This window comes from Ylistrum balloti, unplaced genomic scaffold (assembly GCF_031769215.1).
Source record: "Ylistrum balloti isolate Yb309-2 unplaced genomic scaffold, AGI_CSIRO_Ybal_v1 Utg370058, whole genome shotgun sequence".
In the NCBI taxonomy this organism is placed as follows: Eukaryota; Metazoa; Mollusca; class Bivalvia; order Pectinida; family Pectinidae; genus Ylistrum; species Ylistrum balloti.
The window spans coordinates 613,666-685,754 of record NW_026782107.1 but is presented as its reverse complement, the minus strand read 5'-3'; the positions used below and the strand labels follow the sequence as shown (position 1 = coordinate 685,754).

Genomic DNA, 72,089 nt, shown 5'->3' with positions numbered 1-72,089 from the left:
GGTAAAACAACATTTAAGTAGATATTTATTTTTAATAAACAAGAAATGGTATGAGTTAATTTTGAACAATCTGTAAATGTAACAAGAATATGAATGAAACAACGATATATAATTGATAATTTCAAGTAATATATCTTGCAAATGAGTTTATATATAACAGATATAACTACATATCACAGCAAATGGAGAGATGGCATGGGTTTGGTTGCTGCGAAATTGAATTAACGCCTATGAGATTATAAGTAAAATCTCTCAAATTACTTTCTATTCAAGACAAGATATATGATATACTAAATTGGCTTATAAACCCTTTGTTATAACACTGTGTCAAAGACGTAGTCCAAGTTTTGTCTTTGTTTTGTTTTGTTTTGTCATTTCGGAAAATATATTGAAAAAAAAAAGTGTTGTGGTTTTGATGCTTAATAACCCCCACAGCTCAGTCTACTAATAATGTGCACGCAGGAACTGTATATACCGTATCAAATCTGATGATTATTGAAGGAAGGAATGCATATATTTAAATAGAAATCCGTTCATTTATTGGTGAATTTTATACTATTCTGTTTTTTCAAGAGCAATACAACCGAATTTATATTTCATGATACTTTCAATGTAATTATTGCTCCCTTTACCCCAATCATTGTAATTATTACAACATTATCTTGACAGAGTTTTATTGATTAATAGCAACATGTTAAAATAGTTAACGAATTGTATTGTTTGAACACGGTAACAACCAAAAATATCATTTATTTGCATGTCACTATGTCTATAATCTTTTTTCAATAAAAATATTTATATAAGCATGTTATCGCTTTGTGATTTGGAATAAAATAAATGTATTGCACTGCAAAAGAAATTGTTGTCTTGTATTATTAATCATTAAATAATACAAAGAAAATAATACGGACAAGATACAAAAAGTAATATTGCCTATCTGAAATAACAACAGACAATACAGATCCTTTAAAGAACAACTGTGTGTCACGCGCAGGCAAATGCTCTATTCAATATTAATTAAGAAACAAAAGATAATGATTGCAAGAATTTTAAACACACATTATTGAATTAGCCCTAATCATGTTGGCATTTATAAACTCATGAATGACAACTTACGAAGTTCAATGCTTTATCATATAACAAGTAAATACTATGGAAAAGGTAAAAAAATAAGGTTATAGCGAATATCTGAATTCGTTACATAATTGCAATTCTAACCCTGACATCACGTGATTAAACGGGGACAACTTCCCTAAAAACGGCAATTCGTTACATTTTTGCATTAAAAAAAAACCTTTGAGGTTAAGTGACCTTTCCGTTTTATTGATAAAACGAAGCGAGATTCTTGTTTATGTGTTTGGTTTATTTTATCGCGTGTTTTCATGGTCCTCGTAGGATTATTTCCGGGGAAGGGTTAGGTTTTGCAATTATGTAACGAAAGTAAAATGATAGAATTTTACTACTTTCATTCGTATAATTTTAACACTTAAAGATTAGAACGTTTGATTAGCTTTTGGGTCAAATATGATTACATAGCCAACTTTCATTTGACGTAAAGTTTTTAACAAATACGGCTTAGGGAGCATAGGAATTTCGTTTTTAAAATCATGCAATGATGTAACAAATTCGTACAGGGTTAGAGTTTCCCGTGTTTATTTTTCAGCGGAGTCTGTTTGAATTGTTTTAATTTTGCTTTCTGATGCAAGATATGTATTTAGATTTTAAAAAAGTCAAGAAACGAAAAAATAAAAAATGCCAAAATTAGCAATTTTTGCTGCTGGTATGGGCGCAATGGTGAATATTAAAGTGCCATTTTTTTATATAATGTGGAAAATGCAAAGCTCAACAAATGTGCAAAATCTTAATTTGCTAATTTTATTACAAAATATATTTTCGTCACGTTGAAAAAACATGAAATTTCAAATCGACTTAGGTTTAATTTGATTTTAAATAGCTCTGATACTATAAACGCCAAAGTATTCTCCTTTCTATCGTTGATAAATCCATCAATTTTGCAAAAAACAAAAAAATTGCACTTTAAAAGCTTTACTGGTCAAAAGTAATTAACTTGAACACAAAGGTGGGGTTATCTTCGTTACAAAATTGCATTTTTTCATGTATCCAGAATGAGGTCAAACACTTGATCTTTTTTTAACCAAACTTGTGTAGATTTTAAGCGAATTCTTCCTCCTCTTTCCATCGATGTAAAGCAATTTAAAATACAACAATCATTACTCTATGAAAATAACGTTTACTAACCCCATTTTTTTGGCAATTTTGTAACGAATTGGGTCAAAAAATTCAAAACTTTCAAACTCGATTTTTTCATGGAATTAGGCCCGGAAAAATTGTCTATAAGTTGCAAATAATTAAAGAACCACCCCAAAAACCCTGCACAAAAGAAATTTTCAAATCAGACTTTTTATGGATTTTTAACAAACGAAATTCGAAAACTTTTACTTCAAGGTGCCACGGTGAGTTGACCGCATATGGCCTACAACTCCAAATTTTCGTCCCGACTTTTAACAAAAGAGAAAAAGCTGAGGGTTAGAGCTGACCTTTAATTATGTCGGGGGATTCACCTAACCCCCTAAAAAACCCAAATAATATGGTCTAACCCCCTTTAAACGAAGGAAATGCAATTATGTAACGAAAGTGACACTTTTTCGACAATTATATCAGATCGAATTCTTTTTTCCGCAAAAAATGACACCAAATTGTGCGACAAGAACTTTTACAATTCTGACCTGAGTATTGCGAGCTTTCAAGTAACTTTAGACCTAACCCTGGGGCCATTGCTATTATGTAACGAAAGGGCTCTAATCACGGTGCTAATTCTCTCTAATTAAAGTATTTCTTCTAATATATTCTCCCTGAGAGTGATGAGTGTGTGTATGAGCAATGTAGTGCTCAATGATATGTTTGAACGGTAACTGAACATTCAGGGTAATATTTGGAATCAACAATGTATATGTATTATAATATCCGTAAATCCTGTACTTCACGAATGTATAAGCGTTATGCATTTCTTCCCTGAAGTATTCTATAAATTGAATATTATTATTATATATTATATATCATTTCTTATCTGTAGTTCTATAAATGACGGATGAGGTGATATTGTTGAGTGTTGCAAACTTATATTTGAATTGTACGTTAGCACACGATACGTGTTGTAAGTGTGACTTTACTTTATTACTATTGGAATGATCATGTTATAAAGTATTGGATCTTATTCTTAGTTGTAATATTCGACAGGATATTGTCGTTCCCCCACACATAAAATACCTAAAAGCCAAATGCCTTAAGGCACTGAATATCCTAAAGGTTGTGTCCCACACTGATTGGGGAGCTGATAGAAAAGTTTTGCTAAGACTCTATAGAGCCCTTATTAGATCAAAAACTACGGTTCCAACGTGTATGGATCTGCTAGACCTTCATATTTAAAATTATTAGATACTGTTCATCACCAAGGTCGCAGGCTCGCTCTCGGAGCTTTTAAGACCACACCTGCAGCGAGCCTCTATGTAGAGGCCAACGAACCATCGCTATATAGCCGTCGAAATAAATTGACTTTGCAATACACATGTAGCCATCGTGCTCAAAAAGGAGAACAAAGACGGGGGTTCCATTCCGCACTTTTTATTTATCCATAGTTCAACCGGAGCCTGCAATACACAGAACATGTATTACAGATACATAGACCATAAATATAATTTAATTATAACTAAATATCACAGATTAACATATTAGACATATACTCACCGATGTGGACTCAGTGCTGGCCAGGTGCGGAATGACGTGACTGGAATTCGGGGTACAGGTGGTTCGTGACGCATGCATGTGCAACTCCCATGCAATCTTTCACAGCTCGTGTTAATTTCGCTGGTGATTATTGTACTCCTGGTTACATATTCCCCTGCTTTGGAAAATGACTCCTGGCATTTCTGAACCCATAAATTCATCCTAGTTAATACAAATTTAAATAGGACAAATGGAAGATACACCATCTGTTCTGCTAGCTACAACAAGGAAATCACTCCACAAAGCAGTCACAAGTTACTGGGAGTGCGGAGACCCCGTACTACGTTACTACATGCTGAAGCCATGGAATTAGTAAAACCTTACCTTCACAAGTAAAGGTAGTATTAACACCAAGTTTGATTATGAAGGTCAACCACTAGAAGACAAAAACACGATATTAGTTAAAGGAAAATGAATGACATGGGTCATGATCCCAATCCAGTGGTTGGGGAAAGCCCTACCTACTGGTATATGTAGGACAAGACTCCATATTAAAACATTAGGGACAAAAACAATAAAATCACGTATTAATTTGGCACTTGGAAAAGACAGGCTGGGAATTTCTTTTTATTGATATTTACACTGACGTTTCATTGTAACCAGGACTCCACTGAGCTTGTTGGGAATGATCGGTCCATTTACAAAACAGGTCTGGAGGTTTAATGTTCCAGGTGGAACGCCTCGTAGCAACCGGTGAGGTGTCCTTCGCAGTAGCTCCTACTTCCGGAGAAGGCGGGCACACTTCCGGTATGGACATATGATGGTTCTCAGCTTCTTCCAAAATTGTTCCACGGGAAGAGCTGTTGCTCACCGTGAGCTGAGTGTCATCCAGAGTTATGACCTCACGGACTGGCTCCGCTGGCCTTAGATTCTGGATCCTGGAACGCGGAGGAGGAATTGGAGCATAGTCGTCACTGCTGTCAGAATCAACAGATAATGAATTCTTACTCTCGGTTGTAGATGGAGCTGGTAACGTCTATAGGCATGGAATTGAATGGCAACAGCATGTATCTGTGCAAGGTGCGTACGCCACCGTTGCCCGATTCCATCTTAACCTGGTAGACAGGAATATCACTATCTGGTATCTTCAAAACCAAATAGGATTCCTGTTCCCATTTGTCAGCTAATTTGTTCTTTCCTTGGAGACCGACATTTCGAACAAGAACACGGTCCCCAGCGCTGAGCCGAGATTCCTGTATGGACCCATCATACCGGTCTTTGTTTCGGGCAGCATTCTTGGTTGCCTCTGCTCGAGCAGCTTTATAGGCATATTCCATCCTATTTTTGAGCTTTCCAACATATGAAGTTGGCTCTGCTGCTCCCTCACTCCTTGGTTTTGTACCAAAGAATGCGTCAACTGACAGGCGGGGGTGCCACCCAAACATTAGGAAATGGGTTGAATACCCGGTGGAGTCATTCTTTGTTGCATTGTATGTTAGTACCAGAGGCGCTACGTCAGATTTCCAGTCTTCTTTCTGGTCATGCTCTAAGGTACCGAGCATTGCCAACAGAGCTCTGTTAAACCTTTCAACCTGGCCGTTTCCCATTGGATGGTATGGTGTGATTCGGGACTTCGAGATTCCTGCAAGCTTGCAGAGCTCTTTGGTCACTATGTAAACGTTCAGGAAAGCTGCAGAAGGCAATGAGAGTAATGACCAAGATTTCCAAATGTCTAGAACTTTGAATAGGAATCAGTCCAGCTTTAGGTTTGACTGGAGTCTTGCGTCTCTGACAACGGTCACAGGTCTCAACTCTTTCGTTGACATCTTTCTCCATGTTTGGCCAGTAAAACCGCTGCCTAGCCAACTAGAGTGTTTTTTCCTTTTCTTGATGACCTACGTCATCATGGACACCTTTTAGGGCTAAGGAACGAATTCCTTTAGGCACGACAAGCTGGTTTATTTCCTGACCGTCCAGAGAAAAGGTTCGATGGAGTATACCATCAAGTAAACGAAATCTCTTCCAAGATCTAAGAAACTTCTGTACAACAGAAGATTCATCTTGTAGTGTCTTCCCCCTGGGATGAAAACAGTTTCTCAGAAGGTCACAAACTCTCCCTATATCACGATCCTCCGATTGTTGTTTCTTCCAATCTACCAAGCTATTTACCGAGTACCCACTGGCCACATTAGTGTCACTGTCAGAGATATCACTTTCTGGAAAGGGGTAATCAGCGATGGCGTACTTACATACAGCCTTGACAACATTGGTACTTGCGTAACATACTCGAGATAAACCATCTGCATCAGCATTATTCTTCCCGGCACGGTACTTAAGGGTTAAATTATATACTAAAAGGATAAAGAAACGCAGGGTGAACTTTAAACCAGAAATTAAGTAGGATATCGGGCTTCATTTAAATCGAATTTTTGTATACTTGCAGATAAATTAAAGCTTAAAAATTTCCAAAGTCTGTATTTTGCATCTGACAATTGGTTTAGAGGTACTAACGATTAAATTGAATGGACCCATAGGATTTTGAAATTGAACTGAGTCATCAATATCTTGTGTGTCCGCCGTTTGCTGTGGTCACGGCCCTTATTCTTCTGGTCATAGAGTTCACGAGAGCGTTAATCCGTCTGATGGGGATGTTGTCCCACTCTTCAATCAGAGCCCTGGTCAACTGCTCTCGAGTAGCAGGGGGTGGCTGGCGCTTTTGAACCTGTCTATCCAACTGGTCCCAAAGATGCTCAATCAGGGCTATATGGCGGCCAATCTAGTGGTTGAATGTTGTTGTTGGCCAGAAAGACTTGGCAAATCCTTGCTACGTGGGGCCTAGCATTATCCTGCTGGAGGGTTAGATTATGCTGCTGTAAGAATGGGATAACATGGGGTCGGAGGATCTCGTCTCTATACTCAACTGCTGTTAAATTGCCATCAATAACAACCAATTGTGATTTTAACCCGTGTGAGATTCCTCCCCACACCATTACTGAACCGCCCCCAAACCTATCCCTCTCTACAACGCAAGCATCCGTAAAACGTTCGTCATCGATAAAGACAGAATCGAGACTCGTCCGTGAAGAAAACTTGTCTCTACTGCATCAGTGGAAACCGTCGTGGAGCATGTGCAGCGACCCAGGCTATACGACGCTGACGTCGAGCAGGGGTAAGGTGTGGCCCTACGTAGGGGCTACGTGCTCTTACACCAACTTTTCGTAATCGATTCCTTACAGTTTTTGAACTTATAGGACGCCCATGATTTCCATGAACATTAAGTGCACTCTCAACGGCAGTAAGGCGCCGATTACGCACAAGAGAGACGACGATATAGCGATCCTGACGTCGTGACGTTACGCGCGGACGCCCTGACCTAGGTCGATCGGCCAATAGCCCAGTTTCCCGAAGACGTCTTACAAGACGTTCTATGGTGGAAACATTAACACCAAAGTACCTAGCAACCTGATTTTGCAGCTGTCCTTGCATCAACATCTGAATGGCCTGACCCCTCTGAACTTCTGTGAGTCGTGCCATTCTTAAAACGAATCAAATTCTCAATTAATTTTAGGGAAGCAGTTGGTCTGTATAAAGACTAACGAAGAGTGACTTGACCAACGCTGCATGAGACCAGAACAACACGGTGCACGAGATTCTTGTTTTTTCCTTCCTCCATTTACCAGAGCTGCGCACTGTACCGTGACTAAATTTTCGATACATGACCAGGTGTAATATGACCTAATTACTCAATCCACAAAGTTTCACTTTATTTGGAGAACGCTATTTCAAAATATTGGAATAGATATTACCCTGCGTTTCTTTATCCTTTCAGTATAATTAGCCAGAGCAGCAACCCATCGGTGTCCGGTGGCATCCAACTTAGCTTTACCAAGCACATAAGTAAGGGGGTTATTATCTGTGACAACCTCAAAAGTATTAACATATAAGTAATCATGAAATTTGTCCGTAACAGCCTACTTAAGTGCTAAAAACTCAAGCTTATGCGCCGGATAGTTCCGCTCACTTGGTTTGAGTTCCATACTAGCATACGCTATGACTTCTTCCTTTCCATCTTGAAGCTGGTAAAGAACAGCACCCAGTCCAATTGCCGAAGCATCAGTATGTGCGATGAAAGAATTGGTATAGTCAGCATAAGCTAACACGGGAGGCTCCAACAGTTTAGCCTTTATAGAGTCAAAGGCCTTTTGCTGTAGGTCTCCCCAGACCCATTCAGCCTTTGGTTTAGGCTTGGCCCTTTTAGGTTTAGAACCATTTTTTGACAGATCATGACCCTGTAAAAGCTTATTTAGGGGCTGTACTATACTGGCAAATTCCTTGATGAACCGCCGATAGTAACCACAGAACCCTAAAAACTGTCGTACTTCTTTGACATTTGTTGGTACCGGCCAATCTTTAACAGCCGACACCTTTTTTAGGATCGGTTGCAATACCCTTCTCTGACACTACATGACCAAGGTAGGTGATGCTAGATTTAAAGAATTCACACTTGGAAGGTTTGAGTTTCAACCCATGATGTACAAGTCTGGTAAACATGGATTCTAGCCTACTGATGTGCTCGTCAAACGTTTTAGAAAAGATGAGGATGCCATCGAGAAATATAAGACATTCCCGTAGATGCATATCACCCATGCATTTCTCCATTAGCTGTTGGAACGTGGATGGAGCACAGGTAAGACCAAACCCCATATGGTTTGTTTCATAAAATCCAAGGTTTCAGACAGAAAAAGCAGTCTTTCTATCAGCCTCAGCAACCTCTACTTGTCAGTAACCTGACGTAAATCGAGTTTGCTAAAATACCTTGACCCAATTAGTGAGTCCACAGTATCATCAAATCGAGGCACCTATTCGCCATTCACCTGCCGTTGTGATATACATATTTATATACACGTATACGATACTGTGCATTGAACAACGGACAGAAACTAAAATGTCTACGGTTGAGTAAAAAACGGTGTCCAAGCTATTAGTGAGCTAAGTGATCCAAATTTAGTACAGGAAGTTGTGTCTCAACTGATGTCGAACTCTGTTCAATGATACTCTCCTTGCTAGTCTTGGTATAAATGCCCTTCATCAACAAATTAAGTCTCTGGAGCATCGGTTAGATGACATGGAGCAGTACTCACGCCGAAACTGTCTAACGTTTTAGGGGTATCCCTGAGTTTCATTATGAGGATACTGATAAATTTAATATAGATGCATGTTATAACACTCCTGGCGTAATGATCATTGAATCTGACATAAGTCGCTCACATCCTGTAGGCCTTTCCAATAAATCCCATCCAAGAGACGTTATTGTATGTTTTCTGTCGTACAGAACCAGAGCGAATGTGTATGAGGCACGATTCTCCCTGTTCTCCAATTCTAGTGATCAATCATCACCCTCATCCCATAAGTCTCCAACAGCATCCAAACTCTTCATAAACTAAGCCCTAACGCATTCAGTATATATTTAACTCAAACAATATGCGACTATTTCTTTGCGCAATAATGTTTGATAATAACAATCTACTTCATAACACTTTATACATGTATCTTGTTTAACTTATATAGCTTGAATACATATATAAATAAGTACTTTTTATCCATGTCAAAGTCTGTATATATCTATATTCTTATATAAAGTAAGTCATGTTTCATATACGTTATTTATTAGACCTATTACCTGTGATAACAAACAACAATGACCTTGAATTTTCAATTTTCTTTATTTATATCTCGACTTTTGTTTATAAACCAACCAACAGCAAATTATGTACACTAGTACGATTCTACATTCACGGTTATTTGTGTTGTGCTAATGTATGATTCAGTACACGTACACATGCCCCCCCCCCCCCCCTTTCTCCCTGTCTCTATAAACTAATTATGATTTGAACCTAATTATAATCACTCCATATTAATTATTACGTGTATATCATTTTGCCGTATCATGTGTACAGTATACGGCTAACTCTAGCATTAACACGTGAACACCCAGCTTCCATCCCCCCATCCTACGCTTTCCCCCACTCCCAGTCGCATTTATCCTGTCGACCAATATGATAATGCCCTAACCCACATGTATCTTAAACAACATATGTGTTTATTATAAACTGTATATATTCCAGGCATATTCATTTGTCCACAAAAAAGTAATACAATATTACATAACGAACTTCCCTCATGCCCGACCCCTCCTACACTGTCCAATGTACGTACATGTATCCTCAGTCTGTGCTTGGCAGTTATCAAATTCGTCATTCCCAATACCAGATATAACCGGCCTAAGTGCGTTAAGAACAAAGAAATAATACACAACTCCTTACATACCTTGCTTTTCTTGTTTTCTGCTGAAGATAACGTATATTATATGCACATACACTCAAATTATTGATATTTTAATCACTCCTCACTGTTAATATCCCACTGAGTTATGTGAATAGTTTGACACATGCCAATGTAAAACACGTGTTCTGTCCCAACCTTATATCGCATCTATCTACATTTCCCAACCAATGGACACTATTTCTCGTGAGTTCAGCCCCTCTTTTATGAACCGTTCGTAGCCTATCTAATGGTAAGCACGCACAACTTCCGGCTTAGATTCTCAGTCACCTGGATGTTTTGATAGAACATATTCCTCCATTTATACGTTATGATTATTTTATACCATGACCAGATTTCCCCACATGGACCTGGGATGCTACCTATCTTGATATTTTTTCATCCTATGTTGTTCTATTTTCATTTGTTCTTGTTTTTACTATGTTTATTATGCCAACTATGGTTTCAGAATATAAACAGATGTTCATGGCCATCACCTGTTAGACATTTACAATCGCATTACAACCTTTACATTTGGTATCTCATGTCACTCTATGCTCTACGTTGATAATACATCATTTTAGTGCATTTCTGATTTTTGACAATGGTTAAATGTATTGAGCCTCCCTGTACCATTGGAGCATTGCCTGACTTGATAAATCATTCCGGTATTATTTATGATTCACTGACATTATGATCATTAAACATTTATTATTTATTTCCGATATATATTTTATTAATATTATGTGGCGATATTCACCCTAACCCCGGTCCTGATAATGATACTAGCTCTTATCTTTCAAAATATTTCTATTTGCCACATAAATGTATGTTCATTAAGAAACAAGAACCATCTTCTTGATGCAGAATTTTTTGACTATGATATTTTATGTGTTATTGAAACTCATCTCAATAATTCTATTCTGGACAATGATGTATCACTTGAAAACTATGGTAATATCTTCAGAAAAGATAGAAAAAACTGTGGTGGTGGTGGTGGTGTTCTTATCTACTCTAAAACAATCTTAATATCAAGCGAAGAACTGATCGCGAGTCTGATGAATTATAATTACTTTGGGTTGAGGTATCCACTCATAATAAGCCTATTTTAATTGGTTGTATCTACAGACCTCCAAAATTAATTCTCTCGCTAATTACTGGCAAAAACTTGAAAATAATTTAAATGTGTTTGATTTACAAGAAGAAATTCTGGTGGGAGATATTAACCAAGATATGCTAAACCTTAGTCCAAACTCTCATTTTTAAAGACTCTTATTAAAATACGGACTACAAAATACTGTTACTGAACCTACCAGGATTACTCCTCAATCTTCAACTTCACTTGGTATTCTTGTTACTAATAATGTTAACTTTGTAACTAATACATCTGTGCTACCCCCATCTTGTAGTGACCACTCCCCAATTACTGCTAACTTAACCTTCAAGTATTTTAAGAAACTTGCATATAAAGAACACTTTATATTACCAAAATACTAATTTTGACGGAGCAAATGAATTCTCTCTAACAAAATTTTAGCTGCTATTGACCAATTTGTACCTAACAAGACTGTAACTATTAGACCTAACGACAAAATATGGATGACTAATGAAATTAGACTGAAAATAAGCCAGAGAAATCGTCAGCATTCTAAAGCTAAACAACAGAATTCCCAAGCCTCCTGGAATGAATTTAAAACTGTTCGAAACCAGGTAATTACCTTAATCCGAGAGGCTAAAAATAAATATCTATCTAAACAACAATCTTCGCTTATTGATAAAACTATTCCTCCTGGAAAATGGTGTTGAATTGCTAAATCAGTTATGAATCTTCAAAATAAAAGCGATACTGACTCTCCCCTGATAATTAATGGTGATATGAAAATACATCCTCTAGATCAAAACTGAGTCTTTCAATGATTACTTCACATCTATTTCAGTGACAGACAAGAATGCTGACGATTTACCATCTGATTATCCCCCACCAGTTAATAACTTCTCTTCTATCGACATAACTGAACAGGACATTATTTACCATTCAAGCTTCTAAATAATAACAAACCTGCAGGCCCTGATACCATCCCTCCCAAATTCATAAAAGGAGTTTCTCATTCCCTTGTTAAACCTCTCTCTGTAATATTCAATAAATCTATCTCTGCAGGTGTATTTCCTACCTCCTGGAAAAATGCGCATGCAACACCTGTATATAAAGGAAAAGGAGGAAAAAGTGCCCCCCTCCAACTATAGGCCAATCTCTGTTACTCCTATCTTCAGTAAAATCCTTGAGAAAATTGTTTTCAAATATTTGTATAACTATCTTTTAAGATACAAAATTATGCATAGAAACCAATCAGGTTTCTTATCAAAAGATTCTTCTGTTACTCAACATTTAATTATATATGATGAAATTATTAAACATTTGGATAAAGGGAAAGAAATCAGAATGATATTTTGTGATATTTAGCAAAGCGTTTGATAGAGTTTGGCATGATGAGTTAATTTACAAATTGAAAAAATACGGTATTAGTAATAACATGTTAAAGTGGTGTTCATCTTATTTATCTGACAGGAGACAGTGAGCGGTCCTAGATGGGTACAAGTCCACCTGGAAAACATTACAGGCTAGGGTCCCGCAAGATTCAGTTCTTAGTCCTTATCTGTTAGTTTAGTTTAAACATATTTTATTGACAATGACATTGACAATAGGATTAGTCAGTAAGTTTTACCAACTTATAAATGACTTCTCCTACAACATACACATAAACATTTACATAAATATGGTGACGTGGTGACATGAAACTATTATAATAGTCTTTTTATGTAAAATGTATAAGTGGACAAAAACTAAAGAAACAGACAGAGATATGAGAACAGGATGTGGCATAGGGAAAGAGAGATAGAAAGAGGGATGTAGAATGGGAGAGAGAGAAAAAGAAAAAAAAGGGAGGGGGGGAGGAGGAGAGAGAATTTAAGTGAATCTTCCTGACCTTCCTAGGAATGTTTGAACCGATTTGGCCATTTCAAGGTTATCATCCACAGAGATATTAGTCACAATTGCAAAGAATATTTACATTAACAATACCGTCATACCATATTAATTCTTGGTATAGTGCTCTACGTTGATCAGCATATAAGGACAATTAAAAAAAAGATAATAAGATTCTTCACAGGGGTGTCCACATTGACACTGATGAATTTACAAGATTAGCCCTAAAAAGATCATAATTGAGTGGACTTGCACGGTTTCGGAGACGACAGTGGATGATATTTAATTTTCTTGAGCCATAGCTAATAAATTGCTTGTGGAGAGTACTATTCACAGACATAGATTTTTTAAGATTTAGCTTGAAAGAATTTAAAGTGGGTGAATTTCTAATATCATTGTTCAGGTTGTTCCAAAGATTAGTTGCAGAAGGAAAAAAAGAATTATGAGATATTTGTGAGCGAAATTGTTGATCTCTCATTAAATGGGCTCGTCTTAAATTATAGGGGACTAAGTTACCAACAATATCAGGTAATAAATCAATAAGGACATCAGGTGCCAAGTTGTTAACTATCGAGTAAAAGAAGGAGAGCTTCCTAGCTTCTCTTCTTTTTGAAAGAGGTAACCATCCTGTTTCTCTATATAGAAAATCTATTTTGTGTAAATAGGTAAACCTGTGACTATTCTGGCAGCTTCTAATTGGATTTTTTCTAATGACAGGGAATTTGTTTCACTACAGTTGCCCCATACCTCACATGCATATTCAAGAAGTGGTCGGATATAAGTTAAGAATAATTTCTCTAAATTATGTCTATTCAATATGAGTTTTAATTTACGTAGGGTTGCAATATGTTTTGAGATTTGACTAACAATATAATCTACATGTAGGTTCCATTTACCGTCGTTAGAAATAATAACACCTAAGTGTTTATGCTGATTGGTGATTTTGATAGGTATGTTGTCGAAAATGAAAGAGGGGACAAAAGGAAGTTGAAGATTTGAAATGATAAGGGCTTCGGTTTTTATGGGATTGAAGGACATCAGCCAATCTTTAGACCAAGTTTCAAGTTTTCTGAGATCAGATCTTGCTGCGGATTCAATTTGATTTGAATTACTAGAGGTTTAAGAGAGGGATGTATCATCAGCGAAAAGTCTAGACAGGGAGATAAGTTCGCAAGAAATATCATTTATGAACATTAAAAAGAAGAGTGGCCCAAGGACTGAACCTTGGAGTACACCGGCATTTATAGGTTTGTACGAAGAAAGTGCATCTTTTATAAAAACTGCCTGTTTTCTTTCATAGAGATAGTTACGTATCCAAAGAAGAAGTTTTCCAGAAATGCCATATTTCTCTAGTTTGTGTAGAAGACCTTTATGCCACACTCGGTCGAAGGCCTTCGAGAAATCACAAAAAAATCAAAACAGTAGGCTCATATTATTCCAAAGATGTAATTATTGAGTGATATAATTCAATGAGTTGATGGGTTGTAGAATGGTTGAGTAAGAAACCTGATTGGTATTTATAGATAAGATCATTTTGTACTAAATGATTGTATATGTGTTTATAAACAACACGCTCAAATAGCTTACCCAAACAACTTAACAATGAAATAGGCCTAGAGTTTGAAACAATACTTGGATCATTAGCTTTAAATACGGGCATAACATGGGCAATTTCTCAGCCATTTGGATATATACCAGATGATAAGGAATAATTGAAAATGATAGATAATAGTACAGAAATTTCAGTAGCTTTAGCATTTTGTGACTAATACCGTCGGGTCCTGATGCTTTGTTTGTATCAAGTATATTGACGATGTCTTCAATTTCTTTAGGTAGTAATATTATTTCATTTAGGACAGAATCAGTTCGCCTCTCGAAAAAGGGTAAAGCTTTATCAAGGTCAGTTTCTAATTATGTACAAACAGAACTGAAATAATTATTCAATAATTCACATTTACTGTTGTTATCATATATAATTTCATTAGTTTTATTGTCTAAAAGTGGGGATATGTCAGTATGTTTACTAACTTTTAAAATATTGCGAAGAAGTTTCCAATATACCTTAGGGTTGTTTTTGCTTTTATCAATAGCTGAATCTATATTTTCATAAAACAATTCTTTTGCTCGTTTAACCATGTTGTTTATTTTATTTCTAATATATTTGTATTTATTTCTATTTGTTTCAGTATTGTTATTAAACATTATCTTTTTTAATCTTTCCCTTTTCCTTATATTGTTTCTGATGATCCCATTCATCCATGGTTTGTCCCCTTCCCGTACTAATATTTCTTTAGATGGTATACACTTTATAACATCAAAAAAATTCTCAATAAAAGATGAACACATTTCATTTACATCAGATATGTTGTTAAGGACATCATTCCAAGGGATGCTAGTGAACATTGTTTTGAGTTCATCAATGTTACATTGGTTAAATAGCCATACTTTTCTCTTAAAACTATGTCTAACTTTGACAGGTATACTGATAATAGCAAAAACAGCATCATGGTCACTAATATCAAGATCAATTTCAATTACATCAGAAAAAGTTACATTTACATTATCACTTACAACAATTGGGTCAAGAAGAGTAGATGAGTTATCAGTTAGTCTAGTAGGTTCTGTTATTACATTTCTTAGGTTATAATCAGAGAGAATATTGTTTAAATGGCCCCTAATATTTTTTAGGAAATCAACATTAAGATCACCTGTAATTATTATATTGGATGTTTCTTCGAAAGCGATATCAACAGAGTGACGGAGATGATGCCATAATGTAGCATCATTATGAGAGGGAGGTCTATAAATATTACAAGCAAATAAAAGGTATTTTTAAATTCAATCTGGGACCATATAATTTCATCATTACCAAATTCCAAGTCATTTCTTCTTTTAGCAAAGAGAGATTCAGAAAAATAAATTGCAACACATATCACACATATGCATGCATATCCATACACTCATGCATAGTTGACTCTCGGTTGTAAACCCTCACATGCATGCATACATTCATATCACACATATACATGCACATCCATACACTCATGCATTATTGACTGTCAATAGTAAACCTTCACATGCATGCATACATTTATAACACACATATCCATATACTCATGCATAATTGACCCTCACATGTGTGCATACATTCATAACACACATATACATAAACAGCTAGGATATATATTCAATCACACATGAAAAATTTTCACACTCTATAACTGTATAATAGCTCATGCATATGTACATATAATACATGCACAAATATTGGTAGTCTTGTAACATATACTGTACATAAAATTTAATTGACACTTTAGACCCAGACGGCATCAGCAATACGGTTCCTCTGTTCAATACTCACAACAGATCAAAAAGTTCATGACATTCCGTCCCTACATATGCGTCCACCAGTTCATTCACTACCATCTTAATAATTACAGTTCAGCTGCACCATCTGGGCCAAGGAATTCACAGTTACACATGAACACATGCATTTATATACCTACTGCACATATATGGCATTCATGAGTTCTCAACATACAAGATATGATATAAGAGATTTCACAGGCTAACCCACACATAAATAAACATGCTACCGTTCGTTCACATATTGGATAAGCATACATGTACTTGTACATGTATTATATATCTCACAAATGATGTTAGCATATCTTTAAATTAAGCAACACTATTGTCTATTTACATTGAACAGGCACCGGCTGATAGGGTCGTGGACACTAAATAAAATTTAATTAACTAGTTACACCAGAATCATGATATAAGTTGGCATGTACTACTTTGTCACTTGTATTTAATCATGATATATAGCACTTCGCCGCTGTCAACTAGTACCTGCTCAACAGCTTCACGGGTGTGTAAACCCAGCGATCAGAACACTCAGCGTTAGATACAATGTCATAACTGAAACAAGGTTAATATAAACACAGAAACAAAAATAAGATCCATATGATGACTTACTTATCTGTTCTTGCTATAAACTAATGATATTGGTGATGATTTACTATCTAATGTGAAATTATTTGCTATGACACATCTTTATATGGCCTAATTGAGGGTGACAGGCAAGATGCAGCTAATATCCAAAATGATGATTTCCAAAAAAATCCTAGATGGGCCAATAGGTGGGGTATTATTTTTAATCCGGACAAGACTGAATCCCTACTTTTTTCTAGGCGAATAGATTCTGAAATGTTGCATCCAAATCTGTATTTTAATAACTCAGTTATTAAAAATGTTACCTGTCATAAGCACCTGGGTCTAATTTTAACAGCCATGCTAATTGGTCCAACCACATCAGCTTTATGTATAAGAAAGATTATAAACGAATAAATATTCTCAGAATGTTAAGTACAAAATTGACAGAAATTCACTTGAATTAATATATATTACATTTATTCGTCCTATTTTAGAATATGCTGATATTGTTTGGTCTAACTGCACAGAAAGGGAATGCAACATCTTAGAATCAGTTCAATTAGAGGCAATACACATTATTTCTGGCCTGAGACGTGGCACCAGTCATGTTATCCTTTATAATGAGTCTAGATTAATACCATTAGCTAAACGAAAACACCTACATCAAAATATTCATTTTTAACTAACAGATGCCCTCCTCGTGTAACTGATTCTATCCAGCCTTTTATCAACAACAATACTGCTCATTATCCTCTTCGACACAATAGGTTGTTTGATGTGCCCGTTGCAAGAACTCGTCAATATAGCACTAGTTTCTTTGCAAGACTCGTGACAGAATGAAATGACCCATCTTGTCTGTTTCCCTCATTGACATCCATTTATGCAATAAAAATAAACAATTTTGTCACAACCTGTTATCAATCCTCTTTTACAATGCGCTGATACTTTTAATTATTACGGAACCAGAAAGGCAAACATAATCTTGTGTCAACTAAGAAATCTGAATTTTGACCCATTTAATTCCCACCTTTATGACAACCCTGCCTGTACTTGTGGCCACCCAGTTGAAGATCCTACCCACTTCTTTTTCCATTCCCCCTTCTTTACTATCCAAAGACAACTCCTTAATTCTATTTCTGCTCTTAGTGATTCTACACCTCTTACCACTAATACATTTCTTAAAGGTTCTCTTACGCTTTTCTGTTTTTAATTTTAATCTGTTATCTTAAGTTTGGTCCGCCTGTCATTTTTTACGGAATCGGCTCAGGATTGTGGTTAAATGGACTATTTGCACCTGCAGTCTGTGCCGTGATAAATGAACAAACTTTGACCCCATCTTGTTATATATAATTACATTACCTTTCTAATCTTCCTACTCTCTAACACTCTAATATAAATGATGGTAATACTTGTCTATATCCTAAATTCGTATTCCTGTAATGCTATCATTATTATTTAATATCTTTAATTTTGATTGATGTGTCTGTGTACTTGTTTAAGTTGTACGGAGAGGAATTTCATAAGCTTTGCCTGTTGCCCAATTCCATTTGTCATCAACATCAAGACAATAAGATATTCTGAAATTAAAAATAAGGTTGCTACGGCCATGGATACACAAGATGAAACCTATGAATTCCGGCTACCGAACAACGCCTCAATATTCTCGGCAGAAGCTATCTACCTCGCCCTTGAATATATTCAAAGAAACAAAGTAATGAGAGCTGTTATCCATTTAGACTCTATCTGTTCTACAAAGTCTTAGCAATAGAAATATCGAAAATATTTTCATTCGTAATACCTTCATACTATATCATGAACTCGCCTTTAACTTTCGTATTGCTTTTTGCTTGGTTCCTGGGCACATGGGAGTACCAGGTAATGAAAAAGCAGATCGTGTCACAAAGGAATCTTTATCGCTACCACCTGTTGTTTTTAAACTTCATTTTAACGATTTTAAACTATTTATTAAACAAGTTTTAAAAGCTCTGTGGCAGGAGGAATGGAATACATATACCAATAACAAATTGCACTCCGTTAAACCCGTTATCGGTGAATGGTCTGCAGGCTATAGAGACAACCACCGAGACAACAAAGAGTTATCCTTGCCCGTCGTCGGATGGGTCATACGTGCCATTCACCATTAAGCATTTTTATTGGGCTGCAGTGACCTGTCTACTCGAGAAGGTTTTTATCGTAACATTACATATCTAAAATCCTTTTTTAAAACTGTTGAGATTTGTAAAATTCTACATTACCTGAAGATGTTGGACTATGACGTAGCATTTTAGTCTTTTATGTAAACATAACCATTTCAGATCTTTAATATTCGTCTTTTACCTTTTGGTTTGTTCAATGTTATTTCTTTTTGGATCGCTAGGTATTTCACCGTTTGATGGCCCTAATGATCTTTTATGTGTTGATAGGCCGTTACGAATGCTGCACTTTTTATGTTATAAAGTATTTTATTGGATCTTATATTTTATTAAAATGTATAAGTATTATATTGATTCACTCGGTGAAATGTAATGTGTTAATGAAAGAAGAGTATGAATTTTTGATTATGCAACGAGATTTGTGAAATTGTGAGAGCGTGTGATTATATCTTATTGTATATTCCAGAATGTCTATTTTACATCGATTAAACGTTGAACGCACCAAGTGGTTTTGTTTTGTTGTTTTTTTTCGTCAACACCACCCGCTAGAAAATGACGCCCATGTATGGACCCGTTACATTCACTTGGCTCTGAAAACCGATCGTGCGCTTTCACTTATCTGTTTGCTATATATCCTTTCCGCTTAGTATTCTTTTGTTTCTGCTTGTATTTTGTATAGATTATATATACCTGCAAATAAATTATGATGGAATAATACAACAATAAATATAATTACATGGAATTGTAACGGGTTTTTATCCAAGTCTAAACAGTCTTTCAGATTTCTTTCATAGAATTTTGGCTTGATCTAACTGACAATAAGCCTGTGTCTTTAGAACATTGGGATACTTGTAAATCTGTTATTAAATATTTCATTATTGCATATTGTAAACGTAAAGCTAAAGTTAAACGTTCTGTTGTCAAATCTTCACAAGAGAAATATACTAAGTTGTATAATTTAGAAAGAAAGTCGCCTGGCCACTTTATTGATCAAGTTCAGTCTATTAAGAGACAATTACTTGATTTTCATACTGATAGTTTTAGGGGGTCTATGATTAGGTCTAGAGCCAATTTTTTTTAGACTTTCCTCAAAAAGCCTTCACGTTATTTCTTTAAAATGGAGTGTGATAAGGGTAAGAGGAAATTCATAGAGAAAATCGACTTACCTGATTCTTCCCGTGTTACTAATTCCAGTGACATTTTAGCGGCCTTTCGAGATTTTTATACCAAACTTTTTTCCGAGGAAGATATCGATTTTGAGTTGACTGACTCTTTTTGTGATTATTATTCTCTTTATTTCCTCCAAGCTGAAGATTTTACAAACAGAATAATAGTCATTTACATATCAACGCATATACAATTGTTAACAATAACATTACTTGAGCATACTAGATATACATCAATTGAAAAACATAATTGGCAATTATAATTAAGGGATACAGTTCATTAATAGTTTCACTATCCTTATGATGTCCATAATTCTTGTATAGAACAAAAAAAAATGGTATGAATTACACATGCTCTCAGTTAGGCGATCATATGCTACTAGAGGCGATACATTTTAAAAATTTTCTCAATAAATATCACTGATCGTAATCTAAAAACATACATATCATGCTCATTTAAATCACAAGTCATCTGTCCTCCTAGGAGGATATATAATAACTCTTGACTTGATAGGGAATGTAGATAAACACTTAGTGAAATACCGTCATTGTTAATATTGGAACTAGAACACCATGATAGATCACGTACATTTTCTGTGTAAGTACATACTAACACAACATGAGTTAAAATATCATTATGTACAATACCACATTTATGACACAACTCTGGGTGGTCATTTATATAACTAGTTGCAATTATTTTCATGACCTAATGTATTGAACTTCTACATTCAGGAAATTTCATTGCGAGCTTCCAAAATATGTGTGGCTCTAATTTACAATGAACATTTCTAAAGATATAAAATTCACTATCACGTGACATACGTTCTCTCCACTCTTGCTCTTCTTTCAACCATACACTCGCTTTCACTAGTTTTTTCCATTGCCGCTTTGAAGGGAATACACTTCCTTGTATAAAAGTTTCTAATATACCATATAGGTTATACTTTTTAATAATTCTGATCATGTCATCTACAATTCCTACATTATCTTTCGGCATTCTAAGAAGTGACGAGTAAAGTCGTCTTAAGAATATAGTAAACGTTAACGTAGTTTTATCTAGACAACACAATCTTCCAAAGAATAACAGTTTTTTAATATCAATATAACCTTCTATAGATGTCCAACCAATAAGACCACAACACATATCAGTACGTGTTCTGTTGTTAAAACCCTGTATGGCTTTTACAATAAATCGTTGGACACGCTCTAATCTAAGTAATTCTGTTCTGGATAAAATTCACAGTTCACAACCATATAGTGCAGACATATACACAGTTTGTTTAATAAGTTTACCAGCAGTTACTGGGTTTAACGCACTAGGATGTACACCACTCCTAATAATAGACATTGTACCACTTTTCAATTTATTGCAAGCTCGCATTGTCCGTTCGTGGCTCTGTAACCTGTTGTTTAAAATTACTCCAACATGCACAATATTTTCAACTTCTGGTAGAATATTACTATACAGGTAAAAATCAATTGAAGGTTTAACTCTCTTGCCTTTGTTAAAACATATAATTTTACTTTTAACAGACGAGAACAAGAACCTCCATTTCTTGCTATAATCCTCGCAGATCTTAAGCATCCATTTCAAGTCATTACATTTGTTGCTTATCAAACATATATCGTCTGCTTGAGTAGGTATATTTACTCTGATACCTATAACCATTGACCCCTTACCACTTTGTTCTATTATTTCTAATAATTGATTGATAAAAATTAAATACATTTTCGCTGATAAAGCGCTCCCTTGTAAAATTCCCCTTTCCATTTGTACAAACATAGACCGCAATCCATTGAATACAACACAACTCTTGACCCCAGTATATATACCTTTTAACAGTTTCCACACTTTGGAATTTAAGCCAATTTCATGAAGTTTAAATAACAGACCAGCATGCCAGACCGTGTCAAATGCCTTATTACTATCTAAAAAACTTACATACACAGTTTCTCCATTATTTACATTGTAATTTAGACATTCCAAGAAATTGAATGATGTACATAAACTGCATAGACCTTTCTGGTAAGCTGACTGCTGTCTACATGGAAATGCATCCGAGTCAAGAACTGAGCTTATCCTTTTCGAAATCAACATTTCAAAAATCTTAAATATAACCGGTAATAGAGTGATCCCTCTATAACTATTCGGATCTTCTTTAGGCTTATTATTACCCTTATATATTGTGATTATTATTCCCTTTTTCCAATCGGACAGTATATATTCGTGCTCTATTACAAGGTTGTATAATCTTGCTAGATATTTACAAAGAATGTCACCACCGTATATCCGATGTTCGTAAACAATTCTGTCGAAACCCCCAGATTTACCATTATTTAATGATTTACATATATTATCTACCTCTTCAGAAGTAACGGGTTCATCTAAGAAAATGTCACGCTCATTATGTATGTTTTCCTCTATATCTTGGACACTTCTCAAAATGTGATCGTAAAACTGTTTATCGAAAAATTCGCACTCAGCATCTTGAAATAGATTTTCAAAATGTGTAGCCCATATCTCAACCATATCGTTCGGATCACGGTACGTTTTACCGTCATGGTTAATTTCTGTTTGTGTACAACGAGATTTCGATTTTTTAATTTTGAATAAACACCATAACAACTTTTGATTAATTTCTCCCGACTTATATATTTCTTCGTATTGTTCAGACATGTATCTATTAAAAGCTGTACGCAGACGTCTCCGAAAATCGGTCTTGACATCTTTATAGTCTTTGTAAGTTTTTGATGTAGCGTCTCTAGGCCTATTGTTACCTATCCATTCTTTTCTTTTACGTCTCATAATTGTATGTAAGTTCTTCAATTCTTGACTAAAATAGGGTTTCAAAAACTTTTTGAATTTTACCTTCGGAAGTGTGAGCTCGGAGGCTCTTATTATACATGCAGATATACTTTGTTGGAAATCATCGATTTCGCCATTATCTGAAACATTATTGGGCGAGACTATATCTAATGAAGAATAATTTAATGTATCTCTATAATTCGGAATGTACCCGTTGGAAATTGATTTCTTCCAATTATATCTCTCACATGTAACACCATCTACGGATGTATCACCACTGTCGGGGATACTGACGTTACAAATAACTGGACTGTGCACAGATACATTTAGCTCACAGTCATCTAAAACATGGCATTTCCGCACGAGATCGTAGTCACGAGACTCAATTAAAATGTGGTCCATCACGTATGTACAGGTCCTTCACAAATATCTTGCACATTTACTGATAATAAGTGTGTTCTTTCTAAAAAATTCTGGAAATAAATGGTTCGCTCATTATCTATAAAATCATACCTCTGACCTCTGATTTTAACATTCATGTCTCCGAGGAAAAAAACTTTACCTTTATCGGAGTAAGTGAAATAGAGCGATTCTAAAATTTCGACTAAATCGTAAAAAACATCGTTAGATCTCGAGGCCGCTGGCATATAAACGGCGAAACAATATATAATTTGACATGATGATACGCTTATTTCCGCACCAACCACCCTCGGGTTATCCACCTCAATTTCACTCACCTTAAGGATCGATTTCTTAAAAAGTAATGCAATTCCACTTCTAATATTACATTTAGGCCTAAATGGGTCTACTTCAAATACAGGTTTAGCTATGACATTGTAGCCAATACATTCAAAATCGTCAAAATATGACATTTCGTGTTCCCTCAACCAATGTTCTGAGAGCCCACAAATGTGTACATCGTAATTTTTTAAACATTGTACAAGATACGGGGTTCCTGATTTCAACCCCCCAGTGTTCCAACACATAAGGTTTAATATACTAACCGCGCCGGTGTTCATCCAAGAATACTTCACGGGGCATCCAGGGTCTCATATGTATACCATCAGGCCAAAAATAGTTGTCAGTTACTATATGTTCATCGTCGGCGATAATGTTCATTTGTGCTGAGGCCGTACTCTTCCACCTTTTTTGGAAATATCGGAGGTGTGTTACCCTTACATTGGACTGGGCCAAAAAGTCCCGCATTGATTCCTCAGAAGCAATACGACTATTCATACCATACACGTAGAATCGACTGATTCTACGTTTATTATGTCTGCTGTAGCCGACAAACTTATCGGCTAAGTTTTTATCACTAACTTTTGGATGACACTCTGATGATGGGAAATGCACCGGTATTTTTGAATGTGAACTATTTGCACTTTCATGACTAGTTATGGACGGTTTGGGTGACACCATGGTAGAATGCTCATTGGACCTTGTGCTGCCTGATGAAATCACATTCGAAGTTACGTTCGCATAGCTCCTGTCATGTAGTGTATCGCTGTCCGTATCCAGTGGAGAGAAGCGATTTGATACAGTGTCTCTTACCTGTTTAGTCGCGCTTGACTGCTGCCGCGGGGCACCGTCACACTGATCGGCTACTGTACCGGTTTCATTAGAGCTACTGTTTGACGCGTGCACTGTACCATTAGGAGTGCTACTGTTGGAGCTACTGGTTCGTACATGTTTTATCTGTTTCTTAAGTTCATTACATTGTTTTTGCATGTTAGATGTTGCGTGTTTACATTCTCCTATCGCTTTGTTGTTGCTTTCCGCTTCTTCCTCACAAGTTTTCGTACGGTGCATGACCATTTTCAATGTCTTTTTCACACTCTCTATGCCGTTCAACTGATTATCGTCGAATCGCTGTGCGATTTGCTCGCAGTCTGAAATTTTATTCTTCGTCACTGTAATGTCGTTGCGTACCGCTATACGTTTCTTGTCCTGTTCAGTTCGAATCCTTGCTTTACTGATATCGTTTATGTTTTTCCCACTGTTTGTCACTTCAATGTTAAGTTCCGCTAATTTTGTAGATTGTGTATCAATGATTTCGCAAAGTTTTGTGTTCGTTTCTACTACCTTTCCCAGCTCGGTGTGCAAAACGTCATGTATTTCGTCGACCTTCTGTAAGCGTTCTTTCATTGATGACATTTCTTTTTGTAAGTTTTTGCCTCTGTTTTGTGCCTTTTCTTTTTCTTTGTACATGTTGTCAACTTTTTTTTGTTAAGTCTGCGTTAAGTTTCGCATTTTCTGTCCGCATGCAGTGAATTTCTGATTTGAGTGTTACTACTAACTCTTGTAGCACTTTTATCCCTGCCGCATCATCAGGTGCTGTCGTAAATGTTGAGTTTACCGATTCTACACGTTTCTTTGTCGGTACAACCTCACTAATGTCTTCAGTGTATTCACCATCAGTTGCTCTCAGGAGTACAAAGCAGTCTTTTGAAAGTTTCTGTTGTAATGATGCGGCACCAGTTACTCTAGCTTCGAGCCTCCTTCTAAGGTACCCCTCCTTAACAGAAAAGTCGTCTCGTGATGTAGCAATTTTGAACAAGCGATGCCTCAACTGCTCGAGATCCGCCACACTATCGTGAACTAGGGACCGTATTTTGTCAATCAATAGTTCCTTTGGAAGATCCTTGCACTTATCCAGCTCGGCAATGTACAGCTGAATGGCTGATGACTGCTCACCGCTCAAGTCGGATATGTAAGTGTCGCTCGGTAATGAGGTCAACGAGATACTACTGCCCAGTGTATTATTAAAATTTTGGCCATTCTGCCACAAATCCATTTGTTTAACGGGTGTAAGGGTAGTATAGTGGGGCATTTGTTTAAAGTCATCAACATGGTTATATGTTGAAACGGGGTTTTCTACAACACTGTACTGGGCTTGACCATTGGTCATTTCGACATGGGCTGCCATTACGCTGTAATCGACACAATTGAGATAACCGTCACACCCAAAGTTTCCAGATTGAAACTGTCCCTCTGTACATAAAATACGTCAGAAAGTTCATTTGTCCAATGTATAATACAATCACACCACACAGGAGTGAAACAGAGTACTTAAAAACAATTATTGACGAATTTACCTGAGAGCGGTCAAAAATCCGGCCATCAACGCCCGGCCTCGTTCACAATGGTCTCGCTAAGGAATTCTATCTTACTTTTTTTTATTTATTAGGAGATCATATTGTCACATTAGCTTAGATCTATTTTTGAAAACTTTCATCTTCTTTGTAATATTGTTGATTACGTTAATCAAAAAGACTTGATGACATTTAGGTAACGTTTTATTCTTTATTCAAACGACATTATATTTGTATATATACTAAACAAAAAAAGAAAGGTAACACTACTTTATTCTGTGATTAATTAATTAACCCCTTCATAAATCCTTACCAATCATGTACGAATAAAGTAATTGATCAATTCTGATAAAACTGCAGTCATGGTTCATTATAAAACTTTGCGTTCAGTTGATTTTATTCGACTGTAAAGGACGTTGGGGTCAATTCCAAAGGTAACACCATTAGTAACGGGTATGGCCACCATTTGCGAAGTAAACAGCATTGCAGCGTCGCCGCATGGAACTCGTAAACCGGCGGATAATTCGAGGAGAGGTGTTGTTCCATTTAGCGATCAAGGCTTAGGCCAGCTCCTGCAAGTTTGACGGCTGATTTTGACGTCCTCTCACGCGTCGCCCAAGAACGTCCCAGACATGCTCAATCGGTGACAAATCAGGTGGTTTAGAATTACGTTACGAACTTACATTGATAAATTATGGAAAATTATTAAAATCTACAAATCACAGGGCGATACTAAGGAAGTGGGAGAGAAGAGAATCAGAAGTTGGTGACTTTCTGTCATATTTTTTAACACAACGAATATACCAGATTGACGATAAAGATTCTGCCACTAGAAATAAAACAAGAGACTTTAATTTTAGAGTAAGACTTACTGGGGAATGGAGATGTTATTACCGACTAAAACCCCACATATTCTATGTTTTTCAACCCAACTTATACCAAAAGGATGATCTGAACGTGATTTCCATTTCCCCAGCCAAATACCCTTAGTTTTCTGCTTATTTAATTTAGCCCCTGATGCCCTGCCGTACAAATCACACCAATAGAACAATTTTGAAATACCAGTACTGTCGTCTGCGTAAAGGGAAATTTTCGCCGACTTGGAGGAACCCGGTAATTTAACACCAATTATTTCAGGATCATCGTGGACCTTTTTAGCAAAGGGTTCCAAAACCAAAACGTACAATAAGGGAGATAAACTAAAACCTTGCCTTACACCACGAGTGATGGGAAAAGAGTCAGAAATAAACCCATTAACAATAACAGACGAACGGACATTTTTATATAAAAGTCTGACCCACTTAATAAAATCAGGACCAAAATTGAAAGCATGGAGCACTTTAAATAAAAAATCATAATTAACTCTATCAAAGGCTTTCTCCTGGTCTAGAGAAATAAAGGCACACTTAAGGTCTTTTTGATCGACATAATCAACGATATTACGTAATAAATGACAATTTTCAAATATAGATCTTTGCTTTATAGCACAAGTCTGGTCAATGTCAACAATTTGATCAATAACTTTACTTAATCTGTTGGTTATCACCTTAGATAGGATTTTATAGTCAATGTTCAGAAGAGATATTGGCCTCCAGTTTTTCAGATTAGAAGAATTACTAGGGTCTTTACATAATAAAGAAATATATGACAGTTTCTGGGTATCACTGAGCTCACCCCTCTGAAAAATTTCATTATATAATGAGACGAGCTGATCTAACAAATTAAAGAAAGTAAAATAAAACTCTTTAGTGAGACCATCACTACCAGGGGATTTATTATTATGCATGTGCTTAATAGCGACTAAAATTTCCTCCTTCCCAATAGGACCTTCACATATTGACTTATCAAGTTTATTTAGTTTGGGAAGATTCTCACAAAAGGAATCAGACAACTCAAAATCGATGGCTTCCTCTGTAAAAAGGTTTGTATAAAAATCACGAAAGGCAGCTAAAATGTCACTAGAGTCTGAAACAGAGGAAGAATCAGGTAGGTCGATTTTCTCAATAAACTTCTTTCTACCTTTGTCACCTTCCATTTTGAAAAAAATATCGTGAAGGTTTTTCCGAAAAATCTAAAAAAAATTCGCTCTAGACCTAATCATAGACCCTTTAAAATTATCAGAGTGAAAATCTAATAACTGTTTCTTAATAAACTGAATCTGATCAATAAAATCCCCAGGTGACTGCCTTTCTAACCTAGTCAACCTATTGTATTTATCTTGTAATGATTTGACGACAGATCGCTTCACTTTAGCCTTACGTTTACAATACTCAATGATAAAAAAAACTTAACAACCGACTTACAGTCATCCCACTTTTCCAAGGAAACAGGCTCGTCTTTGGTTAAGTCAAGCCAAAAGGTTTTAAAAGCAATCTGGAAACTTCTGTCATTTAAAATACTATTATTCAGTTTCCAATATGATGAACCAAACTTAGATTCTGAAAACAATTTCATTTTCAAAACGACAAAATCATGGTCCGAACTACCAGACGGAAAAACCTTGTTTTCTAGCAAATACTCTTTCAAAATGCAAGAAATATAAAAACGATCTAAATGACAAGATATACCATTACCATGCCACGTAGTGGAAATGACATTAGGGAAAAGTGATGGAAATGTTTCGAACAACTTAAAATCATGACAAATATTTTGTAATGATTTGCTACCAGGTAGACCACGTTTTGGATTACCGCCAATTTTATCGAGAGAAATGCATTCAATACTATTAAAATCACCAGCAAAAATTACTGGCCTTCTACAGGAGAAATTATGTAAAATATCCTCAAAAAATAAACACCGCTCCTCATCAACATTAGGAGCGTACACATTAATAATTCTATAATCACTACTGAAATATTTAAAATAAACGCACATGACCCTACCATATCTATCCATATGAAATTTCTGTAATTCAACATTAATAAAAAACAATACAGCAGTACCTCTACTATTACAAGTACCAAAATTCCAAATAGCTTTACATTTTAAGAAACGTTCAATCTTAACACCAATTGATAAATTAGACACATGAGTCTCTTGCAAGAGAACGATATGAATATTGTGTGTGTGAACAAAATCACGAAGTTCATACTGTTTCAGTCTGGATAAAATCCCGTTACAATTCCAAGTAATTATATTCATGATAGCGTCTGTATCCATTTTAATTTTATTTTCAGGTAAATACAATGAATACATAATGCAAACAAACATCAGAATAGTAAGAGAAGTACAAATAGAACATTGCTAAATACACACGCGCTCACACACGATTTTTTAACTGAACACACGTGTATAGCTAAACATAGCTTTTCTACGACAGGAAAGACAAGTATATAAACATTGCAACGACAGCCGACTATAGTGCAAGCGCGATCACTGGACCGAAACACAGGTGAGTTATCGAGTGCGAGAGAGCTCCACTCTGTACACCGCCGAAGTGAAACAGAAAAACAATTGACACAGATATGCAAAAAGGGCACAGCTAAAGCATGGAAGCAATACAACGTTTCTCTAACAATACTTGCTGGAAAAATATCAATTGGTAAGTATTCGTAGATGTTTAATTTACTACAAAACAAAGGTTCAGCAATATAAAAGGCTGAAAAAACATAACAAAAATTTAGTGACATTAGGAAACATAATTCATGAATGAAAGCTGACAAGGCTTTTACACATAAACGCACGCATTTTCGAGTGACAGAAAAAACAGGTAAGCGTCGCCCTGCATTATCACATGAATGTTGAAACAATGGCAAACACGCAGCATGGTTAAAATAGGAGAGATGACGCCGAATATCGGCATGCTTATGATATTCAACTAAAATAGGTAGAAAACAATACCACCAAAACAGACTAACACTTACTGTAAACACCTTTAAGGTGGGGAGAAACTCAAAGTCCGGGGACATGCAGGGATCATTAAGGAATCGCAACACCGCCGCCATAGTGATAGTAGAGAGTTCAGAGTCCGTCATCAAGGTATAATCACAATTACTCCAGGTCCTCATCGATGATCAGGTTGTCCTCAGACATGTCCGTGAGTCTATCTCCCTCACAGACCTGCTGACCCGGAACTAAGTCCCCATTGGACAGAATAGCCGGCGAAAACGACGAATGCCTCCCCTTCTTGCTGATCTGAAACCCATCATCCGTGTCGGGGCCAGACCGCTTAGTGGTCGCCGAACCTTGTGGACCGCTCCCTCCGCTTGAGGGGCTCGCGGCAGGATCGCTCTCTCCAGGCGTCGCGGTAGGAAAAGGACCGCTCCCTCCGGGCGAGGGGCTCGCGGTGGGACCACTCCTTTTCGAATCCTTAGGGCCTATGGAAGTTTCACCCTCCGAATGGGACGTCGGCGGTGGAAGAGGAGCCGTAGACTGGATTACCTTTGCGTAGGTAGCCCGAGTCGTCGGCTGTAGTCTCTCTGGACACTGCGACCGCACGTGCCCTATCTGCTGGCAACGCAGACATATGGGAGGTCGACCTGGAACGACAATAAGGGCAGTCTTCCCGAACACTCTATTTCGATAACGTCCTGTTCACCCTCCCGTATAATCAGTGTCATAACCCTTGTGCCGGTTTCCAGGGAGACTTTTCCAATGGCCGTATTCTCTCGCTCGACGGACACCACCTTTCCGTAGAAACCATCGAAAAGGTCGGCTATGGCGTCATCCGACATCCATGAGGGCAGCCATTGCACACGGATAGTGAGCCTTCGCCGGTCACATGGCTCCGGATGAAGGGCAAAGTGTTCCCTCTCAACTACACCTGCTTTAACTATCTGATCCACATCATTCTGGGAGGCAACTGTGGCAAACCAGGAGTTAGGAGCTTCACAACGGAACACCGACTTCAGCTTTTCAGGAACGAGACCGCCATCAAGGAGTGCCTTTACAATTTCAAATCTGGTGACTGTTTCTTCGCGGACCGGTGACGTGAAACCTCACGGAGCTCCTCAACACATCTAAATCAATATGTGCGTCAGACATGGTGAAGAACCAGCTATGTGACTACCTGGGGGAACTTTTTTTTTTCCATAGAAGTTTATTTGGCTATATATAATAAAACACGATCAGGGAACAAACCCCCTGACCGACACGTAAAACAATAATATTAATTTAACCTTATATATGGTTAGTAAGTGTTTTACCTATGATATACATCGAAATAGTTCATTTATCTTAATATCATTTGTTCCTAAAAAGTGATACCAAAGACTACAAAAATATTTTTGTAACTACAAAATACAAAAAGTATGTTGAATAATAACTACCTAATTCTCAAGGAATCTAATTGTTATTACGTATAGACGTATACTATGATTAAAACAAAAATACAAAAGTATGCCGAAAAAAAAAACTATCTTATTGTCAAAGAATCTGACTTTCTGCAACGCGCAAACATTTAGTATATATATACCAAAGACTGTAAAAATGGTAATACGAAAACGTAATAGATACTATTACTACCACATTGGCGATATATATAATACATAATACAAATATCACCCGAATAGGATTTTAACACACAGACAAATAACAAAATACAAAGGGTTATACTTCAATAAGTACAGATAGCTCATCATCAATAACTTGACAGAAAATGTTGGAGGACAACCAGATGTCACCAAAGCAAACTGGGGACAGGCGTAAAAAATCAGCCTTGATGGGTAAAGAAAGTTTACTTAAAAAATGGCAGATTACAGAATTAGAAGTAAATATTTTCCTTTCAAACTTTTGAATACACTGTGCTTGCCAAATAGTATGGAGGGAATCTGCCATTAGACAAAGAACAAGGGATTCTACTTTTTGCTGTCAGCCAGTTGGCTTATGAAACAGCCACTGTGCCAAATCAGGAGAAACTGTGCCTTTTAAAATCTGGTCAATCCAAGAATTAACAAGAGAAATTAATGGTCCGACAGTAGGGCATTCATAACAAAGGTGAACAATGGTCTCAATACCGTTACAAAAAGTACACTTATTTGATTTATAAATTCCAAATTTCCTCATTCGATAATTAACAGGTATAGTCTCATGTACAATTCCATAAATTACATCACGAGCATGTGTGTCTAAAAATGCATTAAATACAAGGGTGAAAACATCTTTAAAGTTTACATTAGGAAAAACTGAAAGAATTTTGGGAGGCTTGACAAAACTTTTTAAACACAACTCATACAATGTTTTGGTAGGAAGTTTACCAAGAACTACAGTGGAATTATCATCTACCAAATTATGCAATATATTAACAAACGAACTATAGAAACTAGGGATCGAATCACTGTGAGGGATAGTATTCCGGGCCAAGTCCGTGTTAAACGTACGCAAAGCATAGCCACACCAATAAACACAAAAATGGACCCACTTGGTCGGATAATTTAGAATAACCTTTTGACCTTGTTGTAAATGTATAGTATGTAACTTGGACTTAATATCTACAATGCTTAATCCACCACTTCAGAAATTCTGACAGACCGTCGACCTTGCAATAGGCTCGAATTTACAGGACCACAAAAATTTGAAGATAGCTTTTTGGAATAATTTCAAATAATGCTCTGGCATTTCAACAACAGTACCTACATACCAAATTTTACTGCAAGCTAAGACTTTGACAACTAATGACTTTTGGGTTAAGGATAAATTTCGACATTTCCACACGTTCAAAGTCTCGCTAAATTTCTGGAATACGGGCTGCCAAATGTCGTCCGGCGTGACGTCATGGCCACACATAATTTCCAAAATTTTAATCTTTTTTACCCAACTGATGCCGAAAGGGTGATCCGAACGTTCTTTCCATTTACCAAGCCAAATGCCTTTTGACTTTAATTTATTCAGTTTAGCACCGGACGCTCTGCCGTATAAATCACACCAATAAAATAAGTTTTTGATAGATAACTGAGAACAACAAATACCAGTACTGTCGTCAGCATAAAGGGAAATTTTAGCAGGTTCTCTACTACCTGGTACATTAACGCCAATAATATCAGAGTCTACACGTACCTTTCTGGTGAATGGCTCCAATACAAGTACATACAAAAGGGGAGATAAGCTGCAGCCCTGTCTAACTCCTCAAACGATGGAGGATGGGTCGGATATAAACCCATTAACAATGACGGATGACGAAATGTGTGTGTACAAAATGGTGACCCAACGTATCAAATCAGGGCCAAAATTGTAAGCTTTTAAACAATAAACAAAAAAGCGTAATTGACGCGGTCAAAGGCTTTTTCCTGGTCAAGAGATATAAAAGTACATTCCAAATCTTTCTGATTAACAAAATCAATAATGTTTCTCAGTAAATGGCAATTATCGAAAATTGTTCTACCTCTGACAGCACAAGTCTGATCAGGGTAAACTAAATTTGGAAGAACTGCACTAATGCGATTTTTAATAATTTTGGAGAGATTTTTGTAGTCAACGTTTAATAAGGAAATTGGGCGCCAACACTTCATAGAACTGGAGTTACTCTCCTCTTTGCACAATAAGGTAATATATGACAATTTCTGACTATCTGAGAGCTCTCCAGCCTGAAAAATGTCAGTATAGACAGTACGCAAATGGTCCGAAAGAAGATTTAAAAATGTCAAGTAGAACTCTTTAGTCAAACCGTCACATCCAGGCGATTTATTACTTTGCATGCCCTTTAGGGCTTTCCGAATTTCGTCCTTGGTAATTTCACCCTCACAGAGCGACTGCTCTAAAATTCCCAGTTTTGGTAAGTCATCCAAAAACGTGCCGGCCAATTTTATATCAATTTCTTCGTCTGTAAATAAGTGTTTTAAAATGTTCGAAAAGCGTCCAAAATCTCAGGAGTAGTTGATACAGAGGAATTTTCATTAACATCAATTTTTTTAATCATTTTTTTCTTGGCACGGTCACTTTCCCGTTTAAAAAAAATACCTGGATGGTTTCTCCGAATGGTCCAAAATAGTTGCCCTAGATCTGATCTTGGCCCCATTAAAAGATTCCGAATGAAAACTATCTATCTGTTTTTTTATGCCATTTACTCGGTCCAAATATTGACCAGGATATTTTTTTTCTAAAGATGCCAAATTGTGATATTCAGTTTCCAAATCCCTAATAACTTTTCGCCTAACAGCAGCCTTTCTTTTAGAATAATTTATACAAAAAACTTTTATTATTTGTTTACAATGATCCCAAAGATCAAGACAGATTTCGTCATCCTTGGTCAGATCTTCCCAAAATTCTTTAAAAGATTGTAAAAAGGCTCGATCTTGTAACAAACTATTGTTAAATTTCCAGTAAGACTTACCGTAACTATTATCATTAGAAATTAGTAATGAACATACAACCTATTCGTGGTTGGAAAAACCTGACGGAAGAATTTTACAGTCAACAATATTTGCAAGAAAATTATTTGAAAGATAAAAACGGTCTAACCTACAACTCACCGCTGTACCAAACCAGGTGGTCTTAATTACTTTTGGATATAAAAGCCGAAATGGATCAAAAAATTTAAAATCTTTTAATAAATTACGCAAAATCTCTGAGCCAACTAAACTACGTTCAGGATTACCACCTATTTTATCTAACTGTGAATTTTGAATGCAATTGAAATCTCCTGCGAGGATAATTTGACGGCTAGAAACCAAAAAAGGAGCCAAATCATGAAAAAAAGACTCTCTCGCTATCTTTATTGGGAGCGTAAATATCTATTATCCGAAAATTGCTACTATGATAGTCAAAATCAATATACATTAAACGGCCAAGAACATCAAAATAAAATTTCTTTACATCTATATCAATGAAAAAAAAGTACAGCGGTGCCGCAGCTGTTTTCCCGACCAAAATTCCAAAAGCATTTACAATGAAAATAGTCTTCTAATTTTTTACCAAATTTTAAACTACGTACATGGGTTTCTTGTAAAAGTACAATATGAATATCATTACTGCGTATAAAATCTCGTAACTGATGTTTCCTACTGTCGGAAAGACCATTACAATTTAAAGAAAGTAGATTTAACTTATTCATTCTAATATGTTAAAACCGTAAGTACAGGTATAAAGCTAACAAAGAGTAAGTTGACAAATATAACTAAGCGTATCTACCCGCGCACACACAGCCCGGCCCCATCGGACCGTGACACGTGTGTACACGGGAATACACAGACACGAACGACAATAACCAGAAAATAAAACCTAAAAATAATATAGATAACAGACTACAGACGACACTCGATAAGGAAAAAAGGTAAATGGACAGGTGAATATACACCTGACGATACTGGTCAGACAGACGACCCGTACCCACCGAGGTGGTAATCCTGCCCCGGGGGTACGGCATAGTGGAAGATAAAATAAAAACACAGAACACGCAAATATACATGGATACTAACATACAAAATAATAGATTAACAAACATATCAATATAGTATTTTATAATACTGCAATTACAATACCAATACATAACCATGATGTACAAATAAAAAAAAAAACATCCTGTACATACAATCTGTGATCAAAGCATGATCGTCGCCAAAACAAGTAATGTAATACATTATTATCTCTGTGAAATGGAATGTAATTGATTAAACAATATAAATATGTACTAAATACGTAAATAAATGCAAAGTAACGGAATGAGCGCAACTGTATAATGATACAAATAGGAAGCAATGCTACCGACAAAGTAAATAGGTAAATTAGGCATCTAGAAGGTTCGCCGTAAAGCTAACAAATATTCCTAACAATATATATATAGAGAGGAAACTAATAAGAAAGAAGGAAAGGAAAGCTGACAGTGCTTACACGGCGGGAAAACCGTCCGTGCAGCTTGAGTTAGGAAGACAAAGGTTGACCCAGACACAATATCACCCAACCGGGCGATACTGTGTGGGCCGGGGATGAACAAGTAAAGGCATGAGAAAAGTACGGAAGCCGACAGCGTTACTAAAACTCACATAAGGTACATATGGTATAATATAAAAATAATAAAATAAGAAAGCCGTATACAATAACACTGACCAACCTAAAAACGGCCATAATTATTACACATATGATATTATATTATATAGACACACTATCAAACAAAAAATACTTGGTATATAGACAAAACACCATAAAGGTGGGGGGTATGAAGGGAAAGTCCGGGGACGCGCAGGGGGGGGGGGTCAAACATGATATCACGAGCCGCCATCATAGTCCAGGGACAGATATATAGTGTTCATAGACGTACATGCCTTCACGTCCCGTCAGGGGTAGCTCCGGTCAGTTGGTCGACAATATCGTCATACATGTCACCGGGGGGTTGTTCGGAAACAACCTCCATATGAGCATGTTGTCCGGCCTGAATAAGGCTGGGATCAAAGCTTGCCTCAACAGTCACTACACTATTATCGGCTCTCTGTTGTTTTCTGCCGGCAACCAATGTCCAATCGTTCTTGTCATTGTCATCCTCGTGCCCGCGTTTCACTGGTTCAGAACGGGAGTCACCGTCATTGCAAGACGAAAGGAGATCCGATTCGCCCACGCCGCTATCCCCGTAGCGGGGGATTGTGTACTCTCCTGTGAGGTAGTATCGTGGTCCGTGGTAGAATTCTGGGATTCTGCTACAACATCGGTACGTTTGACGGGTCGCGGTGGTTCCTGCTGTGGTGGATCACGCTGTGGCATCGGCACATTGACAGTGGGCCTGTTGACTGCACTCGCGTACGAAGCTGCCCGAAATCTCACACAGTCTGCGCGAACATGCCCGACGTTGCCGCACTTCAGACACATCGGCGGACGTCCCGACAACGGGATAAGAGCTGCTTTACCATATAACACAAACAGATATGGCAACCGGTCCTGATCCCCTTCGCGCACCGTAAGTTCCATCTTGCGAATACCAGTCTGAACTCGTGCACCTTCAACATCAATAGTCTCACGCCCGCAGCTTTCAACTTTACCGAATGTTCCAAAAACGTCTATCACGGATTCGTTCAAAAACCATACAGGGAGCCAATGAACTCGGAGCGATATGCGCCGGCGGTCACACCGTTCAGGAGTCATCGAAAAATACATCGATCTGTAGATGTCCTTCTCCAGAACCTTGTCTACGAGCTCAGTGTCTCTCAAGGTCACATACCAGATATCGTTTTGTTCCATCTTGAACACGGCTATCAGTTCCTCGGGTAAAATTCCTGAACCCAACATCTCTTTTATCACATCACCTCGGCTAACTGTGTGACGTCGGCTGCCACCCATGGTCATCCGAACCGTGCGCTCCAGAACTTCGTAAGAAATAGCAAGACTACCCATCGTGGATAGAAAAAGAATTCCAAATACTCGGAAAAAATACTACCCAGGCTACGCCCGGGGAACACCGCCCTTCTGACCACGGTATCCCCTGTACCAGGTAAGCATGAGTTGTTTCGTTACTGATACAGTATAAGAACTTCATCTAAGCTGACGAAGTCGGGGTTACGCAAAATTATCATACTTTTGTGAATAACAGTTTACTATTTACAATGTTTCATCTCGCATTTCATCAATAATACATCCGTTATTTTTCCAACAAATTTGCAGATAATGTCGAATTAAAACAAGAACCATAACCTAATCCAAGATGATGCCATTTGTGTTCATCATCATATTAATTAATCTTGACAGGGGAGATCAATCAGTGTCATGCATTGTGCACTTGAGACATTTCATATCTCTGCACATCGGCCCACACATACTGAAATATGTTAAAACTATACATGTCCACGGAGCCACGATCCTGCAGATTTCTTCTGTTATTAAGCGAATAATACAACACCATTCACGAGTTTTATACGATGCAAAGATTACATCAATTGTATCGATTGATTCTGTTTAGATGCCCTTTTCTCTCCTACCATTACTGCTATGCTTGCTTGTTTGATCTTTCATACTGAAATATTCCACTGAATGCTTTGTAATCCTTGAGTCTACCTGGTCGGGCCGTTCATTCAGATATATTTCATGAAAATCTGTATACTCCCTGTGTCCTCTTATTTGGCGATGAAGGCGTTGCCATCCTATGATTCTTAGAACAATTGCGATCTTCTGAGGAAGTTGTCTGAGCTGCACTTGAGATGAGTTGTTCGAAATATTTCACATTTCATTTGCATTACCACAATCCACCTCTGAAAACCTGTTTGAACATTTCTTATTTGTAGCAAGTGATCCTGATGACAATTGAAATGCACTGTAATATACAATTATGATTTGCAATGCAAGGTGGTCTGCAGTTAGAAAACACTAGTTATTTGGCCGTCAGACCCCCACACTAAAAAATAGCGTACCCGAGTAATCTGCATTTGGGATTATCGCAGGGTTCAGCCCGACCGGAGTGCAATGGAAGGGCCTCGACCTGGGGGAACCGCCTTGCTGATCACGGTATCCCCTGTACCAGGTAAGTATGAGTTGTTTCGTTACTGATACAGTATAAGAACTTCATCTAAGCTGACGAAGTCGGGGTTACGCAAAATTATCATACTTTTGTGAATAACAGTTTACTAATTACAATGTTTCATCTCGCATTTCATCAATGATACATCCGTTATGTTGCCAACAAATTAAAGCAAGAACCATAACCTAATCCAAGATGATGCCATTTGTGTTCATCAACATCATCATCAAGGATCGGTGACGTGAAACCTCACGGAATTTCTCAAGACATCAAGATCAATGTTTGCGTCAGCCATGGTGAGGAACCAGCTATGTGACCACCTGGGGGAACGTTTTTTTTTTTTTTTTTGTTTCGTAAAATTTTATTCAGAATTTACAGGTTAAAAACGTCATAGGACAGGCCCTAATGACGTCAGCAACGAATGGACAACCGATTTGATTTAATTACTCTAAACTAAAACAAGATTGTAAACCCGTAACAATAGCTATATGAAGACACAAAATAGAAAGGAATACGATATTCATACAATTGAAACCTGGTAACGATGATCAATTATTAAAGGGCTAGATTAATACAAAGAATGAGGTAAAGCATTAAAGTTACATGGCTAAAGGAAGATTTATTACTAACTCCTCGTATTGAATAGTACAAAAAAATATCCATAGTAAACCAATAAATAGGGAAAGTAGTTTTGGGGAGTCGAGTGAAATCGGACTTAATACGAAGGATGATATTACTGAGAAAGTGGCAGACGAGAGAATCAGATGTGGGAGCCTTTTTATTATATTTTTTAATGCAACGGATATGCCAAATGGAGGATAACGATTCTGCCACTAGGAGGAGAACAAGGGACTTTAGTTTTAGAGTGAGAGTAACCGGGGAGTGGAAAAGCCAAAGAGCCGAATCAATGGGGACCTTATTCTCCGAGATCTGATGTACCCAGTAATTAACTAATGATACTAGAGGCTGGATAAATGAACATCTATAAAAATAGGTGAGAAAAGGTCTCAAATTCATCACAAAAGGTACAGCGCCCTGAATCCTCAACACCAAATTTATACATACGGAAGTTAACAGGTAAAATTTCATGGACAATCTTAAAAACAACATCCCGGGATCGGGTATCCAAAAATTTGTTGGAAACATTGAGGAAGACTTGGCAGAAATCTATAGTGGGATAGACCCTTACAATACGTGGTGTCTTAATGACACTAGATAACAATGTAACATACAACTCTTTGGTTGTAGATAACTCAAAATTGGACTTCGGAAAGTCCTTCCTGTACGTCTGAAAAACCTTACGAATTTTCGAATAAAAAACAGGACACAAATCACTGTGAAGAGAGTTATTAGCAAACCGTGTGAAATATTCACGGAAATCTAGAGAGAGCCAGTACAAAGTAAAAAACCGCTACTTGTCCTCTGTATCTTTGAAAACATAATTCTGACAATGCTCCAAGTAAAAGGCTTGAAGTTTAGTTTTAATATCAACAATACCAAGTCCACCACTAGTGGGAGGCCCATAAGCTGCGGTGCGCGCAAGTGGCTCCGATTTCGAGTTCCATAAAAACCTGAACAATGTTCTCTGGAAAAGGTCCAATTAATGCCATGGCATTAGGAGAATAGTACCAACATAATATAATTTGCTACAGGCAAGGACATTTATGATAATAGATTTTTGAGTTAGAGATAAATTTCGCATTTTCCACATATCTAAGGTCCTTGAAAATTTCCGAAAGACCGGCTTAGAGGAACCCGGTAATTTAACACCAATTATTTAAGGATCATCGCGGACCTTTTTAGCAAAGGGTTCCAAAACCAAAACATATAGAAGGGGAGATAAACTACAGCCTTGCCTTACACCACGAGTGATGGGGAAAGGGTCAGATATAACAGAAGACATAACATTCTTATATAAGATACTGACCCACTTAAAAAAATCAGGGCCAAAATTATAAGCTTTAAGCACTTTAAATAAAAAAATTATAATTTACTCTGTCAAAAGTTTTTTCTTGATTAAGCGATACAAAGGCACATTTCAAGTTTTTCTGGTCAACATAATCAACAACATTACGCAATAAGTGACAATTTTCAAATATAGATCACTCCTTAATAGCACACGTTTGATCAGTATGGACAATATTACAAATTACCTTACTTAACCTATTAGTAATAACTTTAGACAGAATCTTGTAATCGATATTCAAAAGTGATATCGGCCGCCAGTTCTTCATTTTAGATGAATTACTAGGGTCCTTACAGAGTAAAGAAATATATGACATTTTCTGAGTATAACACCTCTTTCAAATATTGCATTAAACAACGAGACCAGTTGATCTAATATATTAAAAAATGTAAAATAGAATTCTCTCGTAAGACCATCACTACCAAGAGCTTTATTATTTTTCATGTGTTTTATAGCAAACAACACTTCGTCTTTTCTAATTGGTCCTTCACACAAAATACTGTCTAATTCACTTAATTTTGGAAGATCTTCACAAAAAGAGTTAGTTAAATCAGAATCAGTATCCTCCTTAGAAAAAAGTTTAGAATAAAAATCCCTAAAGGCAGCTAAAATACTACGGTTATCCGAAATTGAGGAAAACTCATTTAAATCAATTTTCTCCATAAATCTTTTCTTACTTCTATCATTCTCCATTTTTAAAAAAAAAAATATCTGGAAGGTTTTTCTGAAAAATCTAAAAACATTGCTCTTGATCTTATCATAGATCCTCGATAACTATCAAGATGGAAGTGATTTATTTCATTTTCAACAGAGTTAATCTGATCCATAAAATCGCCCGGTGATTGTTTCGCTAAGACATGTAATTCATTAAACCTGTAGGGATTTTAATACACTGCGCCTGACCTTGGTCTTCTTTATGCAATATTCAATAATGAAAAATTTAACAACAGATTTGAAGTCATCCCAATTATCTAATAATACAGGAGTATCTTTAACTAAATCAAGCCAAAAATCCTTAAACGATATTTGAAAAGCCCTGTCTTGCAATACACTATTATTCAATTTCCAATAAGAAGGACCAAACCTAGTTTCTGAAAATAATTCAATTTTTAAAAATATAAAATCATGATCGGAGGAACCGGACGGAAAAACCTCATTCTTCAATAAATGTTGCTTTAAACATTACGAAATATAAAAACGATCTAATCGACATGAAACACCATTTCCATGCCACGTGGTTGAAACTACATTTGGGAACATTGACCGAAAAGTTTCAAATCATTTAAAGTCACTACAAGTATTCTGCAAAGACTTAATACAAACTAATCCCCGCTTTGGATTACCACCTATTTTGTCAAGAGAACTATTTTCAATACAATTAAAGTCGCCCGCAAAAATAACCGGCCTTCTACAGGAAAAAAATACATAAAGATCGCTTCTCGGCCTTTTGGCTAAGATCAAAGTGCACCTGATACATTTGACTTTGCTGCTAACCTGGTGCAGGGGCTACCGACAGTATGGATGCCGCCAACGCCAGTATGACGCACATTGATTTTGAAGTTTTGCAACGCTCCGTGAGAATGGTTGTTTCCGGATCCAGGATTTGAAGTTGTGAAATCACTCCTGTCTTCAGGTTTTGCTGGCGAAAACATCGTTTCAGTTTTCAGGTGCGAGGCACCGAATACTTGGTTCGTCACGGTTACGTCCCGGGAAGTGGTTGACAACATTGTAGAAAATGGTCAAATGAAAGAGACGTATTTCACACTATCTCCAGAACGGTGTGACCAACGCCGCCTCTCAATTCGAGTACAATGGCTGCCAACCTGGATAGAAGACGAAGCTATTGCCGAGTATTTTAATGAATTGTACGGGAAGGTCATACGTATAGGTAGAGAGACAACTACCATAGGAGGTGTCACTCTAGAGACAGGTACCAGAGAAATCATACTGATGATTAGGGAGGGAGATCAAGACAGGATCCCGTATAGAGCTCGACTCTTTGGCAAAGTGGCGCTGATTATGGTTCCTGGAAGACCACCTATTTGTTTAAGGTGCCATGTTAGGTCACAGTGCCCTGGAAGACCAGAGCCAACGACTAGGGCTACATACGCTAACAAAGCGCAGGCTACAAGCCAGTCCGCGGTTGAAATCCCCCCAACAGGAACTGTGGCACAGCAGGAGGAGTCGGAACCGGCTATCAGCAAGGACGATACTGCGAGCCCCTCGTCCGGAGGGAGTAGTACAGACACGTTTTCTGCAAAACGCCCGGGGCCCATCATTGACGAGGACGGCTTTCAGAGGGTAACGAAGAAAGGAAAGCATTCGGCCTCATCTCCGGCTATTCTCTCTAATGGGGACTTAGTTCCTGGACAGAGGTGTTCAGAAGATCGGAGCGATTCAGATATGTCCGAAGACGATCATCTCGTTATTGACGAGGGTACTCTTTAGGTATGTGTGTAGTTTTCTTTGTCAACAGACTTGGACTGATTTATATCGGACAATGGCGGCAGTGTTGCGATGGATACTTGACCTTGGCGTGTCCCTGGACTTTAGCGATCATCTCACCCACAAGGTGTTTACTGTAAGTGAAATTATAGTTTCGTTTCATTATACAATGTATGTTTTCATTCATTGTCATTGTTGTGTTGTTATCTATAATCCTCTATTTGTTCAGTATAAGTTTTGTTTAGCTTCGTTCAATAAGCCACTTTCACCTGTTACCTCACTATATAAAATATTCTGTATACGTTTTACCTTAGTACTATGCACGCATTGTCAACTTTTTGTCGACTTTTATTCCTATCTATATTATATAATCAATAGTACACAACAACACGGGTTTTTACCTATGAAAGCCTTGTCAGCTTTCTCTCTTGCGTCGTTTTTTTTTTTTTGCCATCAGAAAATTGTTACGAATTGTCAGCTTTACGTATTATTACAGCTTCTTTATTTTGTGGCTTCTTACATTCTTACCACTGCTGCCTTATGTCTTCTATACTGAGTTCAATTACTTTCGAATCCTACCCTTTCTGTCACCTAATATTTGTATTTGTTCTTCATATGTATTATTATCATTACTATGTTGTTGCGTTTAAGGGCTATTGCTTGGGCCAATTCGGCCATATTTGGTTGGGAGATGAAAGACTAAAAAACACACGATATCAAACTTTAAACCAACTCTCTGACAATATTTTACATAATATACTTAAAAACCAATGTGTGACAATTTGAAAATGAAAAATAAATGTTTTGGGAAACAAATTATCAGGAGATAATTGCGTTTACTTTAGAACGCACGTACAGCAATATTTTCGGTGTTATTATTTTTTAGTAATGATTTTGTGTTCCTTTAGGCTATAGCAGTGAGCAATTACCGATAGTATATTTAGTTTCAGTATTCGTTATACACTACGACGTCCTTTTTTTCGACACGAATTTGGTAGACGGTTAAATGCACGTTTTTGTAGGGTGGCTGTAAATTCCAGGCTCTCGTTGAAATACATGACAGTTACATGGCCAAAAACAGACCTGTAAACAATGTAAACTCAATATAATATTACACGAATGTAAATATTTTAAGATCGCACATACAGTGATAAACAAACCTCACTTTAACTTCTAACACATGCTTACGTTGATCACCTTTACCGCCATTACTGTCGCATAACACATACAAAATATTGCTACGCTTCCAGAAACTAGCATGACACGTCGTGCAAAATATCATTTCGAAACGCAAAAAACATTTTATTGGTTTTAGAAATACATACTCAAAACTTGATAGCATTTATTAAAGCTAAGTGTGGTTGTTGTCTGCGTTGAAATAAAATAACATATCGGAATATTTGGAATAGCATAAGCGTCAGAACCAATTTACAACTTCCGGTATGGACAGCAAAGATGTCAACACTGTACTGGGGACGCACAAAATTCGTTATTTCAGAAAATCGACTGGATACAGCAACCGTATCTTTTGTTTATGTTATACAAATCCCGTTTTGATGTCAGCGGTATTACAGATGATCAGATCAAGAGCACTGTGAACGAATAATTTGCCGGTATTCAGGTAAGTTGTCAACTGTCGGCAGGTGCGATTTGGCCCTGATGCAAGTACGGAAGCACAGAGGTAACTAAGGTATAGTATAAAACAAGCTGTTTGAGCTACGTGGCATTTATTACTCAGCTCTCTGGTGAAGAAAAGCACGTGCATTACTATTTGCTGTTAGTTTGGGCACCTGTTGTGATAACTTGTGATTAATTTAAGCTGGGTTACAGACAATACACCATAAATGTGGTTGCAATTGGAGACTTACAAAGCATAACATGGGACAAAGTAGTAAAAGACGCCGGAGAAGAAGAAAGTTCAATGGACCTAGAGGTAGACATAGTTTGTCTAGGAAGCGTCAGTACAAAAAACAGGCCGATAAAATTCAGACCACATTAAAACAACGCCTCCTGAATATTAAAGGTAAGCCTAAGCCATATCAGCTTCGCCGAATTATTCACATTGGTACTGATGGTCGTCGTTGTGTGAAGATATCAGTGAAAAGACTTCCACAACATGAATTAAGATGCTTGACGACATCCTCACCGCTGCATATATCTTGTCACACAACAACATTGCCCCCTGTGGAAGGTTACAGATTAATGAATTTGTCCAACTTCTCACAACATCTTAATACTACAACGGAACATGCTATATCATGTACTGCGGCAATTTCTGCTATTAAGAAAGGACAGCAAGCATTTCAGTTGGTGTCAGAGGTAAGGCAGGCAGGTCTCATTAGTACATTGGTTGCATTATGTTGTTGTGGTAAGAAATTTTACTTTGACACCAGTAGCAGAGATACGAGTGAAAGCATACCACATTTTGATGTAAACTTCAGAGCAGTGTGGGGAACAATGTCAACTGGGAGTGGCCTTTCGAAAATGACAGAATTTTTAGGAACAATTGGTGTTCCTGGGATTCCACATGGGCGTTACACTAACATTGAAAGGACAATTGGAAAACTGTGGGCTTCTTCATTACAGGAAGATATGATTGCTACTGGCTTGGAGGAACGTAAGTTGGCCATAGAAAGAGGCGATTTTCATCAAGGTGTGCCTGCAATCACTGTAGTATGTGATGGTGGTTGGTCCAAGAGGAGCCATCGCCACACATATGATGCTCTGGGTGGTGTTGCTGTCATTTTCGGGGCAGCGACTGGTAAGTTGCTGCATATTGGAGTCCGGAACCGGCATTGCCATACCTGTACCATTAGTGAGACCAACAACAAAGATCCTGTGCCTCATGAATGTTTTAAAAACTGGGAAGAAAGTAGTCAAGCAATGGAAGCGGATGTTATTTGTGAAGGGTTTTTGGAAGCGGAAAGCAAGCATGGTGTCCGCTACATGCGAATGATTGCAGATGGTGACAGTTCTGTTTTCACCCGAATCCAACAAGCTATTCCAGTCTGGGGAAAAGATGTGGAAAAGTTGGAGTGTGCCAACCACTCCTGTAAATGCCTTAGATCTAGCTTGGAGAAGTTGGTATCAGAGAAACCTCACTACAAAGGCAAAGGCAAACTTACGAAACAGATACGTATCCGTCTGGCAACAGCAGTAAGATGCGCTATTCGAATGAGATCTGCCGAAACAAATAAATCGGATGCTACCAAACAGCTTGCAAAGGACATAAGGAATGCCGTTTATCATGTTTTTGGTGACCACAGACAGTGTAGCGATTTTTGCCGAGCCTCACAAGTTGCAGCAACACCAGACTGTGTAAATGATGATGTTGAAGAACAGCCAGATGAATTTTTGAAGGACCAAGAAACATATTGGAAAGACGGTACATCCGAGAAGGATATGGAAGAGTCTAGGGGAGATGTTTCTTATGAAACATCTCTAGACACAGACAGACACAGACAGAAAGACACACAGACACACAGAGTGATTACTATAGGGCATCTGCCTCAGCAGCGGAGCCCCAACAAGTTTGCAAGGGGCATTTATATTTTATTTTAAAATTACAGATCTCGACAAACCTCTACCAGGTTGTAGTTCAGACAACCTTGCTCCATCAACAAGACAGAGAAGTCAACGGAGACGACTTGTCAAATTTGTAGGCCGCAAAATTAAGCATGAGTGGTGTGTAGATGAGGAATCGGGAAAGACAGAATGGTACACTGGGATGGTTCTTGATTGTGTAAAGGTATTGTCACTCAGCTTACATCACATTTCTACTTATTAATATATGGTGTAAAAAAGTTAGCCAAACTGTAAACATCAGTGCACAATTTTATATTTGGATCAACCTCTTGATAAATAGTGGGTTATTTATACCTTCTATTAATTCTACCTTTTTGGAGAAGTGCCTACATATCCAATTGGTTTATTCTAAAATGTGAATAGTATATAAAATAAGTTCCTTAAACTTTTCCAATAATCTTAATGGGGTCAGAGGACATGGAAAAGTCACAGTGACCTACTTTTGGTATATTGCACTGAAATATACAATAATTTTCCAACAGTTGTAACAATGCTCCCCTCCTAGGTGCAAGTCCTGCTGGAAATATTTGCCAGAAGGTGAATTTTTCAGCTTAGTGTGTGAAAGTTGCCAATTGCTTGCCATGGATCCATGGTTTACTCTAGGTACTTATTTTTTCCACTACCTGGTAACAGTACCACATGCTAATCTAACTGATATATTATTGACACTGACACCAAATGTAGAAATAAACTACAAACATTTACTATATTTGGTAACTTGACATTCTCACATAAATTTTTCGGGATATTTTCATATACATGTAACTTTCACAGGGAAAAGATGGTGAAGAGAAAGCTAGTTATGAAATTAAATATGAAGGAGAGACAGACACCTTTGTTGTGGAGATTTTAAGCCAAGATTTTGCCAGTGGTTGTGTGAAATTTATTGATTTGTGAGGTAGGTAACTCCAAATTCAAGGGGAATAACTCTTAACCCCAAAAATTCAACATTATTTTTTTGATTTCATAATAATCTTATATAAAAAAATAAAACAAGGGAAACAATATGTTTCATTCATTTGATAAAAAGATTAGCTATAATTTTCCATAAATTCAATTGGTTTGTTTCAACAATTACAAGAATTTATGTCCTGCATTGGCCCTCCATACATTTCTTTGCTTGTTGACAGGTACTACTTTCAGGAAAAAAACATGGAGATATAAGTGCCATTTTGGATTGGATACTGCTTCACTTTACTGGACTCTAATGTGAAATATGGAGAGAATTGGGACTTTTGCAAAGTAATTGTACATTCTTGGATGGTTAAACAAATTATTGACACTATATTTTGGAATGTTTGTGATTTGAGGAAGGCTGTGCGTGCGTTCTACTGTGGACATAGGAAAAGTAAGTTATTAAGTTATTAATAATTTTAAAAGTCAGAATTTGTTGTATATAGGTTTTACAACTCACCTTTTAACCTCTTTGTATGTGTTTTACTCTTGTATTTTGTGGTAATTCTGTGTTTTCATGAATTTCTGCATAGCCTTCAAATATGGCGGATTGTCCCAAGCAATAGTCCTTAATGTACTTGCCGATCGGCGGTTTGACGGATTGTGTTGAATGATGAAAGTTATTATCTTTCTGATTGTACTCATCCTACCCGGATTGAGTAGATCTTCTCTGGGCTTACCTCTTTATGACAAATCTTTCCAAGAGATTAAGACATTCCTGTTCGAAATGTGTAGTGTCACTGCATATACATTGAATACGTAAAGCCTGTGAGTATGGGATACTGTTTCTCGCATGTTTCGGGTGGCAACTCCGATGGTGTATGTAAACATGGTTCGTACAGAAATTCTAGAAAAACTTCAAGGAACATTTTACAGTTTTCAAGACTCATTCCTCATAGTATGTTTAGGTTTCGAGGACTGTTGATGGGAAATCTTTGAAATGTGTCATAAACAATATTAATGCACAGACTGATTTTAAAGAACGGATAAATGAATTAGCCCTATTTATTTTTAATTTTTAATTTTCTAAGCTATTTTTACTACAGGTTCAAAGCTTTTTCATCATATTTACTTGCTATCTAACAGTCTTTCAGTTCAGCTAACTTGTCAATTTGTTGTGAGTTTTATATTAGTGTCTTTTTCTTTGGCAGACTTCCGCAATGAATTGGATTGTGCTAGTAAAACAATTTTCCCTCTTTTTCTTCTTTAAATGCAAACTCACTATATATAAATTACTAAATCCGTATATGTCAATCTATCTGGCTACAAGTAAGACGGAAATATGTATTTCTAGATTGATAACAACATCTGTACACGTATGAATTGTGTCATCAAGGGAGGTAAAAGAAAAAACAATAATATAAATAAAAATCAAGGGAGGTTATCAGTGAGAAAAAAAAACTATTTTTGTTGCATTTATAAGCAAATAAATCCGATAGAGTGAACAATGGGTAAAAATAAAGTTTTGTACAACATAAATTATCATCATGTTTCAAAAGAAGTAAACATTGACATGTACCCATCTAAAAATCAACAAAAACTTTTATACATAAAATCAGAAACACGTGTATCTTCAATCTGTCATACACGTACTAATAGTGTCATGAGTGAACATCAGTGTTGCTAAGTTGCCACATGGTAAACATTTATAGGCATGAAATGGATTTTATAAGCATAATAATAAAATCAATGTAAGATTGAAATACAAATAAAAGACTCACGAGCCGTTTGGGGGTCCATGGGGATCTGCCAGAAACCTGAACCAAGTTCAAGGCTAGAAAAGAATTGAGCTTTGACCTCCCCCAATAGAGTCGCAGACATCTTCAAGATGAGGAAGAGGAAAGCTGAATTGTTTAGTGACTGCGTGAAGTTTTCTGTAGTCAACGGCAAAGCGTAACTTCATCATTACCGCGGGTAATTGCCACATAGATGTTGACTCGGATAAAATAACATTCTCGAGCATCTCCTGAATTTGATGTTCAGTTTCGGCCTTTACCTCTAGGGATTGACGGTAAAATCTTTGCCGAATAGGAGTTGCGTCCCCTGTTTCGATAGTATAAGACTCATGTTTAGTTTTACCACGTTCCGACAAATTAGTAGGAAAGACAGATCTGTTCTCATTAAGAAAAGTGATAAGAATAGTTTTTCTGTTCTTCAGATAGATCAGAGTCAATCATATGTGTCTGAGGTAGGAGATGAAGATGGCTCTTTCCTACAACCAGATGATGATGATTCTTGAGGTATTTCCTTGGTATTGTCAATATTGGATGCTGATGCTACAGCCTTGTTCCTTAAAACGACAATGTCTTTGTCAGTAGGATTCATTACTTGAAACACAGTTTTCTTTCCAGATTGTACAACGTTTGTGTCAACAGAGAAAACTGCATCAGAGGAAGGTTCCTTAATATGCAATATTTTTGATGATATGTTCAAAACAGCACTGTGATCTTCAAGAAAATCCATACCTAGAATGAGGTGTTGGTGAAAATTTTCAAAAACATGGAAATTTTGTGAAATTAACATACCTCCAAAAGAAACTGGTAAGGATACAGAACCTAAACTGCAGTGATTTTTACCGCCAGCTACTAATACACTAATGGCAGAACATTTTTGTAACGTTGACATATCAAAGTTAATTCTATCTAACAATGGTAAGGCTACACAGGATATAGATGCTCCTTTGTCGACCAGAGCTTTAACAGGAATGCCATACAATTCAACATTTACTGTGCAAGTACCTTGAACATGACATATGCCAATGAGATTACATCAGCAATACAATTATTTTTGCCGTCAATATGCTTGGCATAAATAACAAAGATGTGCGTAGCGGAGTGAAAAGTTAATCGGCGCATGAGTTTCATGATACGAGGCACTTTTGATCTACCTTTATGGATAACTTCCACAGTAGCCATATTGTCAAAATGAAATAAAATCTTCTTACATGACCACAAATGACCCCATTGAACGCATGCCATAACAATAGGGTACAACTCGAACAAGACCATGGACTGCTTTTCCGCGTCAAGTTCCTCAGGGATTCTAAAGATGTAACTGGACACTCTGTTTTGTGCATGGCAATGGGAATCTTAAGGCAGTGAAAAATATCCAGAAATGTAGTCATAATTTCTCTAGCATTTGAGCCAGGAAGCTCCACCACATCATCAAGCAAATGTAAACGTTGGCAATTTGATACTTAAAGTGAGTAACCCAGGAAATGGCTGTAAACAGTGTCCAAAATTTTTGGGCTTTATCTACTCCCAAAAACTAACCTCACAATGAAGTAAAATACATTCTCCCAAGAAATGCCATGGAAAGGCAGAAGATTAAAAGCATCAGAAATATCAGTTTTAAATAACTTAGAACCCTTTCCTAAGTGTTTAATAATAGAAATAGCGTCGTCGATGGTAACATACTTCAGAGGGCGAGTTCCCTTATCGATTAAGCTGTTGAGACTAGGATTTGCAGGATCATCATGTGGCACGGACATATCAACAATCAATCGTTTTTCAGTGAATATTTGTGTACCGCCAAGCCTATAGGGTTTATTCTAAACTTATGAAATGAAACAGCATCGAAAAACCTTTCTCTAATTCCTTGCGAATCAAACCCTGAATTGCGGTGGGGTCCTTAGTAGCAAACTGCGAATTCCTACACTGAATGGAATTGGAGGGCAGGTAAGAAAATCCGGTCTCAAAACCAATCTTTAAACCTTGTAGCAGGTAAGACAAAATCTTTGTCCGGGTGAGAGGTTAATTCCTGAGCCAACACAGCAAAATCGATAGGAGTAGTCACCGTAAGAGAAGCACTAGCTATTTTTGATTGGTTTGAGTCACGTTTCCCTAAAGGGCACTTACTTGCCGAATGATTAGAGTTGCAGTTCAAGCAGATATGAGCCTTGAAACAGGCTGAAACCGAACATCCCCTCTCTCCGTTGAAGTTGTTACAAATTTTGCGAGAACCATAAATAAATTCTAGGTCGTCCATGGGTATCTAATGTAGATTGGTTCCCTTTACAGACCGATTGATGAAAACGTTATTGAAAAGAACAGTGTCTCTCACTGATAAATCAACACATCGATTGTTGAAACGCAATTGAGCGGCTGCTAGTTAAAAAAAATTGCAATGATATTCATAGAAACTCTGGCCCGGGAAACGAGAAGCCATTTCAATGATATCACGTTCATACAGGTCGAGTTCAGCCCACCTGTGTTGAAAAGTTCTACACATAACCTGTTTGCAGGTGCCGACTGCTTGAATAAATTCACCTAAATTAAGGGACCTCTGCAGTCTGTGGTCGGGTGTGATGTCAAAAGAATTATTATCCCCCCCAAACTGCGAAAGAATGGTATTAACAGGTCATCAAGGTTGATGTCCTTACCTGCGATAATCTGCTGTTGACGGGTAGTAGAGATGGTCGGCAGTGAATGCACGGCATAACCAAAATATGTTCTGGTCACAGTAGGAACTAACTGGTTCATTCCCTGACAAGTGAGAGGCGCTCCCTTCCGCTGCACTGGGTAGACACGATCCAATGTAGAACGATCGGTAGGCACTATGCAAGTCAAAACTGGTAATGTTACCGACTGTCGTATCACTATCAGGTGTTGACACATACTCTCGGTCTGAAGAATGGACAGCAGAGTCGATGCGCTCTGCAGATGTATGACTGGTACTGTTTACATTAAATTGCTGTTCAAATTGTGAAACCTTAGCCGTTAAAAGGGACATAAGGGGTATGTTCGAAACGGCTGTCCTGGTCAGGTTCCCACTGTCTCATGGAACAGTCCCTTTCGAACGCACCGGCACAGGAAGTTGATAAAACAATATGGCGGCGCATAACACCAGAAACACATTGTTGGCAGCAGCTATGTTGTTACAGGACGATGATAGCGACAGTAATGACGAATCAATGGAAACCATCAGTCCTTTCATATGCATATGGGCGTCTTTATTGTAAGTAAACATTTCATAGCGAAATGCAGAGGTTCTATATTGCCATTAGGCCACGAGAACCAAAGATATCCTTGGTTTCAATAATATTAAAACCAAGTACCTATGATGAGAACCAAACATTTTAAGACTGTACCCTACCAAAGGCTAGCCCAGACAATAGTAAAAGGACATATCTATATATACATAAAGAGTATTCTTTATCATTATGATAATAATAACTCGAACTTATAAATATCTTCCATTAAATATCATGTATAGATTTACGTCTGCAGAACTCATTTGATGACATCTTATTTTAATAACGACCAACATTCACAAATGCCAACGTTTACGTGATAGAAAAAAATATCTCGTGGATTTTGAAATATGTTCTATCTTAAAATTAATTAAGGTATGTTATATCTGACTATATCAATCGCAAAATTTAATTTCAGGCAAGGAGATGAGAAGGCGCGTATAAGAAACTATGTAGAAAATGTTGTCCCACTCTACACAGATACTGATTTTCGACGAATGTTTCGAATGAATCTCTCAACATACAAAGCTCTAATCAATTACCTTCAAGATTTGCCTGGATTACAGCCAGCAGGTCCAGGAAGAAGAGACGCTATTCCGTTAAACAGCCAAATTCTACTGACACTTTGGTACTTAGGAGGTGTTGATACTATTGCCAAAATAGCAGATCGTTTTGGCATGTCAGATTCCTCAGTTGTGCTATGCCGAGATAGAGTACTTTCTGCAATTGTAAATCTGAGACACAAACTGATTGTTTGGCCCAGTAGACAGGAAATGGTTGAGGAAGCTGACATATTTAGTAAAAGGAATGGATTTCCTGGCATAGTAGGGGCCATAGATGGAACTCATATTAAAATTAGAGCACCAAGTCTCCATCCTCAATCATATGTGAACAGGAAGGGGTACCATTCACTTCAACTGCAGTGTGTATGCCACCATAACATGTTTTCTGATGTTTTTACTGGTTATCCAGGTAGCTGCCATGATGCGAGAGCATTGAAAAACAGTGATCTGTGGTCAAAAGGGTTAATGAGGTGCAATATGGTGTACCATGGTCTTGGTGATGGAACATACCCATTGAGAAGGTGGCTTCTGACCCCTTATCGTGACAATGGACACCTAACCCAAGGGGAAAAGAAATACAATTTTTACCATTCAGGCAACAGAGTGGTAATTGAAAGGGCCTTTGCTCTCCTGAAGTCTCGCTTCCGCAGAATTCACCACATTGATTCGCCCAAAGTCTCAACTGTTGTGGACATAATAATGGCAAGTTGTGTTCTTCATAATATTTGTATTAAGCAAAATGACAACATAGATGAATTCTTGTCACAAGATGGTGCAGCTATAAATGTGAACCTTATCCAAGACCACAACACTGAAGGAATGCTTAAAAGAAACAATATCACAAGAAATCTTGTTTAATTATTGACGACAGTCATCTGCCTGTGCTTGCCATGAAAATTAAGTTCATTATCAATCTCAGATTCAGGGCAATTAAATTTTGCAATGAAAGCACTTGAATGTACAATAGTAAAAATGTACAAGGTGGATCAGTGATATCTGTAAATGGAGAGGCAGACAACTGTTGGGCTGTTAGTGACTTTCAATTTTGAGTTTATCAAGTATTGTGTAGTATTGTATTTTTTTTTTTCATTTTTTTTTCTTTAATGAGAGTTTATTGGCTAAAAAAAATTTTGTCCAATCATTTTGTTAATGACCCATAAACTTTGAAAGGTCATTGGCCCATACTTTTATGCAGCCTCGATTATCCCAGTATAAATGTAGCAATATTCTGGTGCAAGATCAGATGAACATGTTAGATGTATAGTAAGTCATACCCATTGCTGCATTCATGTTGCAAGATGCAAATGCATGTAAAGTATTCAGATCTTTTCGTTTTATCTTCTCATTTCTTACTATGCTTTAGCGCCTCTCATAAACTTGGCATCAGTTATGCAATATCACAAGGAGGCGAACATTCAGCTTCCAATATACACATATAACTAAATCTATATTACATTATCATACCATGTTGTTGGGCGACTTTCTGGTCATAGGGTAAATTTCATCAATTTAATGGTGCATCATTCTTCTCTTTCATTAGGTGGGGTGTCGTAAATAGTACATTCTCAAATATTACCAAACATATAGTATATAATGTAAACTTACTCCAGATTTGAAATAAAGATCAGAAGATGTCCTAGATGTATGTCTCTCTTTGTTTTATTAACATCAACATTGTTTGGGTTAACAACATATTTTTGGTAAAAAAAAAATTATGAGACAACTCAAAATTTCACAAAAATGCCTTCTTTGAATGACAGAAAAATATATATATCCATATATAAAAAGACAAAAAGATGTACTGTATTAACAAAATGTAAACATTTGGCAAAATAATTGGCACCTCAGTAAGAAAACAAATGGCAATCCAATGCAAATGAATTGTATTGCTCACACCTAGTATAAACATATTGCATTAACTCTGATATTTTGGTAACATGAAAAACCTGATAAACATCAGAGGAACATGTCTACTGCTCCGATATAACCTTAAAGTTAAAAGTGTTTGATTGGCAGAGTATTTGCCTTATTTGATATACTGATACCAGTAGGTAACATTGACTTTTCAGTTTCGGTGCAGAAAATACATGTAGATAGATGTTACCTTTTAATTTGACCTTGACACTAAACTTTACTTTGTTTGAAGTCTGATAGTGACCTTGTACACCGCGACGAAGTTGTCCTTTCCCATCTTCGGATCGGCCATACACACCTTATGCATTCGAATATGTTGAAAGGCGAAGATATTCCTCGGTGCATAGGATGTGATGAGCTATTCATCATTTAACATTTTGTATTGGGCTGCATTGACCTTTTGTTTACTCGCGAAAATTTTTATCTTCAGAAAACCTTTTTTTGAAACTATTCAGATAAGTAAAATTCTAGGTTATCTGGAAGATGTTGGTCTATATTATTAGTGACTTAGTATTTTGAATCTTTTGTGAAAATATAACCATTTAAAATTTTTGGTGTCTAAGTGGGCCGTTAAGAATATAATAATAATCCGCTGTCATTTTCTACTATTCTCAATCCATCGCTTCCGAACTTTTAAATTAAAAACAAAGGCTGCATTTGGTTTTGATTGAATTTTTCGTCTTTGCATTTCAAGTCATGCCGAGATTCCATGGTAGAAGGGAAGAGGCATTTGTTATCGTTCTTCTGTAGGAATGGCAGCATTCAGTCCCAAATTGATCGGAGACATTCTTTGGTGAAGGAAGTTTTGTATAAATGGTTTGGCTGACCCACTTGGGGGCAGAAGGGTGGGTCTCCATGGGTAATGGAAAACTCTTTTCGTTTAGTTGAGATATAGCAACTTCTTGTCGTGGTGATAAAGTCTACAAAAGTTGAAAAACAATCGCTTGAAAACTGTAAGTAGATCTTAGCAAAAACGTTTTAACGGGCGTATTCAGCTGTTTTGTTAGTATATTTCCTACACTGAATATCACCTGGCGGCAAGCAACCCCCCCCCCCAAAAAAAAAAAAAATTGAAAAAAAAAGAAAAATATGATTCAGCAATACGCCTTTAATAAACAAAACTACATCGGTTCCGTCTTTCGGTCCGTTAAATGCACTATACCACATTGCAATGGCAGAAAATGGCGTGTTGATTCTCATCCGTCACAGTGTCAGCTAAGCAAAGTCCTGCTTTGTCGACAATATTCTCTAGCTGTTCCAGTGTATATTTGCAACTGAATCCAGTGCCTTCGTGGAAATAAAGCCGTTCTCCTTTCTTCATATGTAATTGGATGCCTAGACCAGCTGTACAACAAATGTATAAAATGATAAATATATGCTCGAAAAAAATGCACAAAGTTCCCCCCTGCAGTACACCTTAGCTGTTTGAATATGTGGTCAGGTATTACATCAAGAATGATCTCCTTTCTCGAAAATCTACCCTAAAATCAGCGAAGCGTGACTATGACATTGTCCGACTTTGTCTTTTACCTTTTGGTATGTTTAATGTTATTTCCTTTTGGATCAATGTGTATTTTACTGTTTTATGGTCCTAATGACCTTTTGTGTTGACGGGCCGTTAAGAATGCAACAATAAGAATAAACTTTTCTTTTACAGTATTGGAAAGAGTAGACTTGTCCATTCTAACTGATATAAAAATTTGTACAATATTACAGGCTATTGATTGCATAATTGAATTGCACTTTTTGTTCGGTAGATATTATCACACAGCAACAATATTTTTAATTTTTTTATCCAAACTAAAATTTCTAATGACATCAAAGAACCCCGTCGAAAACTGAAGTCTTATGCATTACTTACAGACAACGACTGGTTTGAAATTTCATATATCGACTACATTGTGGCTCCACGGCCCAATTAGTTTACATGATTCCATAATAGGATACACCAACAAGAAAAACTCACGTATCGCAGACAGGATATCTCTCTTAGCCTGGATGTAGTTTCTCACATAACTCATACGATTGGAACTGGTGTCTGATATGAAGTCTACGTGAAATGTGAACATTTTCAGATCTATTTGACTTCCGTGCTCATTGTTCAATCGTGTGATAGCATGTTGCACGAACCTCTGTTCCAGACCTATCGAACAATAAACGTCAATAACTTTCGTAGTGAAATCCTAAATCAACACTTGATCAAAGAAAATTGCTGGGCTGTTGAAAGTAAACTCTGCCATGAAAGAGAGATTGAATGTGCTGCCACGTTACAACTACAATACTTGGTAAAACAGTTATCGTAGAAATCATATTTCTTGTCGATGATGTTATCTGTCTCATTTATGATCAGCATACAAATTATAAATTAGGGCATAAAGTGTTTCAATGTCATTACAGGTTATTATCCTTTGTTTCATTTCTCGGTGCATTGGACAATAAGCCTTTCACCGTTAAACATTTATTATTGGACTGCATTGACCTTCTGTCTACTTGAGAATGTTTTAATCGTAACATTACATGTCTAAAAACCTTTTTTGAGACTGTTGAGATTTGTTAAATTGTGCATTACCTGAAAGATGTTGGTCTATATAATAGAATATGACGTACCATTTTAATATTTTGTGTTACCAATTTAAGATTTTTAACATTTGTCTTTTATCTTTTGGTTTGTTTAATGTTATTTCATTTGTGATCGCTGTGTGTTTTACCGGTTGATGGCTCTAATGACCTTTTATGTTATGACGGGCCGTTAAGAATGTAATAAAAATGATAATTAACCAGTTTGAAGACTAATTCCTGCAAATATTTCACGATTAAAGTCTATCAGTAAAATGTACCCAGATTTAAAGATACCTTCTTTGTCATTGTAAGCTGCAAGGATTGTCGGTCTATCTTGTGTAATATCCGCACTGAATAACAATGCACACCTGTCTGGAAAACAAACAAGGTCGCTTTAAACAATCATGCATTTCAAATTATACATGGTTGTACTTTTTGGCTATTTGATGCATTAGTAATAGTAATAACGCGAAACATCTATAAAGACGCATTAAACCCACGTATTACAGTGTGTATTAGTTTTAATGTTATCATGACGGATTTCATGAAACAAAGTATTTATTTCGTGAGCCGTGGAGAGGGAAAATAAAACTTTCTAAACTGATACTTTTTCATGTAAATCAGAAAATTCACACTTCAGGGTACAATATGTAAAATACGAAGGACAATTCAAGGATCAGGAGGTATTTCAGTGCGCGATTTTCAATTTATAACGTAACGTCTTTGTACATATTACGACAATGCACGATTTCTATATTTTCATCCGTAATACCTTAATACTATACCATGAACTTGCCTTTAACTTTCGTATTGCTTTTTGCTGGGTTCCTGGGCACATGGGAATACCAAGCAATGAAAAAGCAAATCATGCCGCTAAGGCAGCTTTATCGCTACCACCTGTTGTTTTACACTTCATTTTACCGATTTTAAACCATTTATTAAACAAATTTTAAAAGCTCAGGGGCAGGAGGAATGGAATACCTATACTACTGAACCATTTTTCTAATATAGGCGTCAGAATGTATAACAGGAAATGATTCATGTTCACACATCATTAATGTTGTTCCTGCTTTCTGCTAAATTTTCATCAGATTTGACCAGCTGAAAACTGCATATCAACCAAAAACTTAACATTGAAAAGCGGCTAATTGTTAACTTGAACATATTCTAAAATTGAATTTCCAAAAAATATGCTTGACTTTCTCACGACATAAAAGAGTGTGGCACTGCTTCAATGTTTGGAATTCGCCCGAGTTGCTAGCCACTTATCTCGTGTCAAGAAACAAGTTGAAATATTCTTCATGTAGTTCTAAAAATCAAGAAATTGGTACAAGACAGCAATTGAAAAATGTTTTGTGATGTTTCATCCACAATTTAGTTGAATTGAACCCAATGCTTTCATAGTTTTATTAAAGAAATGTACGTTATGATGAAAAAAAAACCTTGAAAATGCTGACCGATTTTAATCGAATCAAGCTGCCAGGAAATAGAGTCCATAGGCGGTGTTTTCCCACACATCACATTTCACCTAATATATACAATTATACATTACAAATTATACAAAACTAAAAGATATATTAAATTGCATTAGATATTGAATTTGTCTTCACTACCGGTCTAAATGACCTTCATCAAATCGTATTAAGACATAGTAGTTGGGTAAGCTAAATTATACGTTACTTGTCATTACTGTTGAAATCATCTTGAGCGTGTTCACTTGTTCATCATAAGACATGTTGATGATACTGCCAAACCAAAGAATCAGTTTGGGACCTTTCACTACTTTTCTGCAACATGTTTATACAATAAATTACTTATCACGTAGTTACAGACTAATAAATTTAACAAAGATTATGTAACGATACAGTAAAAGAGCCTAGGAAGTAAAGACCATGATGGTCAATTGCTTTTTTTTCTGTTTTCTGTTTTTATGTTGTGTTAATATTCGGTTCATGGAGTACTAAGCTCTCCACTACAGCCATGATTTTCGTAACCTCATAGACCTACAGTGTAATAATTATTTACACAGTAATAGGGAAACACGGCTGTATCTTGCGGTTTGCGGTGATGGGAATACCAGGGATCCTTTGATTCCACTATAAAAATAGTTGTAATTGATATTATTTTCTAAACATTTTCCCAATTCGCACGGGTTTGGTTATAAAGAGTGTCAAAGATGTTGGATGTTGGATGTTGTGGAGAGGTGTGGCGGTCAATAGAATCACGATGATTGAATAACTTACCCGAGTTCTTCGATTCCCTGTACATAATCTGCAGCTATAGGTGTGATCTCTACTTCGTTGTCGTATTCCTCTGACAGTTTTTTCATTGATTTCAGCAGAAAATCTGTAATTGTTTTATTCTTGTTAGCAAACTGGTCGACGGTTTTTTTTACATTTGGCATTCAGTTCTCAAGCTCCAGAAAAAGGATTTGTCATAGTGATAAAGACGGTCAAAAGACTTGACCCCCAGCATATTAAGTCTACACGATAATATCAAGATAATGTAAAAAAAAAAACGAACAAATGCGATCGATTAATTAAAGATCGAAAGGTTTGTAAACGCACAGTAGATCTTTAACTCATCGTTTACAATTATTTGTTTCACAAACCTTTGGAAATATCCACAGGGTAAAACTTAAGTTTGTGTTGTCTTTTGAGTAGTTCATCAATCACGAGTCTCGTTTTGGAACAATTTCCACTTCCTAGGTCGACCAAGGTCAGTTCGTAAGGAACGCTGGGAATGATGCTCTTTAAGTAAATATCGCAGTTTATTTAATAATGCAATTCTATTCTAATTATACTGGTCCGACGTTTCAAAGCAAATGGTATTTCATATACAATCTACACAGTATCTGTATATATGCTAGCGGAAAAAAGAAACTGGGCATTGGTATAATATGCTATGACTGAGGTATACAAGAAATCGCCAATTAATTTTCAACGGGGCTTTATCTTACCTTTATTTAACATCAACTCAATTGACATGGTAATTGCATCAGTAGTGCCTTGGATGGATATCAGTTTTCGCCTACGTTCTCTTAGCAAAGTTCAGCTCATCAATACCGTATATGTCTATATGTCACCATTGATCTATACACGTTTGACAACGACGCCTCACTGATACGACAAGTATGCAGTAAAATGCATGTTGAATACCATTTCCATGTTTTATCACAAGTGCACCAGACAGGTTAGTTAACGTTAACGTTTGGTTTGGAGGCGACGTAAGTGACGCTGTATCTCATCTCGCACGTGTTCTATAGACAACATATCCGGTGACATTGCCGGCCAATGCAGCACATTAACATTGTTCTGGATCAAGAAGTCAACCACAAGTGCTGTTCTGCAACGGAATGAGATGCAACCCCACACCATGACACTACCTCCGCCGAATGGACGTTGTTGAATCTCACAATAGTCATGAAAATGTTCACAAACACGAAGGTACATTCTAGAAAGACCGTCGCTGCTGTCGTGATAAACCTGGACTCGTGTGTGAAAAGAACACGTGCCCAGTCCTAACGCGTGAAGTGTGGGAGTCGTCTAAACGAGGCTAAACATGCTACACGATGACGTTGCTTGAAAGCAGGACGTATGATTGAACGTCGTGGACGTATGCTTCGTTCAAGCAATCGATTACGTACCGCGGTTGGGTAGGGGAGAGGGGGATGGCTAATTCTTATACCATGACTTCTTTTTTATTTCAAATTTTCTATCAGATAGAATATTTCAATTCCGGAATGGAACGACCCTTTCCGATGTTCATCCGCAGGAAATGGGTGTATCACACGGCAGCATTCTCTCGGTTACACTTTTTGTGTTATGTTATCGATCTAAGCATATGAATAACAAAAGAAGGCAACTACAACCATGTTTAAATCGACTCCAACGTTGGTCAGATGAAAATCGATTCAAATTTTCTTCACAATCAAAACTCCCTTTGTGTTGTACCCATATAAGTTGAGTTGAGTAAACCAAATTCTTGGGTGTAATATTCAACAGGAAATTAGCGTTCATTCCACATATTACATATCCTAAAGCCAAACATTCTAAAGGTAGAGCCCTACACTGGTTTAAGAGCTGATAGAAAAGTTTTGCTCAGATTTGATAGAAGATCAAAATTAGACTACGGTTCCATTGTGTATGTATCTGCTAGACCTTCATATCTCAAATTATTAGACATTGTTCATCACCAAGGTCTAAGGCCTGTTCTCGGAGCTTTTATGGCCTCCTCCCCTGCGGATAGGGGTTAGAATATATGCTGTATCCCAGTGTGGTAAAAGTCCACTAAAAGGGGCAACCTGTCTGCCGTGGGTTGCGTCTCGTTAGTACTGGGAGAAAGGATCCTGGTGGTTGAGGGGCGATTATGTGGTTTGCGCTTTATTCTCAAGCAATCTCGCATGACCTTCCCCCGAAACATCACTTTGGCCTATATTTCAGTAAGACGGATGGTCATTATGGTCCTCAATGATCAATCGGCTGTTCATGTCAAGCCCTGTTTGAACTTTGTCCTACGTATCATGCTTTTCCTTTTGTTTCACTCAATCGTATTCCCATCTACTTCTATAGCTTTTATTTTACAATTGTATCCCAGAAGGCTTAAGGACCAATCGAGAGAGTTCTTTTCTTTCGAGTATACTACCATTGTATCCTTGGCACTCATGTACCGAAGATCCGTACCATTAAGGTGGCCCCTTGTTGGGCTCCGAGGTGGGTGAGGAGCACGGGTAATGAAAAACTAAACACCTAATTATGGGCACAAAAAAGACTTCTTCCACACAGTCATCGCGACCACCACTGTCACCATCAAAACAGAATCAGAACCGTCAATCACTATCAAAACCTGCTCCCAACACTCAAAAAGTGAAAAACCAACCAAAACAAAAAATTCAAATTTCCTCAGATAGAAGGAAAAAATGGTCGACGACCAAATTCACTTTCAACAATTTCGGCTCTCTGGAGGATATGGAGTACCAGGAAGCTACTTTCAGATCCTCCAAGATCTCTATTAAAGCTGTCCAACCACCTTTGGTTAAATTGTTTTGCTTATCTCTATTGTTGTTAGTCATAATGGATACAATAATCCAATGGATCCAATATTGATGAAATTATTCGACTAACTCGGGAACATAACCCTAGAGTAATCGGTCTCCAAGAAACGCTCACCAGAGCCGAGACAAATATGAATTTCAAAAAGTATTCATGCTTCGGTCCTGTTGGCAACAAAGCAACCGGTGGAGTTGCTATGCTGGTTGACAACTTAGTTCCTCACAGAAACATACCATTAAATACAGACCTCCAGACAACTGCTGTTAATGTTACTACGCTAACAGCATGCTCCATCTATCTCCCTCCAAACTCTGATTTTACGAACAACCAACTAGACGAACTCCTATTGCAACTGCCTTCGCCTTTCATACTTTCGGGTGACTTAAATGGTCATGAGAACCTTGGGGTTCACTCAACATTAATGAGAGGAACAAAAATTGAAAAATTCATATTGGAAAATAACTTTGTCTTTACAATAAAACAATCTCCAACTTATTGGTATCCCTCTTCCGGAACATTCTCGCACCTTCATTTAACTTTATGTCACCCATCTTTGTTACTCGATTTCGAATGGAAGCGACCACTTTCCAATATTTCTAAGGAATTGTGGATCCACAGAGACCGATCATGTACCCATTGGAAATCATATAAAGCAGACTGGTGAAAATTTGAACATCTCCGTACCTAAATTCTCAACACCATTGATTTACTGAATTTAGAAGACCCGATAGAATCCTTAACTACCAAACTTCTTGAAATAGCGGAAGAATGTATACCAAAGACCTTGGATCATTATTGATATTATTATTACATTCTTAACGGCCCGTCAACACAGAAAAGGTCATTAGGGCCATCAAACGGTAAAACAAGCAGCGATCCAAAAGGAAATAACATTAAACAAACCAAAAGGTAAATGACAAATGTTAAAAATCATCCATGTCTCCCAGGACCAGCTGCATTTGGTTGGACTTTTGATACAGACTCAAGTCACTTCTCTCGTGTTCGCTGTTTGAATCCACCAGCTCCTGAAGCAGTATTGCCCCTAATAAAGTGCGGATGCAAACGTGGATGCGAAGGAAAGTGCAGCTGTCGCAAAAACAAAATCCCATGTACAGAACTTTGCCGATGCTGGGTTTTCAGTTGCAACAACAAAGATATCCAGCCAGGAATAAATGAGGACAATGAAAATTATGATGTTATTTTCTATGACATTCATGGTTATTAATTTACTTTATTTAAACTATTGCTTTGTTACACCTTTCGTTCATCCTTCTCGAAATTGCAGTTAAAATATGAAACATTCTACATTTATATATTGATGGTTCAAAAGATAATGATAAGGTTGCTGCGGCCATGGTTACACAAGATGAAACCTAGGGATGCTGGCTACCGAACAACGCCTCAGTATTTTCAGCAGAAGCGCGAGCTATCTGCCTGTCCCTTGAATATATTCAAGGAAACAAAGTAATAATAGCTGTTATCCATTCAGACTCTCTTTCTGTTCTACAAAGTCTACGCAATAGAAATACCGAAAATATTTTCATTCGTAATGCTATAATACTACATCATGAACTTGCTTTTAACTTTCGTATTGCTTTTTGCTGGGTTCCTGGGTTCATGGGAATACCAGGCAATGAAAAAGCAGATCGTGACGCAAAGGAAGCTTTATCGCTACCACCTGTTGTTTTACACTTCATTTTACCGATTTTAAACCATTTATTAAACAAACTTTAGAAGCTCGGTGCATGAATATTGGAAAACCTATAATTATAATAATAATTGCTTTGTTCAAAATTACAACTTGATAGACATGGACTTAATCAGAATGACTTTATGCATCTTTGAGTTTAAATGTATCTGGATATATTTTTTGACTTGCTAATTATGTATATTTTTTTTATCATTTTTATCAATACATGTCTTAAAATGATACTTAGTTTGTAATTACTAAATGTTATTGGCTCAATAATGTTTGCAAACGTATACTAGTAGCCTACAATTCTGGGTGCAGGGTGGCCATTTTGAATGAAATTTTGAAATTTGGCACGTTGATCATGCTTATAACTTACATCTTATGATTCCAAAAGCTTCCTTGTCTCAAAAACATATTTGGATATTTAATTTGTAATTGTAACATATATACTTGCGAAGATATTGCATTTTTGGTGTTCGCCGGCGATTTTGGACGCCATCTTGGATTTCATACCCTTAGAATGTTCAGAGAAAATGCCGCCCTAATTTTTTAAAAGCTTTTGATACCTCCTTTCAAAATCATGTGAGTTTTTGCTTTTACCAAAAAAGTACACGAAATTACAAATGAGCCTACACTGAAATTCCATCCTAGCTCTTGAATTTACCTGAAGTTCACTTTACGAAATGGTTAATTCAGATACTGACAACTGTGCCTTCCGTTCATCCTTCTCAAAATTGCAGTTAAGATAATAAGAATAAAAGAAAATATTCTATATTTATATACTGATGGTTCAAAAGGTTGCCACATCCATGATTACACAAGATGAAGCTGATGACGCCTCAATATTGTCAGCAGAAGCGCGAGCTATCTATCTCGCCCATGAATATATTTAAACAAACGAAGTTATGAGAACTATTAACTATTCAGACCCTCTTTCTGTACTACAAAGTCTTAGAAAAGAAATATCGGCAATTCTTTCATTCGTAATAAATAATATTTCATGAACTAGACTCAAAATTCCACATTGATTTTGCTGGGTTCCTGGGCACATGGGAATACCAGGCAATAAAAAACATACTTGCCGCAATAACAGCCGCATCGCTACCACCTGTTATTAAACTTCATTTTACCTATTCTAAACCATTTATCAAGCAGTTAGAACAGCTCAGTGGCAGGTGGACTGGAATCGATATATCGACAATAAGTTGCATTCCGTTAATCCCTATCATCGGTGAATGGTCTCCATGCTTTAGAGACAGCCACCAAACCGAAGTTGTCCTTGCTCGTCTTCAGATGAGCCATAATTACCCTACACATCCATATTTGTTGAAAGGCGAAGGTAATGCTCAGTGCTAGTGCAGAGCACGTTGACTGCATTGACCTTCTAACTACTTTTTTATCGTATGATATCGGTTAAAATACTCTTTTTGAAACTGTTCAGATGTTGGTCTATATTATAGGACATAATTGATCATTTAAATCTTTTTTGATAATATAACTATTTGATATTTTCGCATTTGTTTTTCAACCTTTTAGCTCGTTTGATGTTATTATCATTATGGCATTCTTGACGGCCCGTCAACACAAAAGGTCATCCAGTGATCCAAAAAGGAAATAACATTAAACAAATCAAAAGATATAAGACAAATCTTAATTATTACAAAAGACCCTTTTCAATTGCCGTTTCTTTCGTCGGTTGATGGCCCTAATGACCATTGATGTGTTGAGGGGACGTTAAGAACGTAGTAATAATAGTGATATTAAACAAGCAATTGATGAAATCGAACAATACATTAACATTTGACACATGCTTTTTTCCGCTAGTATATACAGAGTGATATCTAAATCTATTAGTGTTATGTATTCATTAGCACAACATGTAAGCACGTCAGCTAAAAAAACGATAAACAGGTGAACTAAACTGATTATCATACAATCTGGTACAGTGACAATTTCTGTCATCTGAACTCCTTATGGCACCCTTTCAACGATGCTACAACTACATTTCTTTAAATTATTGCCCAATACGAAAAAAATGAACATCGCTCTCTATACCTTGCATTTCAGCTTTTTTCAAAAAGAGATATACTATTTCATATGAACGGAACATCCCATAATAGTCTTTGCGCCCACTATTTCTTTTTGCTTTTTGTTAAATAGCTGGATATTTTCCCTTCGCTTCTTTTCTCCATCTTCCCGAGGTTTTGCTTATAAATGTATGAATACTGAAATGTTTTTTGTCGTGATCAATTTCAGTAATGTAAGAATATGTATACCAAACTTTCTTAGCTAACAGGCAGCCGTATTGGATTATTACTATTTTGTTGGGGTTTTTCTAGTCAGTCTGAAAATAAAAAGCACATCCAACAAGGGACCAATTTCGGAAGTTACAAAGGAAATTTGAGAAGACTCATTTATTACTTTTAGCAAAATAGCGATAACAAACTTTCGTGGTCGCTATCCAAGATGGCAGCACGAAATTCAAATGGCACAAATAGTGACCAAGGAGAACCTTAATTTGAAATTTTAAAAAAATATATCCCTTGCATAGAGAAATAGCGATACCAACTTTAATTTTCAAAATGCAATATCTTTATGCAAGATTGTCACCTGTCAGCCTTTTTGTTTTACCGGTCAGTTCCAGAATCAGAAGGGCGAATTGCATAGTCCACCTTGACCTGTAGTGGTATATTCACATAAAGACACTGATGGTACCTACTTAACGGAGCTATGTTAAGAATTACAAAAAACTTACTGAGCTCATATACTACAGTCACAATAAAATATATTTTGGGAAAGCGGGAGATACATCTGCCTTAGTCACAACTTTATTTTACGTTTGTTTTATTATATAAAGTAATCATTGTTTAAATACCTCTATGTTATCTCGAAGCACAGACATTTGGCTCTTTGCGAAGTAGTAACCAGGATTCTCCATGACACATTTATGTTCCAGTTCCGATCCAACCTCATCATAATTATACCAAGTAGGGATGAACTTAGGTGAGGATGTTAGTCCATTCACTAGGATCCGAGTCAAACTGTTATCCATGTTGGAACTACAATTATATAAATGTTATATTTGTACAGCAACACACAACAAACTTAATAGTAATAGTAAATGCAATCATCACCTCACGACGTTTATAACACGCTTATGAGAAAATCAAATGTCGCAACGTTAAAACCTATATTCGTACGTAAGTTGCGTACATTACAAATTCTATAACGTGACCTGTTCTAACATGTTTCCGGCTATAATATATTGATACATTTCCCGGCAACAGGGCGATATAATCCTTTCTAGCTTGTGAATTACAACATGTCCACAAACATTGCATTTCCGGCTTTTAACATATCAATAATGTCACCCGACACTCCCTTCGTAACATGTTTAAAAGAAACGTCACACATCGATAAACACTACAAAATTAGTGCTTACACACACGATCAAGTCGACATCTGCTGTGGTCTCTGTTGCAATGAAAGAATCTGATTACGTTGCAGTATGTTAAGTCACCCTTGTGTGAATTATTAATTATTTCACAAGGATATCCATTCCAGGGTTTTCGGATTTCATCATTGATGACCCCAAAGAAAACGACATTCCATTCGGAATTCTCGTTCAAAGATGGCCTATAGTGAGTGAAATGCTCCGCAGGTGTGAACAATGAATAACTGTATTCCGGATAAAATATCACTAATGTATACAGCAGTGCTGTTAAACAATACTGTTGCAGGTGAGCTCCGGTATTGTATTTCACATTTCAAGAGTGTCAATTCCCCATGATGAATATAACATTTTTCATGTATAACGTATTAATTTCGTCATTCCCGTGTTGTTCTTTATAGACAGAGATTTTAATATAGGTTGGAAAGGGCTAGAATTCAATAGATATTTCTGTAAAAAAATTTTGCTTCCAATCCAGTCGCCTTCGCACACGTCTGACTCGACCAATGTTAATTTATTCCCATATTGAGTAAAATGAACACTTGTTGTAAATCTGAGTACAAGAGGTAAATGAGCCTTTTAAATGTACGTCAGGAAAATGCAATAGTCAAGTACTTTATTAGGCTTATACGCATAAAGAGGCAGCGTGGGACGATAATAATTGGTATAATATAGCCCAAAAGGTCACTGGCGATATGCTTTACTAAAGTCTATATCAGAGTCCTGGTTCGACTTCTGACATCTTTACGACAACGCATTTCCAGAGCCTTAGAGCCACAGATACGGACATAAAGGCCCCTATCATGTCTGATGAACGTTAGTTATACATACACTATTGACACTGGACGTAAAGTCTGTAACCGGCCAAAATCACTTTTTCGGGCACTGTATTCTATACCCATTTCAGCTCCCAATTTACAGCTCAGACTTTGTTTAAATTCAACATATTCATGAATGTCGAGTAATTCAATGAGAAGTCATAGGGAAGACAAATATAATAATAATCTGAGCAGCTGTCATTATTAGCCGAAATCATAGAATTAATCATTACATTGTATGCAAATGGGCAACATAATAACCGACCTATAGGCAACATGTGTTCATCAACGTATTAACATTATACTGTCAATGAAATTGGAACGTATATTAATAATGATAAGGGGGTAACGTGAGAGATGTGCAAAGAAGAGGAGAGTGAGGGAAAGGTATAAGTGGTGGTGGCAAGGGGTGGGGTTTAAGCTATAATTACCGGTATAAAAGACTGAACTTTCGATGGACGTCTGTAACCAACCAAAATCAAAAGAAAGCTAAACCATTTCTGCCACTGTATTTTATACCCATTTCGGCTTCCAATTTATAGCTAAGACTGTGTTTAAATTCAGCACATGCATGAATGTTTAACTTTAGCACATGCATGAACGTTGAGATATACATAATAATCACAGCAGCTGTCATTGTTAGCCGAAATTATACAATTTGTCATTACATTGTATGCAGATGGACAACATAATAACCGAATTGTAGACAACACGTGTTCATAATGTATCAACATTATACATTTAATGTAATTGGAACGTATATTAATGATAAGGAGGTAACGTGAGAGATGTGCAAAGAAGAGGAGAGTAAGAGTAAGGTATAAGTGGTGGTGGTAGAGGGTTTAAGCCATATTTACAGATATAAAATACCCATTTGCGTTTACTGAACGTTAGTTGTACGTCTATAACCAATCAAAAGAAAGGTAGAACTATTTCTGGCACTATATTCTATTCCCATTTGGCTCCCAATTTATAGCTTAATCTTTGTTTAAATTCAGCACATGCATGAACGTATGACAACCGGTATGCGGTCATGTTGAATTTTGACTTTGAAAGTTTATCACTATTTCATAAGAAGTACTGTATTGATCTTTCTCAAATTTCATGTATAAGCCTCTTGGTACCTAGTCGTACATCTCTTTGATTTCGCCGAATAACAATTGTTATGCCTTAATTTTAAGATGTACTGGATGTATGTCTCTCAAATTGCATACGTCTCTCCTTGTGCCAAAAACAAAAGGGCTTCCAGGCGGCCTTTGGGATTTGGTAGGTAAAGATTATTATAATTATTGCATTGTAAACGGCCCGTCAGCACATAAAAGGTCATTAGAGCCATTAACCGTTAAAACACACAGCGATCCAAAAGGAAATAACATTAAAAAAAGGTAAAATACAAGTGCTAAAAATCTTAAATGGATATATTAACACGAAATTAAATGTTACATCATAGTCTATTATAAAGACCAATATCTTTCAGGTAATATAGAATTTTACAAATCTCAACAGTTTCAAAAAGAGTTTTTAGACATGTAATGTTACGATAATAACATTCTCGAGTAGACAGGTCAGTGCAGTCCAATTAAAAATGATTAACGGTGAATGGCTCATCACATCCTATGCACCGAGGATTTTCTTCGCATTTCAACATATATGAATGTATAAGGTATGGATGACCCATCCGAAGACTGGAAAGGACAACTTCGTCTCGGTGGCTGTCTCTATAGCATGGAGACCATTCACCGATAATAGGTTTTAAGGAGTGCAATTTGTTATTGGTATATGTATTCAATTTCTATCATTGCAATTTCTCCAAAGAAATTTTCAAATGTCATTTCATTACGATCAAACAACGGTCGGCGCCAAGATCCCTCTAGGATATTTTGATTTTTTGTAAATTGTACATGTATAGTGTATACTGCATTTGTTCATTTACCAAAAGATTATACAAATACCAGTTTTTCAGTTTTAACCCATGCATTAGCCTCAATTTGGTGTATTCGTTACGCTGTAAAGTGTAAATGCAATTAAATCTTATTTAGACAGCAAAATGATAATTTTGATATTTCCGAAGTAATAATTTTGGTATATTTAATATGTATTGATGTCATGGTAAATTAAAACTGTTGAATGTTGGTTCAATCTATGGAATTGGATAAAGAATTTTTATACTGTTGCCACTGAATCTGGTTTATAGCAAGATCACGTCTGGAAAGCATTTTAAGATTTGTTCAATTTAGTAGAAAAAAAATGGCAAGAATACTTTGCTTTAGTTTTGAGAAAGCTTAGGATAAAGCACATGTACATTTTGAAAAACTTTCGACATAAAAATACCTCAAAAATAATATTCTCAAAAATTAAGAATGTGATTGGAAAAAAACTGTTATCAAAGAGGCCAAGTTGATCCTCGGACTTCAGTGTGAATGTTATAATGAAACATATCTACTACCGGTACTATAAATTTATTTATAGAAATTTCTCCATCCCAACACCACCTATTGATCCTTTAAATGCTCGTACAAGTAATTTTTTGCTTTTGATTTATATTCATAAATACAATCCAGACAGGACAGAGTTGTAAATATATATTTTATAATCAATCGGTATTTACATAAAAACTAAGTGATATGATGTTGAAATAGACGCAACAAAACCCTTGAAAAAAAATTTAACTTGATAACCATTTTCATTTCTATCAACATCTGAAATCAGGATTTTAATCCAGGGATCTGCTGTAGTTTCTCTCTAATATCAATATTTTACAAAAAGGATACATGTATATTGCAAGTTTCTTATCTCACATATTTTAAGCAAGTCTTGGTATAAAACTAAAAATGTCGAATAATTAAAGTGACAAGGCAAGAATGGGGTTGAATTACATGTCTGAATAGTCATGACGAATCACCTGTTACAAATTTATTAAAACATGGATTCGGAATAATTAAGCACACCAACAATTGCTTTCTGAAACGACATACGTCCATGAAATATTTACAACTGCACATCATCCCACTATCCGCTGACACATGGCAGACAGTTGACATAAATATTGACAGCGCACGTTTGCATTCGAGAGTTGTGCAAAGGTCAAACAGCGAAACATTGATACTTGCTTATTATGATAGGGATATGATATCATTCAAACATACTGTAATGCCGAGTGAAGTGTTAACAGAATAAACAATGTAAGACGTGGTAGCGTCAATTGAGGTATTTAATACTCGTAATACTAAATATAAAGGAAACTAAAACATAGGTTCCCCATGGTACACAACTCCTTACTATCAATTATATGGAAAACAACATAAGCTGGAGTACCTGTGTACGATTACGTCCTTCCCGGCCACTAGACACAGCTAGAGAGAGAGAGACAACTGTTCACCTGTGCACGTGCTCTCGTCACGCCCTAACACACACGATACCGTCTAAATCGTCACTGAGTGGGACATGCACTGCGTACTAAATAGGTCAGTGAGCTAATTACACTAGCATTACAATACGATAGCCAGCTGGTGCCGTATATATCAATTAAATGTACATTCCACTA

General features: G+C 36.8%; 2 protein-coding genes and 3 pseudogenes across 2 annotated transcripts; 2 read left to right on the top strand and 3 right to left on the bottom strand.

Moving 5' to 3' along the window:
- Positions 1-30,194: 30,194 nt before the first annotated feature.
- On the bottom strand, positions 30,195-31,187 carry LOC132549466 (uncharacterized; annotated as a pseudogene).
- A 7,243-nt stretch (positions 31,188-38,430) lies between these two features.
- On the bottom strand, positions 38,431-38,585 carry LOC132549498 (U1 spliceosomal RNA; annotated as a pseudogene).
- Positions 38,586-42,033: 3,448 nt separating this feature from the next.
- On the top strand, positions 42,034-42,988 carry LOC132549465 (uncharacterized; annotated as a pseudogene).
- Positions 42,989-52,352: 9,364 nt separating this feature from the next.
- Positions 52,353-53,917, top strand: LOC132549464 (putative nuclease HARBI1). The gene is made up of 2 exons (XM_060213406.1): positions 52,353-52,480; positions 52,915-53,917. The coding sequence occupies exons 1-2, from the start codon at positions 52,353-52,355 to the stop codon at positions 53,915-53,917; spliced, it is 1,131 nt and encodes a 376-aa protein (XP_060069389.1).
- Positions 53,918-56,129: 2,212 nt separating this feature from the next.
- On the bottom strand, positions 56,130-67,328 carry LOC132549491 (histidine N-alpha-methyltransferase-like). Its single transcript, XM_060213434.1, has 7 exons — positions 67,152-67,328; positions 60,144-60,282; positions 59,776-59,878; positions 59,213-59,319; positions 57,827-57,904; positions 56,940-57,116; positions 56,130-56,317 (listed from the first exon to the last, which is right to left on the bottom strand). Exons 1-7 carry the CDS (start codon positions 67,326-67,328, stop codon positions 56,130-56,132), a joined length of 969 nt encoding a protein of 322 aa, XP_060069417.1.
- Positions 67,329-72,089: the final 4,761 nt, after the last annotated feature.

Bases quoted from the DNA above. Each gene is read 5' to 3' on its own strand.
- LOC132549464 (XM_060213406.1), top strand. From the start codon at position 52,353: ATGGCGGCGCATAACACCAGAAACACATTGTTGGCAGCAGCTATGTTG. The intron at 52,481-52,914 runs GTAAGTAAACAT...ATTTAATTTCAG, and splicing joins TGCATATGGGCGTCTTTATT to GCAAGGAGATGAGAAGGCGC.
- LOC132549491 (XM_060213434.1), bottom strand. From the start codon at position 67,328: ATGGATAACAGTTTGACTCGGATCCTAGTGAATGGACTAACATCCTCA. The intron at 57,117-57,826 runs GTATCTTTAAAT...ATTGTTCGATAG, and splicing joins AGCTTACAATGACAAAGAAG to GTCTGGAACAGAGGTTCGTG. The intron at 56,318-56,939 runs GTGAGTTTTTCT...TTTGTTGTACAG, and splicing joins AGATATCCTGTCTGCGATAC to CTGGTCTAGGCATCCAATTA.